Source organism: Hibiscus syriacus, unplaced genomic scaffold (genome assembly GCF_006381635.1).
Source record: "Hibiscus syriacus cultivar Baekdansim isolate YM2019G1 unplaced genomic scaffold, ASM638163v2 tig00016115_pilon, whole genome shotgun sequence".
Lineage (NCBI taxonomy): Eukaryota > Viridiplantae > Streptophyta > Magnoliopsida > Malvales > Malvaceae > Hibiscus > Hibiscus syriacus.
Genome location: NW_024062383.1, coordinates 26550 through 98638, shown reverse-complemented (window position 1 = coordinate 98638; position 72089 = coordinate 26550). Strand labels below are relative to the sequence as shown.

At 35.6% G+C, this 72089-nt stretch overlaps 5 protein-coding genes and 1 pseudogene across 7 annotated transcripts in view; 2 read left to right on the top strand and 4 right to left on the bottom strand.

The window, feature by feature from the left end:
* The window catches only part of LOC120208282 (cation/calcium exchanger 2-like), a 2183-nt gene extending 1317 nt beyond the window's left edge, over positions 1–866 (top strand). Inside the window, exon 1 of the mRNA XM_039207592.1 lies at positions 1–866. This exon is cut by the window's left edge and continues 1317 nt beyond it. Coding sequence (XP_039063523.1) covers positions 1–777 — 777 coding nt within the window. The 3' untranslated portion in view covers positions 778–866.
* A 273-nt stretch (positions 867–1139) lies between these two features.
* LOC120208281 (cationic amino acid transporter 3, mitochondrial-like) lies at positions 1140–5769 on the bottom strand. The gene is given in 15 exon segments (XM_039207591.1): positions 1140–1436; positions 1518–1593; positions 1740–1852; positions 2121–2231; positions 2291–2312; positions 2397–2664; positions 2792–2907; positions 2910–2949; positions 3222–3288; positions 3364–3536; positions 3626–3841; positions 3947–4087; positions 4207–4291; positions 4566–4767; positions 5329–5769. Coding segments are annotated over 15 exon segments (1944 nt in total). The 5' UTR covers positions 5489–5769; the 3' UTR covers positions 1140–1282.
* Positions 5770–7047: 1278 nt separating this feature from the next.
* On the bottom strand, positions 7048–10569 carry LOC120208283. Of its 3 annotated transcripts, none has more exons than XM_039207594.1 (9): positions 10452–10569; positions 9427–9649; positions 9138–9295; positions 8890–9035; positions 8626–8688; positions 8441–8533; positions 8035–8193; positions 7782–7873; positions 7048–7578 (listed from the first exon to the last, which is right to left on the bottom strand). In XM_039207594.1, exons 1-9 carry the CDS (start codon positions 10543–10545, stop codon positions 7113–7115), a joined length of 1494 nt encoding a protein of 497 aa, XP_039063525.1. In that variant the 5' UTR covers positions 10546–10569; the 3' UTR covers positions 7048–7112. The 3 variants fall into 3 exon arrangements, with proteins under 3 accessions (XP_039063525.1, XP_039063524.1, XP_039063526.1); XM_039207593.1 differs by having other exon boundaries at positions 7782–7878; positions 8040–8193; XM_039207595.1 differs by having other exon boundaries at positions 7051–7578; positions 7794–7878; positions 8040–8193.
* A 1823-nt stretch (positions 10570–12392) lies between these two features.
* Positions 12393–20156, bottom strand: LOC120208279 (probable inactive leucine-rich repeat receptor-like protein kinase At3g03770). Its single transcript, XM_039207589.1, has 2 exons — positions 20144–20156; positions 12393–13325 (listed from the first exon to the last, which is right to left on the bottom strand). Exon 2 carries the CDS (start codon positions 12867–12869, stop codon positions 12393–12395), a length of 477 nt encoding a protein of 158 aa, XP_039063520.1. The 5' UTR covers positions 12870–13325; positions 20144–20156.
* A 20357-nt stretch (positions 20157–40513) lies between these two features.
* LOC120208280 (fasciclin-like arabinogalactan protein 17) lies at positions 40514–43489 on the top strand. Its single transcript, XM_039207590.1, has 2 exons — positions 40514–41904; positions 43086–43489. Exons 1-2 carry the CDS (start codon positions 40593–40595, stop codon positions 43145–43147), a joined length of 1374 nt encoding a protein of 457 aa, XP_039063521.1. The 5' UTR covers positions 40514–40592; the 3' UTR covers positions 43148–43489.
* Positions 43490–59429: 15940 nt separating this feature from the next.
* On the bottom strand, positions 59430–63960 carry LOC120208278 (annotated as a pseudogene).
* Positions 63961–72089: the final 8129 nt, after the last annotated feature.

The window sequence follows — 72089 nt, the reverse complement described above, 5'->3', positions numbered from 1 at the left end:
AGAATATCAGATACATGTAGTATGTTACTTTGGATACTTGAGATGCCTCTTTATTTACCTAGGAGATTGACAATCCCAATTGTTTGTCAAGAAAGATGGTCTAAACCAGTTGCGGTTGCTTCGGTGACCTTGGCACCAATTCTCTTATCCGTACTCTGGGATCTTCAAGACGACGATCTAACCTTCGAAACCGGCTTGGTGGTCTACGTAATCGGGATCCTGGTCGGAACTAGCTTCGGGGTTCTCGTGTATTTGAAAACCGAAAAATCTAGCCCGCCGAAGACGTGCTTGTTCCCGTGGCTAGCCGGAGGGTTTGTGATGAGCGTGGTTTGGAGTTACATCATTGCTCAAGAATTGGTTGCCCTATTGATTTCAACCGGCTACATACTCGGAATCAGTCAATCGATCCTCGGGTTCACGGTCCTTGCATGGGGCAACTCACTTGGAGACCTGGTCACCAACTTGTCCATGGCATTGAATGGTGGTCCAGAAGGGGTTCAAGTTGCTATATCAGGTTGCTATGCAGGTCCAATCTTCAACACTCTATTTGGATTAGGGGTGTCTTTGATTGGGGCAGCCTGGCATGGGTACCCTACACCTGTTCAGATCCCCAAAGACCCTCATCTCCTTCAAACAATGGGATTCCTTGTGGCTGCCTTGGTTTGGGCACTCTTGGTCCTACCGATGAGAGATATGAAGCTCGATGGGGTCCTTGGAGGAGGACTTTTCTTTATCTACTTCACTTCCATGTCCTTGAGGCTCATTCAAGCTCTCTAACATTGTACCTAATAGCCTTACCCTACGTCGATAGCGAAATGCTAGGTGCATGTATATATTTCATACTGATATGTCCAATTTTTTAAAAGTTTTTTCCTATTCAAATATAAATATTAGAATTTACTATTTAAAAACCATATGTAGTCATTAAATGCAGTATTTTACTGGATTTTGATCCAGTGTTAAGAGTATCCTTTATGCACTTTCAATATATCAATAGATTCATAATGTTATTTTTATGTTTAATTTGGAGTAATTTTTAATTGAAGAAAGATGGAAATCTGCAATTCACATTTCTAATAATGCTTTACATTTTGCAACAGAATCCTCTCATCCCAAGGAAATATGTATAGATATACAAACAAGCTTAAGGCCATATCCTGTATGAATAAATTTACAAAGTTAACAATGAGATTCTTTTCCAGAACTATGACCAACAAACATTAGTACTGCAAAATGTGGTCTTCATTTTGTTTCCCTTTTTCATACAAGGGGTTCGATTACACTATGTACACTCCCCGGAGGAGCGATAGATTTCATCCACGTGTGCTTTCGGCACGTAGATCGCATTTAGCAGCAAACTGTGTCTACGACCGTAGAATACATAAATCAGAACCCCTACCATCGTCCAAACCGAAACCCGAAACCAGGTTGCAACCCTGACAGTTTCAAACAGCATAGTATGACAAGAATGCCAATGTGAAAATGAGAGAAAAAGAGTAGTCTTGGTTAATGCTTACCCCAAATTAATGAGCAGGTAGATATTGATCAGAATGCTGGCAATTGGCAGCAGAGGAACAAAAGGGCATATGAAACCTGAAATACATTCATACATACGTATACATATACGTATTATCGATATCGGGTCAAATTCAAGCATGCATAAATAGATGAAATCATAAAAGATAGTCGAAATGGGATGGAGAGAAACAACAAACTGAATTATGAGTGCTGTAGCATACCTCCTGAATGTCCAAAGTTATGCCTTTCATTGTCTTGATCAATGCAGGTGAGAATAATCAAGCCACCAAGAAGAAGAATACCGCTGGCACCACACATCGTGAACCGAAGAAGGCTAGAGGAAGATGCCAACGACAATCGAATCAAATGAGAAAATAAATAATCAGATTCATTTGAAAGATAAAAAAACATTCAAGAGAGAGATTCAACCATATGAAGTATCAAGAATTTTCCCATCCCCTTTGCCTAATTTATGATAATGGTGAAGAGCTTAATGATTGGGAAGATTGATATATTACTTCAGCCCTCCATTTATCATTGATTTTTTTGTTGTTTATTTTTATAATAGATGTAGTTCATTAATGCTTTCTTGATCAGCCTACCTTGAAAGCCACAGATTTGAAGCTGCAAATGTAAGTATAAATGCCGCTACACATACTAAAACTATGGTCCAGCCAGCAATTTTCCTTCGGTTCTCTTCATTGAGGGTACCTGCAATAACAATTACAAGATGAGAACCAATCTCCAGGAACAAACAATCTACATTGCTCATACTCTTAGTTTTTCAGGTACTCCTGTCCGATACATGTTCAGACACGAGTATAAAGATATGGCTCTCCATGACCCCTCGAATTGCACAGAAAAAGCAGGGAACTTACTACAGGATAGAGCTTCTAGTTTTTCAACAATGGGAACATCAACTGCAACATTCTTGTCTCCAAGCAAAGGCCGACAAGTATCTCCGGAAGAACTCCTCTCCAGGTCTTCTCCACTAATCGCCTGAGCATCCCTATCACGTCCTAGCATGTAAGACTCAATCGAATCCTGAAGTGATGACGGAATTGGCACCTCATAAGGTGGGACATATCTAAGTATCAGCAAAGAAACTGCTACCATCGTAAATGCAACAAGGGTACCCACACTAACCTGCAAAAGAAAGGCTAGTCTTAGGTCATTCAAATGCATTCAAGGTACTTTTAATAAAAGTAAAGCTCGAGCCAGAGGTGCCTGGTACATATATACAACGTAGCATCAAATTTTGTGATGAACTTACCATCCCTGCCAATTGTGAAACATCCATGAAGAATGCCAAGATAGCAGCAACTATACCAGTTGCCAGCGTGCTATTGACAGGAACTTGGGTTTTTTTGTTAACATCAGAAAAAAGGGTGGAAGCAATCCATCTCTAGCCATTGCCATTAGAATTCGAGGCTGAAAACACGCAATTAAGTAAATCAACATATATAAATAAAATATCAATATCTATACTCAATCATGTAGATTAAATTGCTATTCTACAGATTAAGATGACGAGTAGGTTGAAGTTCTAACAACACACTAGTGAATCTTCAAAAGAAATAATTAAGAATATGTTAAATGTCACTATGTTAACATATATACACAACCGCATAATCAACGAGTTTATATCAGCACTAAGAAGTCATAATTGAATCGAAATGCTAATCGATCTCAAGAGTTTGCACCTGAGGGAGAATTGAGCCCATCAATGTAGAGATAAGGGAAGTAACAGCTCCAACGGTTATGATATAACTGAAATAATAGGGTCCCTTGAGTGTAAAGGTTTATAAAAAGTATAAACACTTTGGATGCACTGAGAAAACTCACGCGGCCCATTGCATCCCATTGTCAGCAAATGCAGAAGAGATGGGGGTGTCAGGATCCATTGCATAATAGGGGACCAGACCGACAATCACAACAGAAACCAGCATGTACAACCCACAACAAATGGCGAGGGATAATGCGATACCCAATGGCAAATCTCGTTTGGGATTCTTCGCCTGTCGTGCATGGTTTCAAGTTCCTTAGATCACCAGAAAAGATTGATTTAAATAAAGGGCAAACAGTCAGAAGAAAAGAAACTATATACCTCCTCCGCAGTGCTAGCAACTGTGTCAAAACCAATATAAGCAAAGAAGACTGTTGCAGACCCGGCGAGCATTCCATCCACCCCAAAGGGAAAATAACCATTAGGAAGTTCATATCCGGTCCATCCAGTCTTGAAACCCAAGTAGCCACCAGCTATTATGACGAAAAGCATCGCAAATACATTTCCAGCCGTGGCAATGCCTTGTGCCAATGCACTCTGCACGAGACATGTCGACATGATTTAATTTGAAGGTGCAAAGAGTGAGGAGTATCAGCCATACACATGGAAAATGAACTGAAAATAGAAGGAGATAGAATGCACCTCCTTGATTCCACAGCACAAGAGCAAAGTCACAACGAGAGTTAGAACTGCAGCACATGGATCCACCATAATATAAAGTCCGGGAAAATGTTGACGAGCTAGAAAAGATGGTAGACAATCTTCACCTCCAAAAAGCAAAGCCTTGATGCAAAAAAGGGGGTAATGTAAATAGAAAGCAAAAGAAGGCAGCTCCCTGCTCCTTTGATCCAAACAAATCCAACCAAAGAAATGGAAAAGAAACATAAGGAAGATTGCTAAACCAGATTAGGCGAAACGCCACGAGCAACAGCAGATCCACCAATTGTATACTCCAATATCAGAGCCCAACCAACCAACCAGGCAACACTACAAAATGAATCAGTGGCTAAGCAACATAGAAATCTTAGAGAAAGAGAAAGGGCTGTACATTCAAAGCCCCTGATTATTCTATTACCAAATGAAACAATCGACTAATAACTATTGGCTTCTTTTAACAAGGCCCCTAACAATGTGTGTATCTTCCTACATTAATAAAACTCTTACTTTTCAAAAAAAAAAACTATCAGCTTCTCGAGTTGCAAGAACAAAGAACATCACTATAAGAAATGTACAAGATAAATCAAGAAAACATGGAAATTACCCTTCGCCAACACAAATGTATGAATAATGATAGGCACTGCCAGCAGAAGGGCAACGACTCGCAAGCTCGGCATAGCAAAAAGCGGAGAGTGCGGCGGCAATTCCAGCAATTAGAAAGGAAAAGGTGAGAGCTGGCCCCGTATGCTCTCTAGCAACTGTTCCGACAAGAATATAAACTCCAGCTCCAATTGTTGATCCAACACCTAACCACATTCCACCAAAAGTCAGAATATAGCTATTTATTTTAGCTACCCAAAAAAAGGCCCATAACCACGGACTAACATATGTCACCCTCCGTAAAATCAAACCAAATATAACTCAAAAAAAAAAGAATAACCCAATGCATAAAAAAATATCCACAAGGGGAAATAAGCAACAAAGATAAGTAATTTACAACCATTCAACTTCAGTTCTCAAAAACACCAGCAAAATCAACATATAACACTAAAATAGATAAAAACTTCCTCAAAAATTGCTAAAATTATAGAAATAATCATATATTTATATTGGTATAGGATCAAGAAACAGGGAACACAAAACGAAGATAAAAATTCCCCTCGAAGAAGCAAAACAAAATTTAAACAAAGAGTTAAAAACATATTTAAAAAAACACACAAATCCAGGATCGAATCCCCCCAAAAAAGCTAAAACATGAAACCAAACGTAGATCCAATATCAAATTTCGTCAAGGAAAAACAATACAAATCGGGGTTAACTTTTTATTCTCCAATAAACTAAAAAGAAATCAAGAAGTAAAATATTACCAACTGCTATGAGATGAGAAACGGTCAGCGCTTTAGCCAAATTATGACGATCCAAAGGCTTGGAATGGGCAGAATCTACCTGTTTTCTTCTCATCAAATTCCTTAAACCACCCCATGGAGAACCGAAACATTCTATCTGGGAACCAACCGAAACACCCATTGCAGATTCCCCCAAATTTTATCAAATATCCCAAATAATTAAAGATAAAATATTGAATCAACGGCAATTCAAAATTTTTAGCTTTTTCATTAAAAAAACTTAATATCTATGTACAACATATTAGAAGAAAAGAAATATCTGCCTCCTGAACCCTTTTCAATGAACAAAATTTGGTTCAATAAACCATTGTTTTTACGTTGGATATTAGAAGGGTATCTAAGCAGGCAGATTTGAGAAGAGAGAAAACTTTTATATTTTTCTCTCTTCGTTGATCTTTTCAGTAGGTTTTTGTTTTGACAAAATGAAATGATTTGGCCTTTTGTAGGTCCGTACGCTAAATAATCGACAAATAGCTTGATTCTAGGAATGGTTGACCTTTTTTCTTGAATTAATTTCATAAATATATAAAAAAAATCACTATTAAAAGAAGTTTACAATTTTATTAACAATTAATCTGATCGTTTTTAAACAATTTTATTCTTTAAAAAATAAAAATTACTCTCCACCAAAAACTAGTTAAGGAAAATTATTTGATATATAAAAATATTACCCCGTTGTATAATATTTCAATTGATAAAAAATTTCTTTATAGCAACAATTTATTTATAACGGAGGTCACGTGTTAGTAAAAATATTAAAAGTAATGTAATAAATATTTTTAATCTTTTAACTGGTTAATAAAAAATTTAAGAACGGAGTTTACGGGGCTGTTTGGGAATATTTACGGGAGTGTATTTGGTCCAAAATTATGTTTGAAACTCAAAACATTCTTAAACAATTCATTTCTATTTAAAATTTTACGTTTAAAAAGTGATTATTGACTCTAATCAATAATATAGAAGAACAGTGCTTTTGCGTTAGAAAAACTCGTTTGGAGAAGCATTCCAAACAAATAAAATTTATGTATTTTTTTCTATATAGAGAACTGGAACTTAGCTAGAGGATTCCAGCAAGACTTTCTGTAGAACTTGAAGCAGCTCCATCGGCGGCTCTGAGTAGACGGTAGTTCCGATCGGTGCTCCACGGCTCATGACAGCAAGTCGATCAGCAGAAGCAGCAACAAGTCTTTATGTATTTAATGTTAGTTTTTCTTTATGACTTATATAATAAATTAATTTATGTCAAATTAGATAATAATAAATAAATTTTTGAATAATATAATATTTTGGACCATGAACTAAATGATTATTTATAAGCTTTATGATTAAATTTCAAAACCTCAATTAATAATGAATTTTAAAACAAAAAACCAATTGGGATATTATTTTACATGGTTATTGTTTAATTTGTTAAAGACTAAATTTATTATACCAGTTAAGATTTGTACGTTATGCATAATTATAAATGAGCAACAATATATTTTTATTTGAAATTATGGAAAATATAATAAAACAATCCGTTTTCCAGGTTGAAAAAAATAATAAAACAATATATTTTTGTTAGCACATTCAAATGGCTAGAATTTCTTTTCTGAAAATTCACACAAGGCAATCAATTTACTAGTACAAACGAACTGTATAAGATGGATCCTAAACCTAAGGGCTAATTTTCCTACATTGGGAGGGATCATACATCCATACCTGCGTCAAAAATATACTACTTGGTTAGCTATTCTACTGAGTTCCTACAAGCCAAATAATCTGAAGGGGCTGAAGCGTTCTTCATCTTCATTGTCCGAACTTGATTCACTTCCCACTGATTCATCTGAACTATCATCACATGGAAGGAGTTTTATCCTCTCAGCATGCTCAATCATCCAATCCGTGAATTCTGGAGACGCTACCAACTCCGCCATGGCTTCCCGGGTGGATTCTCGACTGAAATCTTCCCATTCTTGCTTGGTGAATTTCTTCCGGTTGTGTGTCTTGTGAAAGGTTGAATAGTAATCTTGATGATCTATAGCACCTTCAGCAAGTTGAGTATAAACCGGAGAGTTGGTCCATGCTGGTGCAGTCTTCGAACCATTCCACATCTTCTGATTAGGGTATGTTCTTGGCGACCGGCTTAAAAATTCAGCACGACCTTGCATGAGTGGTCTCTGCCTCGACCGGTGTAGCCAAGGACTCTGGTTTTCGAAATACTGTTGTTGCCTGCATAAACAAAAAACATGGTTCAAATAAATCAAAACTGTGAATGAAAACTCGGGCAGTCTTGAGTACATTTGTTAACAGACTTCATTGAAATGAACCAAACTTTAAACATGAGATCGCATGGCGTTAACAACAGACATTTTCTTCTGGCAAATATGTGGAACCTAAACGTGAAATTTTGAAGATAGCAGTGTTTAACTTACTCGTGACCATTCCTTCTTGTTGATGTGATCAGAGAACAGATAGCCAAGCAAGAAGCCAATGCCACCATCGCCAACAGAGTATCAAGAGTGCTCTGGAGAGAGTAGAAGAGGAGTGCAACACAAGGAAAATGAAACGTGGTATTAATACATCCAATATAGAAATCATGAAGGATCATCGGAAAGTCATACCCTATTCCATATGCAACTACATTTTCTTTTTCAAAAATATACTCTATTAGTGGTAGAAGCATACCCAGAAAATGAAGGTAGCTGAAATGATACGCATGGCCCATTTTACAAACTGGGAAACACCAACATCAACGCTTCCATCTTTTATCACGAATTTTCTTACAATCCAGTACCCCAACGCAGCTCCTGAGAGGACAATTCCGACCAATACAAATATAGCAACCTGTAACAGGGAGAAAAAAAAACTTGATTAACTTTGAAATAACATCATCGTTCTTAAGAAAAGGGAAGACAGTAACTACAAACAAATTCTTATAGAATAATAATCATGTTATGTAAATCATAAACCAATATGCTTCTCTTTCAAAGAACAATGAAGAAAAGGGAACCATGATAAATACCATACAATGAAAAAAATAATCTCCAATGAGGGGAAAGGATGGAAAATCGATGAGAAGTTGAGGACTTACCGGACTATGCATCTCTTCGCTCAGCCCAAAATTGACAAGAATTGAATTTACGAGCACAGAGAATTGATGTAAAAGAAAAGACCCTGCTCCCAACTGAAATTTTTTTATGAAACAATAAGTTTATTGGCAGCACAGCCTAAATAAAACATTATTTAATCAGTAAGTAAATGAAAAGAAACACTCACCACTGATCCATATATAGTTATATAGAAAGCACTTTTCCTTCCTGTTGGCAACAATTTCATTCCCTGCTTGGAGAAAACAAAGTGAAAAGCAGAAGCTAAGACGGTATCTCAGGCTGTCGGGCATTGGATAAATTAAATGTATATTTCTGGAAATCAATAACTTAATTTCTAATATAAACAATAGCATTTGGAATTGGGAAAAATAAGCAAACGTAAGAAGGTTTTGTTTAAAAGAGAAATATTTACGAATGAAAAGCAACTTACCTGAAACAGAAGGATTATAATGACAAGAAAAACGCCAATAGCCATTGAACTGCTGTAGTAAAAAGGAACCCACTTGCTGATAAATGGTGCCAACAACAACAAAACAAATCCTAAAGCTAGAAACATAAGCCGCCATCGCTGAAAATCTGCAAAAGGGGTAATAAATCAAGGTTAAACCTAACCAATTATCAACATCACCAATATAAAGAAATATATTTTCTTTTAAATATAGAGGCAAATAACAATACCTTCTTTAACAGAAACTGTGATAGAGCCAGACACATCACCAATAAACTTCACGTCAATATATCTATCATCATAAGGGGACATGACAGTGTGCCATGTTCCCTTTTGCAATGCCTTCCAATCACCATCCTTACACTTGCATAATCCCAGTGAAGCATTCCTACAATAGTTTATCAGTCAGCACCAGAAAGTTACAACAACATTTTGAAGTGTGATCATGCATTGCGTATGGGTTTTTTCTATAGGTGTGGCATGAAGTCCACACAATAATAGATTGAGAGTCAGACTTACCTATGAAAACAAATTTGTATTTTGTTGTGTGATCTCTCTGGTATCAAGACAGATGGAGCCAGAGTAACCCGAAAAGTACTGGCATAACTCCCAAGCTTCAATCTTGAGAGACCAGAAATTCGAACTCGATCACATAACAAAAAATCTTTGAAACCACGAACAGATGAATGCCTGGAAAGAGGAGCTGGCGTGACATCTATTGCTGGACTTCCCAAATCTATACCTGCCCATTTCAAACGCACATTAGTTGAATACACCACCAGAAAAAACCACGGCATGAGTGCAAGAGAGAACAAAAAAACATGGAGCAAAGTCACCATTATAAATTCTAGTCAAGTTACAGACATAATTCCACCTCCAACCAGGATTTACAAATTGCATAATATACTTTCTATAAGGTAACACTAAATGACACATTGATAGAGCTCAGTTTCAAAATTATCATATCACCTCATCGTTTAAGTCATGCATTTATTTGGCACTAAAATCATCCAAGAGCTACAAATACTCCAAGCAATAAATAGTATCCCCCATATGGCACATCATATCTTAATAAATGAAATGAGAGACTATTAATTAAAGCTGTCTGTAGCCTCTAGGATGTATTCTGATATTTTTACCAACATTTTTGAATTGAAAGCCAACAAAAATAATAATAGTTTGTATATAGCAAAACAACCCCATTTTTTTCACATTGAAAAAACCCAAATACTAACAGAATATAATCTGAATCCAATAAGACAAAAAGTATTTCTAAACATAAATCTTAGGTTCACTTTTCTCAATAAGCCAAAGAATAGTGTGAAGGGTGTAATTTTTCAAAAACCCTAAACCCTTGGTCGATTTAACTTCATGTTTCTGGGGAAACAAACAACTCGGAGCATCGGGAATCAGATAATCAAAAACAAACAACTCGTTTTTTTACCAGTGACCATACAAAAATCCAATACCCTAAATCCAAAAACAAAGTTGAAAGTTAACCCCAACAGGAACAGAGGAAAAGGGGAATGCAAAGAAAGGCATACCTTTGAAGTTGGAGATCACGTGAGAAGCATGTGAGAGGAAGAACAAAGATAACAAAAACAACAGAATCGATGAGGAAGAAGAAGAGATGGGCATCTTCGTGTCGCTGGCAGTGTTCCGCCTCTCTCTCAGTCGTTGTCCTTGGCTCTGATTTTGAGTGAAAAAAGGGGGGAAATAACAAGAAAATAAAACTTAGAAGCTAAGCGCGAGTTCTTCAAGCCTATATATATATACGGCTCTACGAGTCACTTACGCGTCGCGTAAATTTGCATTTACATTTTGGACAAATTATAAGTGTGTTTACATATTGGTCAAATTTTAGTTTGGTCCTTCTACTATGTTCAAGTTATATATATATATTAAACTAAGGTGATTACAAAATAGTATCTATTTTAAATACTCTTAATCATTTGACAATGAACCCTCAATCATCATGCTATGCCGTTGGTGCTCGAACCCGTAACCTTTATGAACAACAACGATTTCTTTAATTTTTATATTTTACTAGCATAAGTTGAGCTGTTATACTTATAATTTAATCTGTTAGTTCAAATAATAAATGTCGTTAATTATTATATTTAAAATATTAATATATACTTCCTCTTAAAAATATCCATTTCTGGTCTCCACTTTTTATTGCATAAGCCATCTAGCTAATGTGGTATTATGTCATTCGAATTCGAGTGCTAAACACCAGAAAATGTTATCGATGGGTGACTCATTGTATAACTCGAGCTACTCGAATTCGATTAGAAAATGGTTAAACTGAATTTAATTTAAATTCGAATAATTTGCAAATACATAACTCAGATACATATTTATTCACCTGAAATTGTTGAGATCGGTTTCGATACGAATATGACGGATATTAAGTGTAAATCAAAGCAAACACAGGGAAAAGAAGCATAGATAATTCGGTATAGAAATTTACAACATTGTCAAGTAACTATACATTTACCATCACATGAGGAGAAGAGGGACAAGTCCCTTCATGGCAGAAAAATAAATTCTCCGAGGCTTTGCTTGGTAGGAAGGATCAATCAGTGTTAATCCAATGTCTAAATTCCAAAACCAAAGGCAACAGTTTAGCTGAACATCATGCTTTGGATCATCCTATGTTTCCCGGACTCGGATACGGATAGGTGTTCCATGTAATATCAATTTTAAAAAGATTTCAAACAAGTAATGCTTTGAATCCATGATATGTATTGAAATTTTTTTTGCAGGTTACGCTATGGATTTTCTTTGCATGAATTTCACCTTTAAATAAATCATATAAGGAAAAAAATACAATTACGACTCTTGTTTATTAGAATCTGACAGGCTGTTTATGTATTATTACTCAGACTCAGATGTGAATGTCAGAAAAGAGTGTAAGTCCGACATGAATATGTATTTTGGGGGCTCCTTTGGAGGGTCATACTGATACCCATGTTTGATATGCATCCCACAAGGATACTTTCAAAAATGAGAAATTGGAACATAAGCATCAAAACATCTTAGTTGAACAATGTCTGTCCATTACCGTATAAGTTCAGTATCATAAAGGATGTCATTACGAACCTTGAACTATTACTCGAATCCTTGGTTAGAGCAGAAGTTCTGTGACCTACCTGCGAGAACAAGTAGTGATAATATTATCCCAAGCCATCGATTTCAAGGATGCAAAAAGTCCATACAGAGTGAAAATATATGTTACATTGGAAAAAAATGAAAACAATGTCCTTTATTGTTCATACCTTTCCAGCACTCTCTGCTAATAAGGGCAGGTTGTAACTGCTAATCTTGGCTACAAGATTCTGGTCCATCAAAACATCGGTTATTTTCAGATTATTTGAGTACACACCACACACACACCACACACGATCCCCGTGTGCAAAAATTGGATGCCTTTTACAATCTCTATCGCGGCTGATATGCGTTGTGGCCGTGCAAGTGATCGTTCAGCATGTCCATTGAAGTTGGTAAAACGAACTTAGTTCAGGAGGAAAGCCGGATCTAAACATGTTCTTTCCCAATACAAGGAGGACCAACTTGTTGCCTAGCTGAGGAAATCGAGGTCCAAAGGCATTATCTTCGAGATCAAGCTCTTGAAGATTTGTCAAGCCGCTAAGATCAGGCAATTCTCCTTGGAAGTGATTATGTGAAAGTGCAAGAACTCTAAGGTTTTCCAACATGCTAAAAGAACTGGGCAAAGATCCATTAAACGAATTATTCCTCAAGCTCAGAACAGTCAAAACCGGAAACGAGCCTAGCCAATCAGGCAACTGACCGGAGAACATGTTCTCACCAAGTATGAGTGTCTGAAGGCCGGTTACAGACGAAAACTCATGAGGGATGGTTCCATATAGTAAATTTGAAGTCATATTAAGTATCTCTAAAGACGACAAAAGGGCAAATTTACCAGGCAACGGCCCCATAAACCAAGAGAGACCAATGTGAGGACTCTCAAATCAGGAAGCTTAACAAGTGTTGTGACAAAGGAGTCCATGGAAAAGCTTCTAGGTAACGAAAGGGTCCCTTTATTTCCAGTTATATGCAACTGAGTTATGCTTTCTTCATAGCACACAACGGTTACTTGAGACGTAGGTTCGGCATTGCAAAAGTCAACAGAGCTATTCCAGCTACTTAAAACATCAGGATAATTCAGAAGCAGCTGAAGTCTTAAGAGGATACGAGTCTGGGAGGATTGTAGTTGCTCTGATTGATTGATTAAGAGTAAAACTACACCAAGAAATATGAATGCCTGATGCTTGAATCCTTTAGCCATCGGAAGCATATATCGAACCAACATTAAGGGAAAAGCACTGAAAATTCAAGGGCTAGAAAATGAGCATCACTTGCAAGGATACCATCAATTCAAAATAGTTGTAAAGCTCAGACGGAGGATGCTCTGCAAACATTACCATAGTCATAACATTGGGAAAATAAAATAAACTAAAACAGATACAGAAAAAAAAGAAGTGGGTTTTGAAGTTTAGCATAAATTATATTTTACATAGAGATATTCAGCAGTGAAAACTTCAAACGAACTCTGTTCCAAGTTTGATGTAGTGTTTTATGAACCATTCATACCTCTTGGGAGAGAAGATTGAACAGAATCCAGCTCAACTGGCGGTGCCCTGTTGAACAGAATCTAGCTAAACCAGCATCTCTTTCTTCTTAAAACTCCTCAAAAGGTAGATGAAGACAAATTTGGATCAGAAAATGCCAGATGGAGAGAGTACTTGAGAGTTTTAAACTATTCATAAATACCAACTTCAGAATAAATATGGCTTCAAAATGAAGAAATTCCAATGCCAAAAACCCCTTGAAAGAAAATGCTCCCCAAAGTAGAACAAAGCTTGTCAAAGTAACTTGAACCAAATTCAGCTTATGGAGTTTCACTTGCATTTCCCATTTCACCAAGTTCAACCACACTCAAGCCAACCAAAAACCCATTTCAGTTCGTTTGTTATTATTTTTTATTTAGAAATTGTACCCTCAAAACTTTATTTTGGCCACACGCTAGGACAAAGAACCAAAAACACCCGAAAAAAACTGAAGTATCAGCCATGCATTCACTTGTTTATCAAAAGCTGTGTCAGTTTCAAGCAAAGTCAAGGAAGTAGCACGGGTTCAAACAAACTTCGTAAACAGCCAAATATTTCACGCCAAACCTAACCTGTCAATCCCAGGAACAGATATTTCAAAATTTATTTTTCAAGGAAGAAAATAAAATCACCAACTTTGGAATTTTCACAAACAAGTTGCATACTCTTGTCAACAAACCATTCTTTTTTTCTTTTACTTAAAAGGGTCTAATGAGAAACCATTCATACCCAGAATAGCCACGCAAACAAGTTTTGAGCTTAACCAGAGTTTGGAAGTTTTTACATAATTATATCTTAAACAAGAACATGTTGTGTTAAGGAAGATTAGCAGATGTTAATGAAGCGTTTGGGTGTCGCTGTCATGGCCCTGTTCTGTTGAGCCATTCAATGTTGCAGTCTGTTAACTTTGGCGCCTTTCTTTTTCCTTGTTCATTTCCATTTGTTTTCTTCTTTCTTTCTGCTGTTTAGCCATTGCAGCTTGGCATTGTCGTAATAACCTTTGTGGTCAGGACTGATCGAATCACTATTTAAAATTTTGGATGCTTTTTATTCACATTTTTTATTGGATATAATAAATGAAATCCAAAACCATTCGAACAGCACATTTCATTATTATATAATATATTAAATGTTATTTAAATTTCAAATAAGATTAAAATAAATGATTTTTCAGATAAATATTATTTGTAATTATATATATATATATATATGAGCGTCTTTAGAATAAATAAAGATAAAAAAGTCTCTTAATGTAGCCCTTTAAACTCACAAAATAAGCTCAATGTGACTCTTTGAACAGTATTTTTTATCATTGATCATTAAGGTATTGACGTGATAATTTTTGGTGCTAACATGACAGTTCACGATGTTGACTTGGCAATACATGGTGGTTGATAATGTGACTGATAACATGACAGATCGACTAAATTGATAACTCAATCATGATAGATGGACTGTTAAGTCAGTACCGTAAACCGTCACATCAGTACTATAATAGTCAAACATCGAAAAACGTAGCTCAAAGGGCCACATTAAATTTTTTTTCTAAGTTGGAGTATAACACCATACACCAGTTACGGCACACAGTCGACCGATGAGAATGTCACACGAAATATTGACGAAAACGGGTAAAGAAAACAAAAGAACACGAGAATTTTACGAGGTTCGGCAATGTGCTTACGTCATCGGTGTTTAGGTGGCGCTAGAAGTTTTATTCAATGATATTTTAGGTCTAGGTTACATCTCTATTTATAATAGAAAATACTGGTACATAATTATAAAATCAACCCTGTACCGTACCGCGGGACTGCGCCCCGCACCCCCAACCCACATAATTCGTAACCCCACAACGAGACTTTCTTTGTACTTTACTGGTATATTTATGAGTCATACCTAACAAATCTCCATCTTGGCGAATATTCTGCCCCTTGGAAACTTCAATGTGGGTTGGGTTACCTTGCTTCTTTAACAACTCGAAACATTCAACAAGTCCAAGCAATACTTGAACTTGTCTGTCGTAACTGGCTTGGTGAACATATCTGCGGCATTCTCATCAGTATGTACCTTCTGAAACAAAACCTCTCCAGATGCAACCAACTCTCTGATCTTGTGGAACCTTACATCAATATGTTTAGTTCTAGCACGATACACCTGATTCTTAGCCAAGTGAATAGCACTTTGATTATCACAAAGCAACTGAACTCCACCTTGTTGAACACCCAACTCCTTCACTAAACCAGTAAGCCATAAAGCTTATTTTGCAGCTTCAGCCGCTGCCATGTACTCAGTTTCAGTTGTAGATAGAGCCACAACAGATTGAACAATAGACTTCCAACAAATAGGCCCTCCACCAAGAGTAAAGACATACCCTGTCGTAGATCTTCTATTATCCAAGTCACCTGCATAGTCTGAATCCACATATCCTACAACCAAAGGATTATCCCGCTGACTCCCAAAAACAATTCCATGTCCCACAATACCCTTTAAGTACCGAAAGATCCACTTGACTGCTTCCCAATGTTGCTTACCAGGTTTAGACATGTACTTACAAACTTGACTAACAGCATGAGCTAAATCAGGACGAGTACATACCATCGCATACATCAAGCAGCCAACAGCATTAGAATACGGAACCTTTGCCATATCTTCAGCTTCCTTATCTGTCTTAGGGCACTGTTCTGATGAGAGCTTAAAGTGATTCGCCAATGGAGTGCTAACTGGTTTCGCGCTGCTCATCGCAAACCTTTCTAGCATTTTCTCAACATAACCCCGTTGAGATAGCCGCAGTTTCCTTGAGTCTCTGTCCCTGCAAATTTCCATTCCAAGAATTTTCTTTACAGCACCTAAATCTTTCATATCAAATTCCTGACTCAATAAAGTTTTCAAACCGATAACATCATCCATGTTCTTCGCAGCAATCAACATATCATCAACATACAGTAATAAAAAAAATAAAAGAACCATCATCAAGGCTCTTAACATAGACATAACAATCATACTCACATCGGTTGTAGCCAATCTTGATCATATAGGAGTCGAACCGTTTATACCACTGTCTCGGAGACTATTTCAACCCGTACAAAGATTTCTTCAATCTGCAAACTAAATGCTCGTTTCCAGGTTGAGTGAAACCTTCAGGTTGCCGCATGTAGATCTGCTCCTCTAAATCACCATGCAAAAAAGCAGTTTTAACATCCATATGCTCTAAATGCAAATCCCAACTAGCCACCAATGCAAGTACTGCTCGGATTGAAGTGTGCCTGACCACAGGAGAAAAGATTTCATCATAATCAACTCCTTTCTGCTGTGAAAAACCCTTCGCTACCAAACGAGCCTTGAGCTTCTCCCCCTCTTTTTTGTTACTGCTGGTTTCTTATACACCCATTTGCAACCAATCGGCTTCTTACCCTCAGGAAGGGGAACTAACTCCCATGTGCGATTGTGATTCAAAGACTCCATCTCCTCAACCATGGCTGTCATCCACTTGTCGTTTTCCTGACTAGTAACGTCATCATGAAAAGTAACCAGATCATCACTGCTAACAATAAGTGTAAAAGATACCAAGTCTTCCAAACTCAATCTGTTCGGAGGCTTTATATTCGTCCGTCTCACCCTGTCTCTGGCGAGACTATAATCCTGCAAATCATCCGTAGTGGAACCACCAGAAGTCGGTTGAGAAGTTTCTGGTTTCTCAACTGGAAACTGCTCGAAATCCACCACTGTCGTGTCTTGCTTCTGCTGCAACATGGACTGTTCATCAAAAACGACATCTCTACTAATCACAACTTTCTTCGCAACTGGATCCCAGAACTTGAATCCTTTGACACATTTCTTGTAACCCAGAAAAATGTACTCCTTCGATTTTGCATCAAGTTTGGATCTCTCATCAGCAGGTACATGCACATAAGCAGGACAACCAAAAATCCGTAAGTTATCAAAACTAATATCATGACCAGTCCATACCTCTTCTGCAACTTTCCCAGCCAGCGATGCCCTTGGCGATCTGTTGATAAGGTAACACGCCATGTTAATAGCCTCAGCCCAGAAGTGTTTGGGAAGCCCCGCATTCAATCGCAAACATCTGGCTCTTTCATTCAACGACCTGTTCATTCGTTCCGTAACACCATTCTCTTGTGGTGTCTTGCGCACTGTAAAATGCCTCTGAATCCCATGCTCCTTACAGAATTATAGGAACTGTGAATCTGTGTACTCCGTACCATTGTCAGACCGCAAACACTTGATTTTTCGTCCTGTTTGGTTTTCTACCTCAGCTTTCCGCAGCTTGAACTTCTCAAAAACTTCAGATTTCTGTTTCAAAAAATACACCCAAACTTTCCGTGAAAAATCATCAATAAAAGTAACATAGTACCTAGATCCACCAAAGACGATGTCGTGGAAGGCCCCCATACATCAGAATGCACATAATCAAGAATCCCTTGAGTTGTGTGCTTCGCAGTCTTGAAACGGACTTTAGTCTGTTTACCAAGAACACAATACTTGCAAAAATCGAGCTACAAGTTTCTCTTGTGTAATTCTGCCATACCACGTTTACTAAGATGAGCAAGGCGCATATGCCACAATTTTGCCGTATCATCACAGGACTCAACAGAGTGAACTTCACCTGCAACGGTACTCCCTAACAATATGTAGATATTCCCTGCAGTCATCTTGCCTTTCATCACAGTCAATGCTCCTTTAACAATCCGAATGGTTTCCCTATCCTCGTCAGCCTTAGGGATAAAACCATTCTTGTGCAAAGTGTCCAAGGAAATCAAATTCTTCTTTAAGTCTGGGATATGTCGAACACCACTCAACGTCCGAACGGAGCCATCGTGCATCTTAATTCTGACATCACCAATACCAACAATATTGCAGCATCGATCATCACCCAAATAAACCGAACCAGAATTAATCGGCCTGTATGTCGAAAACCATTCCCTATTTGGCGTGATGTGATAAGAACATCCAGAGTCAAGAATCCAAGCATCCGTCAATTGTGTCGTTGAAATAGAAAGCATATCACCCTCACTGCAATCAGAATTATCATCCTCGACCACGTTCACAGACTTGGATGAGCCATCACGCTTCTCATCAGTCTGCTTTTTCAACTTCGGACAGTCTCGCTTCATATGTCTCACCTCCTTGCACTTGTAACAGTGAATCGTCTTCTTATCCCTGGATTTGGATCTGGATTTTCGCTTCCCGGACCCTGCCTTCTCTGGCTTCCATCCACGATCTTGATTACCCTTGACATATAAGCTATCGGCTTGAGAGCTTTCCCCTGCATTCTGCTTCCGTTGGTTGTGAGCCAACAAGGCTGCAGTAATCTCCTCAACGTTGATAGTCTCTTTCCCCATATGTAAGAGTAGTCACCATGTGTTCGTAAGAGGGAGGCAACGAACACAACAGAATCATCACTCTATCTTCATCCTCAATTTTCACATCAAGCCGAGCCAGATCAGAAACGATTTGATTGAAGACATTCACGTGTTGCGCCAAATCGTGATCGTCCTGCATCTTCAGCCCATACAGCCGCTGCTTCAGATACAGTTTTGTCGTTAAGGATTTGGACATAAATTGACTTTCCAACTTCCTCCAAATTTCGTCTGGAGACGATAGATGCATGGCGTGATACATGACCTCGTCTGCCAAGCATAATCGTATGGTTCCTGTTGAGTTAATCGATTGACGGAATCGGCCAAGAGGGGGGTGAATTGGCAATTAAAATTTTTGTGGAAGCTTTTGCAGAAATTTGAAAGTAATTGCACAGCGATTTACAGTGGTTCGACTTTCTCAAATAAAGTCTATGTCCACTACCTTAGCTATCCACACTAAGGATTTTTCAACAAATTCACTAATTTGTTCTTTCTTTTGAGGCCAAAGAGATAACCTTACAATTCCCTCAAGAGTATACCCCAACTCTTGAGAACACTCTTTTTCCCAAAGAGAAGATTACAAATTTGCAAACTTACAAGAAAACCTCACAAGGTAAGATATTTGCACAATTCTAGAACAAAGAAAATAACACTCAAAGATGAATACAATTGAGCACAAAAAGTGTTCTTGAAAGCAAAATGAATATTGAATGAAAATAGGCTTTGAAATGCTCAAACTTGAGGTTTGATGCTTTCTCTTTGACTCTCTCTTGATTCTAGTTGCTTGATGTTTCTTGTTTTTGATCAATGACTTCTAAGCTTGCTTAAATACACCTTGGATCACTTCTGAACGTTGGGGATGATTAGAGAAGATATTATAGCCGTTTTAATGTGAAAACATTTAATAAAACAGCTTGGAGCGTGGGGGGAATCGGTTCCCCCTTGAAGGGAATCGGTTCCTAAGTGTAAAATTCAAATATTTCGACCGTTGTACAAGGGGGGAATCGGTACCCCCTTGGGGGGGATCGGTTCCCTCCGAGCATACTGGAATTCTCGGAGCAAAACTGTTTAGGGGGAATCGGTTCCTCCTATGGGGGGAATCGGTTCCCTCCGAGCATTCTGGAAATCTCGGGGCCAAAACCATTTAGGGGGAATCGGTTCCTCCTATGGGGGGGAATCGGTTCCCTGAGCAATCTGTAATTTTTGGCTTTGAATTGGTTCGAATACTTTGTAAAATTATTTTGAAATTATTTTATGATTAAAACTAATTTTACACTTAAGTAAGGATTAAAAATGATTTTTGAAATATTTGGAGTAATGTTTTGATATTCGAATAGTTATCGAATATACTTAGAAAATCATTTGGAAAATCTTAAAATCCATTTAACTTAATTTGTTATATCGAAATATCAAAATGTTTCAACAATCTCCCCCTTTTTGATATAACAAAACATTTTAGTAATTTTAAGATTTTTGAAATCAAGTTTGAAATTACTCCCACTTACTTTAACACTTCTTCAATATTATGTAAACATTTAACACCTTCAATTTATTATGTAAAACATTTAACACCTATTCTTCTCCCCCTTTTTGTTAAATCAAAAAGACATTGTAAAACAAGGTTTTGAAATCATTTAGCCAATTGATTTATTAATTATAAGCTTAAGCTGCTAAGATCACAATCAAAAGAGAGGTTAGCCATTAGTTTCATAAATCAATATTCATAAATAATGTGATATGGCAAAATTGGTCATATTGCTAATGATGATGCAAAATGAATAAAACATATAAGTTCACACTATTCATAAATCCAAAATCCAACAATCCACAAAATCAAACAATCCAAAATATCAAAAATGTTGAAACAATATTCTTTTAGTTCAAAGTCTTAAAACTAAACACATAATCAAACATTCGGATCGGTAGGAGAAAAACGGGCTCGCATAGCGGCCATCTCGTGTGTGAGTTCATTGATACGAGCATTGGTTGATTCATTGTTTGCACGCATCTCCCGAAGAATCTCTAATTGTTGAGCTCCCATTGTGGATAATGAGACTCTATAGAGGTAAAACGCGAGTCCATGGTCGCATATCGAAAATCAAATGTCTCCATAAAGGATTGAAAATATGGAGGCATTTGAGTCGACTGTTGTGCGTGCTCCTCGGGTTGTTCAGGCTCATCTTCAGCTTCATCGATATCCCTCATTAATTGTTCAAACTCGGGATCTTCGTCAGCTTCGGGTGGAGCTTGTGAAGAACTAGCTCCCGGAGTAGAAGATCGAACCCATGCACCGGTTTCCTATTTTGACCCATCCCGCTCTTGGTAAAGAAAGAAGATTGATTTGTTTCTTAAGAGGAAATGAGGCATCTAGACCAACTCGGAGTTCGGCTTTAGAAAAGAGATTACTAAGGATACAACCGTAAACTAGTAAAGAACAGAGTTTCTTATTTGGCACTAAGTTAACGGTTTCAACGATCTCAGCAAAGATAATCTCGGAAAGGTTTATTTTTATATTGTTTTCAAAACAATGCAACCACCAAAGGTCTAAAGCTCTAAGAGTAAAATAACGGCCCCCGGATGGTCGAAACCACTAAGTGATCATAAGATGAAGAAAACGCTCATGGAGATCTAAAACACTTGCACTATCATTCCGTTTATATCGTGAGCCTAAAACTTGTTTTTCGTTTGATAATCCTTCATTGTCCAAGCCTAAGGCATTGGCTATGTAATCCGGATCAAGATGGAAATATTGACCTAGGAGGTAGGAACGCACTCCTATGGTTTTGGTTTTGTCACGATTTTTGATACAAACGGCATTACAGTAGAAGATACGAACAAGTTGATGATAGACAATGGGTTCAAGTTCGAAAAGTTTATCAAATTTCCATTCGTGCAAGATAGGGAGATATTTAAAGTTAATATCAACCATAGTTTGAAGAGATGGGATACGTTCTTCCCTAATCTTATATGAGTCAAAATATTGGTAAAACCAATAACGATAATCTTTAGGACCCGGTTGATTGAAACAAGAATTTTGGATAGTCAAGTTAGGATCAAGATTTGGAATAGGATTTTGAGGAATAAGAGGAGGATTTGGTTGACGACTAGAACGACTAGATGAAGACCTAGGACGTTTAGGATTTGACATGGTGAAGGAAATCGGAATAGATAGAATAACCTGCAATTTTAAAACAAATGTATGCAATTCAATTAATCCCAAAAACTCAATTGAGTCCTCAATATTTCAAGGTTCTCTAAATCAATCCTAATGGGTAAAGCTTTTGAGAAACTTTTGAAAAATATGGTTTTGAGAAACAATATATGTATAGTTTTCATAATAACAACATAATTTAATCAAAACACAATAATTTAAAAACAATTTTTTTTTAATTTCGAATTTTTTTTTTGAAAATTCTTGTGTTTTTGATGAAATTAGTTGTAACATCTAGTTTCTATTCACTAAACAATCAATGTCCGATCACTATTTCAACCTAGAACTAATTAAAACTAATCCTATGTTCAAAAATAATAAAATAGAGAGTTTAGAAAAATTACCTTGAAAGATGAAGATTGAGGGGATTTAGATGTTGTTTGCACGATTTTAATGATTCCAACAGGTTTAGAAGATGATATTTGATTCGAATTCCGATTAATATCGTTGATTTGAGGCAAGAAAGGAGATTTGAGAGGAGTTGAGAGGGAACGGCGGAAGAGAGGGTTTTGAAAATTTGGGGGTTTTGGGTGTTCTGCCCGATTTTAACAGAACCCCAGGGGGGTATCGATTCCCCTGTGGGGGGAATCGGTTCCCCTCATGGGGGGATCGATTCCCTCTGCACCAAAATGCTAAAATCCGATTTTTAAGCACAAAATGCTAAATTAATCTTTTCTAGTGGTATTGGCAACTCATATATCAAAAATTAATTATGTTCAAACAATTAAATTAATCTTTAATCGATTTTTGAACATAATTTTCACTAAGAATCACAAACTCCCCCTAACTAATAGCAAGAATGCAATCAAAAATTATTATAAGCATTTTTCAAGATTTATTAAAAGTGCTAAAATTATTTTAAACACTAAGTGAAGATAGGTTGGTCAAACCTAATTCTCTCCTAAGTGTCCAAAATCTTTCCTTGTCTAAGGGTTTTGTAAAGATATCCGCTAATTGGTGCAAAGTATCAACAAATTCTAGAACTACATCTTCCTTAGTGACATGGTCTCTAATGAAGTGATGTCTTATGTCAATGTGCTTAGTTCTAGAGTGTTGGATGGGATTTTTAGTGAGACAAATAGCACTAGTATTGTCACACTTGATAGGAATGGTACCTACTTCAATTCCATAATCAAAAAGTTGTTGTTTCATCCATAAAACTTGTGCACAGCAACTACCGGCTGAAATGTATTCCGCTTCAGTGGTAGATAATGCAACACAATTTTGTTTCTTTGAAAACCAAGAAATCAACATATTTCCAAGGAATTGACAAGTACCGGAGGTGCTTTTCCTATCTAATTTGCATCCTCCATAATCCGCATCAGAAAAGGCATGCAAGCTAAAGCTAGAGTCTCTAGGATACCAAAGTCCTAAACTAGGAGTGTCCTTAAGGTATCTAAAGATTCTCTTAACAGCTAGTAAATGTGATTCCTTAGGATATGATTGAAATCTAGCACATAAGCAAACACTAAACATAATGTCCGGTCTACTTGCAGTTAGATAAAGCAAAGAGCCAATCATTGACCTATATAATTTATCATCTACACATTTACCTCCTTCATCTAAGTCAGCTTTGTTGAAGAGCTCATTGGAGTGTTGTGAGGTTTCCCATTTTCCAGACCAAACTTCTTGAGCATATCTTTGACGTACTTAGCTTGATTAATGAAGATGCCATCTTTTCTTTGCTTGATTTGGAGTCCCAAGAAAAATGAGAGCTCTCCCATCATGCTCATCTCAAACTCACTTTGCATTAGCTTAGAAAATTCTTGGCAAAGAACATCATTAGTAGAACCAAATATTATATCATCAACATAAATTTGAACTACTAATAAATCTTTACCTTTTCTCTTTAAAAACAATGTAGTGTCAACCTTTCCTTTTAAAAAATCTTTTTCAATTAAAAAATTTGACAATCTTTCATACCAAGCTCTAGGAGCTTGTTTTAAACCATAAAGAGCTTTTGTCAATTTTAAAACATGATCCGGAAAATTTGAATCTTCAAAACCTGAGGTTGTTCCACGTACACTTCTTCTTTATAAAATCATTTAAAATGCACTTTTAACATCCATTTGATATAATTTAAATTCATTGAAACATGCAAATGCCAATAACATTCTAATTGCTTCCATCCTAGCTACGGGAGCGTATTTCATCATAGTCTATGCCTTCTTCTTGAGTATAGCCTTGAGCAACAAGTCTAGCCTTGTTCCTCACTATATTACCACTTTCATCAAGTTTATTTCTAAAAACCCATCTAGTACCTACAGTAGATTTATTACTAGGCCTTTCAACTAATGTCCATACTTTACTTCTCTCAAATTGATTTAATTCTTCTTGCATAGCCATAATCCAATGTTCATCTTTTAATGCTTCTTTGATGTTCTTAGGCTCTATGCATGAAATAAATGCAACATAATTACAGATATTTCTAAGAGAAGATCGAGTAGTTACCCCTTTTGATGGATCACCTATATTTCACCATCCTTGACATAGTTGTACTCTCTTGGAAAAGATACTTCCCTTTCTTCAATGGTTGGATTCTCGAGGGGATCATGAGTTCTTCATCTTTTGTTTTTTCCTTTGATGATGATTCTCCAACGTCATGTCTAACGTCATTTGCTTGTACAATACCTACATCATCATTAACAGAAGAATCCTTCCTTGGAAGGGGATTATCATCGAAAACAACATGTATAGACTCTTCTACAACTAAAGTTTTTATTAAATACACGATAAGCTTTAGAATTTAAGGAATAACCCAGAAAAATTCCTTCATCACTTTTAGCATCAAATTTGCCAAGATTTTCTTTACCGTTGTTTAAAACAAAACATTTACATCCAAAAGGATGAAAATAACTAATGTTAGGCTTTTTATTTTTGAGAATTTCATATGGAGTTTTCTTTAAAATTGGCCTAATCATTACTCGATTTACAACATAACAAGCGGTATTTGTGGCTTCCGCCCAAAATATTTTGGCAAATTATTTTCAGAAAGCATGGTTCTAGCCATTTCTTCTAAAGTTCGATTTTTCCTCTCAACAACTCCATTTTGTTGAGGGGTTCTAGGTGCTGAAAAATTATGGCTAATACCATTAGAATTACAAAACTCAATAAATCCAAGATTTTCAATTCAGTTCCATGATCACTTCTAACACTAGTGATAGAGTAACCTTTTTCATTTTGGATTATTTTTGAAAATGTGATGAAATTTTCTAATGCTTCATCTTTAGTACTTAAGAATAGAACCCAAGTGTATCTAGAATAATCATCTACCAAGACAAATGCATATTGTTTTCCTCCCAAGCTAGTAGTTCTAGTTGGCCCAAAAGATCTAAATGGATCAATTGTAATACTCTACTAGTTGATACATCATTAATAGATTTAAAAGAAACTCGTTTTTGTTTTCCTTTAGCACAAGCATCACAGATTTTATCATTATCAAATTTAAGCTTAGGCAACCCTCTTACTAAGTCTCCTTGAATTAACCGTTGCAAAACACTCATACTAGCATGACCTAGTCTCCTATGCCATAACCAACTATCATGCTCATCCTTAGCAACTAGGCATAAATTAGTCATATCAATAGAATCTAAATGCACCATGTAAATGTTTCCTATTCTATGACCAACAAGCATAATCCGATTAGATGCAATGTCAATGACTTTACAACCATTAATTTCAAATAAGACATTGAATCCTTTATCGCATAATTGACTAATACTCAATAGATTATGCTTTAATCCATTCACATAAAACATTCTTAATTTGTATGGAAGAGGTATTACCTATTGTACCAATACCTTCAATGTGACCTTTTGAATTGTCTCCAAAAGTCACTTCTCCTCCATTTTTGGCGTTAAGCTCAATGAACCGGCTTTTGTCTCCGGTCATATGTCTTGAGCATCCACTATCAAGGTACCATGAATTTGAATTTGTTTCCGTGCCTTGTAGCAATGCTCCTTTCCCTACAAACATAGATTAATTTTGATTTTTGGTACCCAAATTCTTTGGGTCCATATTCATTAGTTTCCAAAATCCTAGTCCCCTTAGGTATCCATTTGTGTAGGATATTTTTATCTTTAGTAGTAATGAGTTCTTTAGGAACCCACATACTTCTAATGATTTTTCCATTAGAGGTTCTTTGGGGACCTCTATGATTGTAGTTTCTAAAACTTTTTCTAACAAAGTTGGATTTTGAATTTCCACCTTTTTCAAAATGTTTTGTTCCAACTTTATCAAAAGAAGTTTTAAGATCATCAATTTTCTTTTGATGATCATCATTGATCTTTGAAAGTAAATTTTGTAAATCTAAATTTTTCTTTTCAAACTCTTCTAGTTTGATTGCAAATCTTTGATTTTACTTTCAAGATCGTTGTTGGTTTTGGATATGAGTTTGTTTTCATTTTTCAATTTTGAAACATCATTTTTATATTTTAAAAACAATTTCTCATAATCCGAAGCCAACCCATTGTACTCCTCAAATAACTCATCATAAGATAAATCATCAAAATCGGATGAGTTAGAGGTTACCTTAGAATCTTTCCCGAATGCCATCAAGCACAAGTTTGCTACTTCTTGTTCCTCTTCATCGGAACCTTCTTCATCGCTCCATGTAGCCACATGAGCCTTGTGCTTATTCTTTGATTGACCCTTTTTCTTCAATTGTGGGCAATCATATTTGACATGCCCCGGCTTTTTGCATTCATAGCAAATGATTGGGTCCTTCTCTTTTGGTTCATTTTTGAGGCCTTCGTTTCGTTTGAATTTTCTTCCTTGGTAAGGTCTCATCATTTTTCTGAACCGTTTGGCAAACAATGCCATTTCCTCGTCATCATCATCATTATTAGAATCACTCTCATCTTTTGTGGATTTGAGAGCAACTCAATATTTTCTTCTTCTCCTTTTCCTTTGGTGTCTCTTCAACTTTATCAAGGTCCACCTCATCTTCGAGCATCATCTCATGAGTGAGGAGTGAACCGATAAGTTCTTCAAGAGTTAAGGACGATAGGTCCTTAGACTCAATGATTGCCGTCTTCTTGATTGCCATGATTTTGGGAGGGAGTAGACTAACTTCCTCACAAGCTTTTCATTTGAGATGATCTCTCCATATGATTTGAGACCATTGACAATCGTTGAAAATCTATCCGTCATAGCTTTGATGTCTTCATTTGGTTTCATCCTGAAATTTTCATAGCTATGCGTTAGAATACTAATTTTTGATTTCTTTACCTCATATGTACCTTCATGTGTGACTTGAAGCTTGTCCCATATTTCTTTGGCGGTTGTACACGATGAAACTCTTCCGTATTCATCTGGTCCAAGAGCACAAAAAATAATATGGATGGCTTTGGAGTTGAGCTGGAACATTCTTGTCTCTCATTCACTCCACAACCTTGGATGAGTGATAGGCTTGATGTATCCTTCTTCTACGGCATTCCATGCTCCCATGTCACTTGCTTGAATGAAGTACATCATTCTATTCTTCCAATAGGCGTAATTAGCTCCATTGAAGAAAGGAGGCTTGTTGACGGGCATCGAATCAAGACCGGAGTCGTAATTTGAAGTGGAGGCCATTGATGACTTGGTAATCGATGTAACTCTTCCCGAATCAACTCAAGAGGCGATTAAACCTTCAAATGAGTGAGGCTCTGATACCAATTGTTGAGTTAATCGATTGACGGAATCGGCCAAGAGGGGGTGAATTGGCAATTAAAATTTTTGTGGAAGCTTTTGCAGAAAATTGAAAGTAATTGCACATCGATTTACAGTGGTTCGACTTTCTCAAATAAAGTCTACGTCCACTACCTTAGCTATCTACACTAAGGATTTTCCAACAAATTCACTAATTTGTTCTTTCTTTTGAGGCCAAAGAGATAACCTTACAATTCCCTCAAGAGTATACCCCAACTCTTGAGAACACTCTTTTTCCCAAAGAGAAGATTACAAATTTGCAAACTTACAAGAAAACCTCACAAGGTAAGATGTTTGCACAATTCTAGAACAAAGAAAAGAACACTCAAAGATGAATACAATTGAGCACAAAAAGTGTTCTTGAAAGCAAAATGAATATTGAATGAAAATAGGCTTGAAATGCTCAAACTTGAGGTTTGATGCTTCTTTGACTCTCTTGATTCTAGTTGCTTGATGTTTCTTGTTTTTGATCAATGACTTCTAAGCTTGCTTAAATACACCTTGGATCACTTTTGAATGTTGGGGATGATTAGAGAAGATATTATAGCCGTTTTAGTGTGAAAACATTTAATAAAACAGCTTGGAGCGTGGGGGGAATCGGTTCCCCCTTGAAGGGAATCGGTTCCTAAGTGTAAAATTCAAATATTTCGACCGTTGTACAAGGGGGGGAATCGGTACCCCTTGGGGGGGATCGGTTCCCTCCGAGCATACTGGAATTCTCGGAGCAAAACTGTTTAGGGCGAATCGGTTCCTCCTATGGGGGGAATCGGTTCCCTCCGAGCATTCTGGAAATCTCGGGGCCAAAACCATTTAGGGGGAATCGGTTCCTCCTATGGGGGGGAATCGGTTCCCTCTGAGCAATCTGTAATTTTTTGCTTTGAATTGGTTCGAAATACTTTGTAAAATTATTTTGAAATTGTTTTATGATTAAAACTTAATTTTACACTTAAGTAAGGATTAAAAATGATTTTTGAAATATTTGGAGTAATGTTTTGATATTCGAATAGTTATATCGAATATACTTAGAAAATCATTTGGAAAATCTTAAAATCCATTTAACTTAATTTGTTATATCGAAATATCAAAATGTTTCAACACATCTTAAAACTCATATTGCAAATTCCTTCATAATTCTTTTATCTTATTGTTTAAATCCCATATAAGCTTTCCTTAAGCTTATTTAATACCCAAAGAATCCAAACTAAGCTTAAAACTCCAGAATTAACCAACTAAAATTAAACTTACCTTTGCCTTGCTCTCCCACGTATGAAGAAGAAGAAATGAGCAGAGAACTCTGGATACTTCTCAAATTTCCCACGTTTATATTACCTTAAAAAATTATAAAAATCTTTCTGATCAAATGACCATAATACCCTTAATTTCCTTTAATAATTACCAAATAACCTTCAATATATATTCAAATAATCATTGAATTCTTTCATTCTTCTACTTTAGTCACCAAATTCTGAAACTTTACAATTTGGTCACTAACCCGGTATTGCGGATGTTACAAATCTCCCCTCCTTTTAAGAAAATTCGTCCTCGAATTTTCACTGCACCTCTTAATAAGAACATATCTTCTAATGTTCTTATGTTGCTTCCCTGACTTATTCTTTCTTATCATCATCAGAACTTACTTTTTAATCCTTTAGTTTTCCGACTATCTTTTTCGTTTATACATTCATCCTCTGTTGCTTATCATATCAACAATAACCAGTAATACCAATCCATTGTTGTCTTTTCTCTCATTCGATTATGCATCTTTCCTTTGACCTTTCTAAAATTCAATATAATGTCACTCATCATGTTGACAGTAACATCCATCTCTATATCATAAATCCATCTATTTCTTCATAACTCTCTAATTACCTTATAATCATACCAAACTTGTATTTCGTCATCATTTGACCAAAACACAACTTTAAATCTTCTTCAATGTGATTAAACATATACTTTAAGGAGTCAAACAATATTTTCACATCACCTTGCACATTTGTCTTATTTCTATATCAAAATTGTCCTCTATACTTCCATATTTATCGGATCTGATCCTTTTAAATCAATCCCTTTCATTTCTTTATTCCTTATACATAAATCATATATTTCCTTTCATGTTCACATACTCTTGTCTTATCACTTATACTCATCTTTATGTACCAATCTTCATTGCATCCTCATTACTCTAATAACCCATTTCTTATACATAACTTCATTCTTCATCATTTTTATACTTGTATTTTTCTTCCTGAAGGTTCCATGCAAATACTTATCTCAGTTTCTACATCATAGCTATCTGCTCAGAATATAAAACCATATTCAAATTCACATCATAATCAATTAACTCAACTTTATCTTTTCCTTCAATCTTATAACTCTATCACCTTTACTCTGATAGCTAGTCAATAACATATGTTCAATCTAGGGTACAAACCCTAATCAACCAAACACATACATCCTTTCAAATCGAAATTATCTTAAAATTTGCTTACTCAACTTATCAATTTCACCTCTATTCTCATACATCCTGAAATTTCTTTTACTCAACTCAACATTCTGACTTCCTGTGTCCTATCATCTGATCATCGATATACATATTCTCAAACTCTTCTTATCAATCCTCAGCTTTACTTAAATGTACAAATTCTTACTTCCTTTTCCTTTACTATACCACATTACTATGATCCAAATATGCAACTGTATCCAGTTCCATTGCAGATCTGGTTATCATATCCTGACAATATCTTATAATCTTATAATTCCAGTACATTTTTATCACATACTCTAGTTAGCCAATGCTAACTCCTTCCATCTTAACTGCAAACCCTTATCATAAACATACTCTTGTTTATGCGCAATACTATCACTTCGTTTCAAACTCATAAGCTCTGACTTTATACATCTTATACACTTGTCACTGATGCTCTTATCCTTGAGTTCTTCTATACGTACTCATCACGTCCTTAGATCTTTTTAACCTTCTTATGGTGACACATGTTCACCATATTCTATCTTATCCACATAATAACAAAACTACTCTATATCATTTTTCCGATTCCAAACGATGAAAACTTTCTATCATTATTCAGATATGATTTCAGCTTTCTGAAATCAACTTTTGATCTTACTAGGCATTTCCTGAGGTGTCCGCTCTTCATCCTGCCTGGCCAGGGCAGGTGAATAGCTATCATAATAAGGAATATCACCTTTCACTTACTTCGAAATTATCACGATCGGATTCCTACTGTATTAAACTATTCTTATTCTATTACCAAGACAACATATTCCTTACACTATCATATCAGATTTTTTTTTCAATCTATGTTGGCATGTACACCTTTTATGACATTTTGGACTTCGGTTTATGCCGAGAATCGGCTAAACCTTAGCTCTGATACCATTAAATGTAACACCCCCAACCCGTATCCAACCCGGATACGAGTCCGAAGTGTCACATTAACTTTTCAAACCTTGACTCTTAAGAAAAATCTCGGGAAATTTAAAACTTTATTTAAAACAAAATACAGACTTTATCAGAGTGCTCGTACTTAATGACTTATTACATGCCAACACTTTATACATAACCAAATACATACTTTGTCAAATATTTCTGATCTGATCTTTTGGTAAGGAAAACTGACCTGTCTTGCTCCGCATTACTCTTTACTCTTTTTGAAACTTACGTGTGAAACAATCACACGCTAAGTCGAAGACTTAGTGAGGCATAACAACTTATAATGCACTTTATGACATATACCGATACATGCATGTTCTGTTCTATCATGTTATAGCAATTCCATGCATTTTTCATATCATATAAAATCATATCAGAGTAATTACAGTAAATACATACATACACATAATTCATCATTAACAGTTTATCATGTAATCACATACTTTGTCAATCAAACACTATACACACAACATCATATCATTTCTATAGCATTTATCATACCACTAACATATATTTGTTCATATCTCTGGATTAGCCCATGTACATATGTGAGAACTATCGATATGTGAGTCTATAGAGGTTGTGCACTGATGCTGTCACCACAGCTCGTATAATTGCACCGAAGTGCCGCGTAGAATTGCACCGTAGTGCCATATAATGATGTCCATAAGGACCACATAGAATTCCTTAAGAATCATATACATATGCTAGGGATCATATATGTGTCTTTCCAGACTTCACACATGTTCCAAAGAATATACATATGTCCCGAAGGACCGCGTAGAATTGCACCGTAGTGCCATATAATGATGTCCATAAGGACCACATAGAATTCCTTAAGAATCATATACATATGCTAGGGATCATATATGTGTCTTTCCAGACTTCACACATGTTCCAAAGAATATACATATGTCCCGAAGGACCGCGTAGACCCTCGACTCTTGGCATGCCAACTATACCCCTAGCTCTCATGACACATAACATGGGCGTTATCATTTATTTCATTTCAAATATTCACATAAACTTGTAATTCACTTTCACATATCACGTATCACATAGCTTCTTTTCATATTATCACATAGTCACGTAGTTCACTTACACGTAGATCATTTCCATATAATTCACATGTCACATATATCATGTTTTCATATAATTTCTATCATTTCTCACCCAATCACCTTTATTCATATAACCATAATTATCATATCTTGTTCACATAAGATCATATACTTCATATAATATATAGAAATACCTAGAACACTTTCACGTAGCTTATAGTCATAGGTCTTATCTCATAACATATACTTGTTTTCACATATATATATTTCATATCATTTCTTATACCATCACATAATTCATTTAACATACATAACATATTATTTAACATTATAATAGAAATACCTATAAGTCATATCACTTAGAGCACATATATACTTATAGTCACATTGCTTATATCTTAATCTTATGCCTTCTCTTAGACATATATATTCACATGTTCAGGTAATCCACCATTTCATCACATAATTATGTATTCATATAACTCATTTCATTTCATTTCATATTTATCTATATATATATATCCTCAAGATTTACCCTAATATAAATCATATAGCACTCTTATAATTCATATTCATCTAGGGCAGACTTATAAACATATCTCACTTCTATTATTTCTTTATATATATAATCTAATCTGTTTACTTAATTCAATTTCATATAACTCCTATAATCTTCTCATATAACTTCATAAATTTCTATCATACAACCCATGTGTTATAGTTTTATTTAAACATATGAATCTTTCCCATCTAGCTTATCTTATATGCTCATCTTATCATTTATGTTCAAATCTCCTAGTTAGTGTACTATTCTCACTTCATCCTATAGATCAATATTATCCAGCTTATTTCACTTATCATATAATAATAATTATATTTTACTATGATCACATAGTTTATATCTCATATAATTCATAACCTTTCTTATGTAATTACTTATACTTTATCATCTAACACATAAAAGAACAGATCAATCCATATAATCAAGCATACATACATGCATATTCAACTCATGCCTTTAATCATGCATTCATGTGTAACACTTCAGGAAATAGACTCATCGCAAGTCTTATTCCCATCGCACATCATATACTATTGAATATGCACTCACCTGGTCTCACTAGTCAATTCCAATCTCTTATCTTTCCCTTGATCGATCTTACTTGCCAAACGTTCCGGAATTGCTTTATGCGTAGAATCTACATAAATGTACATTTCGAGGCAATCATTAGATACCTACACCTTGTAATTGGATACTAGCAACTTAAACGAACTTATTAAACCCATATTCCCAATTTCCTTTAGGGGGAATCGGTTCCCTACTATGGGGGTATCGATTCCCTAATGACATTCTGGAAATGTTGTTCGTTTGAAGGGGTATCGGTTCCCCTTGAATGGATACCGATTCCCCTTGCCCAGAAATCATATTTTCAACCCGAAAATTACTTCATTTCCACTCAAACACTTCATATATCATCCCCTTTTTATTCTTAACTCTAGTACACATACTTAAACCAATCTATATTCATTTATTTCATCTTAAACCTAAAAATCCTATCTTCCATATGAGATTCAAAAATCATACCAAATTTTCAATGTGTTCAAATTCCAATTCTAACACTTCATACTTCTTAATTAGATTGATGACAAGTCAAATTCATCCATAAAACTTCAACAACCATACCATATCAAAATTTCATCTTAAAACTCATATTGCAAATTCCTTCATAATTCCTTTATCTTATTGTTTAAATCCCATATAAGCTTTCCTTAAGCTTATTTAATACCCAAAGAATCCAAACTAAGCTTAAAACTACAGAATTAACCAACTAAAATTAAACTTACCTTTGCCTTGCTCTCCCACGTATGAAGAAGAAGAAAGGAGCAGAGAACTCTGGATACTTCTCAAATTTCCCACGTTTATATTACCTTAAAAAAATTATAAAAATCTTTCTGATCAAATGACCATAATACCCTTAATTTCCTTTAATAATTACCAAATAACCTTCAATATATATTCAAATAATCATTGAATTCTTTCATTCTTCTACTTTAGTCACCAAATTCTGAAACTTTACAATTTGGTCACTAACCCGGTATTGCGGATGTTACAGTTAAGGAGTATAATAACATTGGTTTGTTATTTGTACTTAATGGATGCTTGTGTAGATAGTAACCAAGATCCTGAATCTATCAAGAAAAGGGGAAATATAAAGTTGTTGATTAGCCAACCATCTCTACATCTTTTAAGCGGGGCTTACCAGGTGAGTACAATTATTGTAATTATTTGAGATGAAGAAGATTCATACTGATTCAAATTAGAATGTTTAAATTAATGTATGTTTTATAGTATTGACTATGTTATCACTAAGGCATGAAAGGATGCCATAACTAAAGTGCATGAACGGATGCACTAAGGCACAAAAGAATGCCATAACTAAAATGTATGAACAGATGTATTAAGGCATGAAAGGATTCCATAAATAAAGTGCATGAACGGATGCACTAAGGCATGAAAGGATGCCATAACTAAAATGCATGAACGGATGCATTAAGGCATGAAAGGATGCCATAACTAAAGTGCATGAACGGATGCACTAAGGCATGAAAGGATGCCATAACTAAAATGCATGAACGGATGCATTAAGGCATGAAAGGATGCCATAACTAAAGTGCATGAACGGATGCACTAAGCCATGAAGGATTCCATAACTAAAATGCATAAACGGATGTACTAAGGCATGAAAGGATGACATAACTAAAATGCATGAATGGATGCATTAAGGCATGAAAGGATGTCATAACTAAAATGCATGAATGGATGCATTAAGGCATGAAAGGATGCCATAACAAAAATATATGAACGAATGTATTAAGGCATGGAAAGAGGCTATAACTGAAATTAATGAATAATTATTAAAGAAAAATGAAAGAAAGAAAAGTATGATGGAAATGCTAAAGATGTTTATGATGATAGTATGAAAGAAGTTTGGTTTCAATAAGAGGGACTAATCTAATCCTTATGGATGGTGTGAATTAGTTTGAAATCAAATAACCATGAGATACTTATGTATACTTTAATGTTTTTACAATATTATGTCTCACTAAGTAAATGCTTAACGTGTTTTATTTCCACGCGTAGGTAAAAGTAGAGATTAACTGAGTAAGGAGTGTAGCTATAGCAGCGGTGATCATCAATTAAGGTTGACTCATCAGTGACACTAGGACAATCTAGTTTATTTTGGAAAAATTTATTTGGCATATAATCAAAGTATTAAAAATGCTCTGAATTTTAATTAAGTAGAATTTTGTAACATATTACAATCAATGTTTTGCTTTATATTAAAATGTTATGTTTTCACAAATCGAAAAAAATCAAATTTTTTATGGGTTTTCAAATGAGGAATTGTTTTAAAAGTGATGGGACATCTGTATCTCGTGTACGAAAAGGTATACGGGAGATGAGTGTTTCATGTTATCTTTATTTTGGCTAAAAAATGAGGGAAAGTGCAAGGAAATAAGTATAAAAAAACCTAGATTTTTTGTTTTGTTTTTGTTTCATACTCTTTATCTCTTCTTTATTTTAGTTTTAGTTTTTTGGAACTGCAACATTTTAAAAGGAAATGGGGAAGCATGAATGGCAACTTCCTTATCATCCACTTCATGTGCTTTCCCTTTTATTGTTGTTGTTTTTGTTTTTATAAAAAAAAAAATTAAGATTTTTGTTGTTTCAATTATGGGTATTGAGCATTGTTTACATTTTTCTTAACTTGTCTTCGTAAAGGTGATGTTGATTGATGTATTCTTGACATTTAAATTTGTTTCTATGTGTTCATTTATTTCTTGTTTGCAAACAAATTTTCAAGGGATTCTTATGTGGTAGTCGGAGGGTGATGTCGGTGGGGTTGGGGTTTAGATCGATGATTGGGATTTAAGGGTTAAGGGTTGGATTAAAATTATAAATTTTTATTTTAAATCTTATTTGATATTAAATATTAATTAATTTATCATGCCATAATAATAATAATAATAATAATAATAATAATAATATAGTCCGATAGGATCAAAATAGAAAAATTCAAAAATTTAATTATTATATTCAAAATTTTTAAACTTTAGTGATCAAAATAAGAGTGAGAAGATAGTTGAGTGATGAACTGTGTAGTTTACCCAAATAAAAAATACCACGTCAGATGTGCTATTAACTTTTTAACGGTGGGGGCACTAAAATGAAACAAAAAGTAAACGTTAGGTATGGTTTTGAAAAAAATCGAAAGTTGAGATACTAAAACGGAATAAAAGTAATACTTTAGGCATTAAACGTGTAGTTTACCCATTTTTTAGAAAAATAACAGGAGCAATTATTTTCCTATGAATTGAAGCTCTGAATATTGTAGCAGTTGATTTTCCAGCGAGTGAAGGTGGTCGCCGACGGTGACTGATGCTGATGGCCGGTTCTAATTTATATAACTTAAAAATACTAATTCTAAACAATTAAATTGCTTAAATTAATTATTATTTTCTATTAAAAATTACAATTTAATTATAATTCTATTAAAATTATAATTAAATTTTAATAAATGATCAATTTTAAATAAATCCTTATACTTTTTAATATTTATATGATAAGGACAAATTTGATTGTGGCGTGTTTCGGTACGTCGCTTTAGTGGTGTGTTGCGGTATGCGACGTGCGATGTAGACTTGTCCTTATTTATATATATTCTTTATGTATTTAATTTTAGGGAAAAGTTTACATTTAGTATCTAAACTATCAGTTTTATTTCATTTTAGTACCTAAACTTTCACTTGTTTCAAAATCATACCAAACATTTAATTTTTGTTTTGTTTTGGAACCTCACCGTTAAAAACTTAGCGGAATTGTTACAACATGAAATTTTTATGGGTAAACTACATCATTATCACTCAACTATCTTCTCACTCCTATTTTGGTCACTAAAGTTTAATTTTTTAATTTAATTACTTAACTTTCAAATTAAACCTAATTTAATCACTCTAAATTTCAAATTGATTTTTTATTTTATTTATATATTAATAAAATAATAATAAAAATGTCACATCACAAAAATTATTAATAAAATAAATTTGAGTGATTAAAACATGTGTAATTTGAAAGTTGAGTAGTTAAATTGAAAATTCTTAAACTTTAGTGACAAAAATAAGAGTGAAAAGATAATTAAGTTATGAATGATGTAATTTGCCCATAAAATGTTACATGTAACAATTCTATTTAGTTTTTAATAACGGGAGTACTAAAATGAAAAAAAGTAAACGTTAGGTATGATTTTGAAACAAATAAAAGTTTAGGTACTAAAATGAAACACAAATAATAGTTTAGGTGTTAAAACAAAACAAAACGGTGTTCCAGACTAAGGTTGGAGGATCCTGACGGTGAAGACGTTCCTCTCATCGACGAGAGTCAAAGAACCATCATTATCGGACGGTGGAATCGTGGAATCCGAAGAAGGGTAGCCGAAGAGGTTTTGGTTAGATCTACAAATTTTTGTGGGGTTTCTTGATGATCAGAGGTTGGATCCATGATGAGGAGAGCGAGGCGGTTCGAGCGGTGTATTTTGATATTAGACATCGATTGATAAAAACGGTCGAGGACAGTGATAACCGAACGACGAGAAAGTTTGGTCTAGGTTAGAGAGAAAATCAATGAGCTATAGTTTAGAAAAAGGGAGAAAATGAATCATAGAAAAAGGGGAGAAATTGACTGAAATAACTTAACCAAAACTATGTCATTTTGGGGTTTGTGATATAGGGATATAGACGAATTGTAGAATCGATCCTCCAAGTTCGACAAGGCTTCGTCTTTGTCCTAAAATTTCAATATAGTTAAAATTTTGACTAAATAGTTTGGATTAATTTGATTTAGTCCATAATTTCAATAATTAGGTACTAAATAGACACACAAGTATTCGATTTTAGCATTTAGGTCCCTAATTTATTAAAAGATATTAACAAGATATTGACTTGACGGATTACCAGAGTACATTGATGTTGACTCGACGGGCATGTAGAGGTTATGGTTACTATTTCGATCAATTTATAATATTCTATTTATGCATTTATGTATTGAGTTTTCAAATAAGGAGTTCCACTTTTCTAAACGTATGTTTTCATATTTGATTAATTATTTTAAAAGGTATGAGTAAATGGTTTAAAAAAATGGTCAGCCACTTTAGTGATTCCTTGTGACACTCGAGTCTTTGGGATTAGAGTGTTACAAAGTTGCAACAACACTTGGTTAAACAAATTAACTCATCCTCCATTTCAAATCATATTTGATTGCTGAGATGAGATGAACTTTGCTTCAAATGTTGCTATGATGTGTGTCAAACTTTGTGGCAATGAAGATAAGGCTTCGATTGTTAATGGTCGAGTGATCAATTTGTTATAAAACTATAGTATTAGTGTTTGTTTTATTACTTCTAAAACTGAAATGATGAAAAAAGAAACTTACTCATATTTTAGTGATCATTTATGTAGTTTACTATTATCCCTTGTAGCCAAACGATGTCAAGTAAGCTATCATAACATGCCACATCAGCCATTATTAGGGTAACGATTGTTAACGATCGAATGATTGATTTGTTATAAAATAATAATATTAATGATGTTTTATTACTTTTGAAATTTAATATTGAAAAGAGAAACTTACTCCTATTTCAATGACCATTTATGTAATTACAAATGAGTGACCTTTATTGTTAAATTTGAGTTTTAGATATAAAATTTTAAAAATAAATTTATGAAAAATATTGGAGATGCATGTATTTTTTTTGTGTTGGGAGGGAGGGTAGTTGTACTATAAAGTTACCTAACTTAAGGTCAATTTGTGACGAGTTTTGACTTAAAATATTATATTATTTAAAATTTTATACAATTAAAAATACTTTTGGTTAAAAATCAAGAATATTATACTACATTAGATTTTTATCTAAAATGTTACATGTCTACTCTAAAAAGTTAAATAATCAATAATAATTTCAGTTACAACCGAGAATATTACATTACAACGTGTTTTAACCTAAAATATTACATATCTATTCGAAAGCGTTATATAATTGATAATAATTTTTGTTACAACCGAAAATATTACATTGCAACATGTTTTAACTTAAAATGTTACATGTCTACTTTAAAAAGTTAAATAATTGATAATAATTTCGATTACAACCGAAAAATCTTAACCACAACTATTTAAATTACATCAAAATAATTATACAATTTACATAAATTATAATAAATTATTATTATAATACTTTCAGTTTTAACCTAAAATATTACGTAGTTTATTTAAAAAAAAAATACATATTTAATAAAATTTTCAATTATAACTTATTTTCAACTCCCTTAACCTGACATTAAACTAGTATATTTTAGACTGATATATGGAGGGAAAATAAATGTAGGGAGGTTGATAAGTAAAAAAATGGTGAGTGTTTTGGAGAGGAAACAGAAAGAGAAACAATCAAATGGTGGGCGAGGGATCGGCCGGTGGAGGCAGCGGGAAGACTAAAGCTTGCGTATCATTTTTATTCCTTGGGGGACTTAGGCTTAGCGTTAAAACAAAGTGGCCACATTTTTCTATTCTCTTTTTCTTCATTTTAGGACACCGACAGATTGCCTTTGCCTTCACTTTAAGCCAGCTTTTGTATTAGCCTCGGCTAGCCTTCTCATTCACATGCCTTTAAGTCTTAACTAGGACAGTAAATGAGTCAGTTTGAGAATAGTTAAATTTAATTTGATTCTAAAATTTTAAATTAAGGTTAGATTCAGTTTAAAAACTTGTGAGCTTAAATTTTTTAAATTTAACTTAAATTCAAATATTTATCAAATTTTAACTTAGTTAATCTCGAATAATTAATAATTTGTTTGATCTTATTTACAAACTTAGTCATTTGGCTCAAGTCTTAAAAGTCTGAACTAAGAAGCCGAGCCAAGCAATATACTGACAAGTGACAGAACAGGTTCTCCATCTTCCCACGAGTGGTCCCCTCTTCCAGCCTGTCTCTTAACTCCAGCTTCTCTCTCATCACATACCTAAAAGCCCTCTCCTTTTTATTCTTCTTCTTTCTCCCCCTCTTCTTCGTCTCCATTGTTGTTTGTAACAAAACTCTACATTTGTTCCTCTAAACTCATCTTACTTGCACCTCACTTCAATCAATACCCACCACAATCTTCAAATATCTCATCTTTTGATTGTTTGCTTTTCAGTTTCCTTTGAGCACCATGGGTTCTTCTATCTATGGTGGCTCTTCTTCCCAGATCTTTTTCATTTTGTTCTCTTTTGTTTCCTTCGCCATAGCTGCATTGCCTCATAACCCATCTGGGAAATCCTTTGCTTCGTCTGGTTCGGGTCAGATTAACTCTAACTCAGTCCTCGTTGCTCTTCTTGACTCGCATTACACTGAGTTAGCTGAGCTGGTGGAGAAAGCTTTGCTTCTCCAGACTCTTGAAGAAGCGGTTGGCAAGCACAATATCACCATTTTTGCTCCTCGTAACGAAGCCTTGGAGCGTCAACTCGACCCCGAGTTCAAGCGCTTCTTGCTTGAACCTGGAAGCCTCAAGTCCCTGCAAACCCTTCTCCTGTTTCACATTATCCCTAAACGGATCGGTTCCCACCAATGGCCCGACCCAAAAACCGGCTCCGTCAAACACACCACTCTTTCCGATGACCATATACGCTTGTCTTCCAAATCCACCGGCAGAAAAGCTGTTGACTCAGCCGAGTTGGTCCGACCTGACGACGTGATCCGACCCGACGGAGTCATCCACGGGATCCACCAGCTTCTTATTCCTCGTTCCGTCATAGAAGAATTCAACAAGAGACGTAATCTCCGGTCAATCACCGCCGTATTACCTGAGCGTGCGCCTGAAGTAGATCCTCGCACCCATAGGTTGAAGAAGCCGGCTCCGGTGCCAGTTGGAGCACCACCGGTACTCCCAATCTACGACGCGATGGCTCCGGGTCCTTCACTGGCACCAGCACCGGCTCCGGGTCCTGGCGGAGCTCACCATCATTTTGATGGCGAGAGCCAAGTTAAAGATTTCATCCAAACTTTATTGCATTACGGCGGGTACAACGAAATGGCCGATATTCTAGTAAACTTGACGTCTTTGGCAACGGAAATGGGGAGACTGGTTTCCGAAGGTTATGTTATAACAGTCTTGGCTCCCAACGACGAAGCTATGGCGAAGCTTACTACCGATCAGTTAAGTGAGGCTGGGGCGCCAGAGCAGATTATATATTACCATATTATCCCCGAGTATCAGACCGAGGAGAGTATGTACAATGCGGTCCGGAGGTTCGGGAAAGTGAAATACGACACGCTGCGGCTGCCGCATAAGGTAGTTGCTCAGGAGGCTGATGGTTCGGTGAAATTCGGGCATGGTGAGGGATCAGCTTATTTGTTTGACCCTGATATTTATACGGATGGAAGGATTTCGGTTCAGGGAATCGATGGGGTTTTGTTTCCCGAAGAAGAAACCGAGACAGTTAAGAAACCGGCTGCTGTTAAGGTTGCCTCCAAACCTAGGAGAGGTATTGTTCTTCTTTCTTGTAGTTTAATTTAACTCTGTAACTGTTCTCTGCTTATTTGCTTAGGTTATCCAGTTAATTCATTCTTGTTGGGATATAAACACAAACTATGAAACTTTGAGCTGTTAGTTGATTTGTTTTTAGATATTATCCGTCACCGCCGCTCAGTGACCCATACCCTTAAGTATATATAGACATGGGATATATGGCAGTCTCTTAACTCTGCTAGTACCTTGTGGATTTATCAGATAGAAAGGATTAGTATTTAGCTTCGAAATAGTCGATAGGGTGTGTATAAGAGAATGGGAGATTGAGGTTGAGGGAGTGATGATTATTAAGTTAGAAGTTGGATGGTGTTGTTTTAGGTGGTGGGACATATAGGAATCATGGCATAGGGGCATCTTTTTGGTGATGGAGGCTTAACTTTTAAACATATGTGAGTGGATGGTAAAGAAACCGGGGAGCGATCCTAACTTTGCTTAGCATTACCGAAATGAACCAATAACATCTTTCCATATTAAGGAACGATCACATAATTTGATGGATGGTGAGACCAGGTTGATATGGGACATCAGAATCGTTCTTTAATCAATCACTCATTAGAGAGAGGAATGCTAAATTTGTTATAGTGTTTAAGTGATTTTTGACGATAAATACTCGGTTTACCTTTCAAGCAAGGATTGCCAAGCGTAGAATTTATGCTTTGGGGAGTGGGAACTTGTTAATGGTGAAGAATCATTTGTGAGAAAGCTATACAATACAAATCATTTTGGTACAAGTATAGTAGTGTTTAGATGGAACTGTAGAAGAATCATATGTAACTAATAGGTCGAAAATATTTGTCGAGTTAGTTCCCTTGGCTGCCGACGAATCCATGTGACCAGAAAACACCCCAACAGGGCTGCCCAGCTTGTCTACCCCACCACAACTTCGTTGCCAACAAAACCTTACATATAATTAATTCCCATGCCTTATTATATGTTTTTCTTATCATTAAAGCTTTCACAATCAGCTGGCAAGATTTGTTGTGTAATTGAACTATACTTATTATTGGCTGACCTTAATTTTATATGGGGATTTGGTGGTTGGTATGAGGTTACCATTGAATTATTTAATTTATGCCTCATGTTTTGTTCACTTGAATTTTAGTTCGACTTAAATCGTGTTCCGATTCGATTGTGCAGGGAAGTTGTTGGAAATCGGATGTTGGATGTTTGGCACGCTTCGATCCCGATTATGTCAATAAATATATGACATTCTAGTATTGAGATGGAAGAAAAAGAGAAATGATAGGAAAGGAAACAAAGGTGAACAGTTCTCCGGGTAAAAGATGCAGTGTGATCTGCATTTGTTTAAGGATGGATTTTTGGAAGGGCCTGGTGAATGCTTGTTGGATAAACAAAAACAATGAAAAGAAGAAGAAATCCCCAGAAAAAGAAGACACAGTTTGGTGTTTATTTTGTTATAAATACTGTAATTACATATCATTTTTTAATTGTTTTTGTGTATGGATCACTGCCTCTTATTTATATAATGCATAAGAATAATAAAAAAATAAACAGCTTGGGAAAATTCATTTTTTTTATGATCATACAATTGGTTCTTTTGTTTTTTTAATTGTTTTGTCTTGTCAAACAAGTTGAAAGCTTTTCCTATTGTTCTTTAATCATTTTGGCGTGTCTTGTATTCGTTGTTTGGTCAATAATGGCAAAATTGATGTGATAATGGTTTGGTGCTGGGAAAAATTATTATTTCTAATCAGGATGGATTGAATAATGTAGAGGAAGACGAATAGAACTAACGGTCTTTGGGAAGATGTATGCATGGAAGATACGGTATCTTCTCCAATTTAAATGTTGTACATCTCTCGTTGTTCTGTAAAGTCTAGTTTAGATGTCATGCGGAAGACGTCATGCAATCAGACCAATTTTATAAAATTGTTAAGCGTTCTGATTGACTTCCTCTTATAATAGCAGTGAACATTAAAATTTCCAAAGACATTCAGTAAATGGCGGTTTAATGAGACATTGTGGCAATTTGCAATAGGGTTGGGTAGATTATTTAGGAGTGATTAGGCATTTTACCAGAATTTTAATGTGAAAAACAGGGTGTAAATGAGGCATTAGTTTGAGAAAAATAAAAGGGAACATGGGGTGTTGATGACAGTCAATGGTGCTATTGCCATATGTGTCGGTGGAGACAGGCTGTAGAGTTTGGTTTGGCTCATTGGCTGTGCTGTGCTGTGGAAATCAAATTATTGCTGCCAATCCACCTGACGCTCACACTGCTTGGCTATTTTTCCCACAAATCACGGTTGTCGTTTGGTTTCGGGGTGAATTAAAAATTATCGGGGTAAATTACAAGTTTGGTAACTAAATTAATATTATTTTTGTTCTATTTTGATACCCAAATTTTATTTCTTTTATAACTATACCTAATGTATGATTGAAGTTTTAATTTAGTACCCGCTGTTAAAAAAATAATAGAACTACTGATGTAATATTTTTTCTCAATAATGACGTGACATTATCTACGGTGACACATCAATATCACCGTTGATAGGGTAACAAAATGAACCTAAACTAAATGTTAGGTATGGCTTTGAAAAAAATAAAGTTGGGTACCAAAATGGAATAAAAGTAATAGTTTAGGTACTAAACATGTAGTTTATCTTTTCACTCAATTTTTAAATAATTCTTATTTTAACCATTTTGAGTTATGTTATTAATACTTTTTTATGATATGACATTTTGGTTGTTATTATTAATATATGTATCATATAGGATTAAAATGAAAAAGAATTAAATTATATCCAAATCATAAATTCAAAAATTATACCTAAACCCTGAATAAAAAACCCTCGCCCTCACCAGCCTTCCGACCTCTTCCTTTTCGGCCACATGTTGTGAGGAAAACATTGAATCTGAAGTAAATCCCCTTTCCACCGATCTCTTTATCAATGATTTCGACCTCCCCACCCAAATTCAATTCTTGTTCTTCCAAATTCAGCATACCAGCTTCAATTTTGCTTATATCAAGTATTGAGTTAGTTTAGGATTTAGGGAGACATAGTGTTAGTGGCCGAAAAGGAAGGGGGTCGGAAGGCTCGTGAGGGTAAGACAAGGTGGGGGTGGGGTTTTTTTTATTCAGAGTTTAGGGTATAATTTTTAGATTTAAGGTTTGAATACAATTTTATATGTTTATTTTAATTCTTTTTTATTTCAATCTTAAATGGCACATATATTAATATAATAATAATAATAAAAATGTCACACTATATAAAAATATTAATAATAAAGTAAGTTAAAGTGATTAAAATAAGAGTAATTCAAAAGTTGGGTGATTCAATTGAAAATATTTAAACTTTAATGACCAAAATAAGAGTAATTCAAAAGTTGGGTAATTCAATTGAAAATGTTTAAACTTTAATGACCAAAATAAGAGTAGAAAAATAATTCGGTGATTAACAATATAATTTACCTGAATTATTATGTTGGGGAACAACGTAAAATCATACCATATTTTAAGAGATAAAAGTTAAAATTTGTGTTAAAAAAATAAAATAAAATAATTAATTTCGAAATGAAAATGTAATTTCAATCCTCGAGGTTGGTTATGACATAAAATTAGATGATTTCCCCAAATAAATAAATGAAACATGTGGAAAAATAATGGGGATGTTATCTCAATCTCAGATAATGGATGGAGTACAATATGGCAATACATATGGATTGTTTGATATGATTTCTTCTACTGGCATGCACCCATTGCCTTTTTAATTTGAGGTTAAAAAGAAATAAGAAAATCAACAACCATTTGATTTAACGAGATACAATATTAAATTCTTTAAGAAATGTCAGAGGTTCGAATTTTAGTATTTGTGAAGGAAGCAAGTTAGGTTGGAAGGGTCGCCCTCATAATGTGTCTTTACAAAACTCGATCTGAATTAGCCGATCAATAGATCATATAATAATTATTAATTAAGAAAAACCAATTATTGAAGGAGTCCGCCATCACCTTAGTTGAGCTTCTTAGGGTAATGTAGAAATTGTCAAATTGTTAATGTATATATGTATTTATTAAATTTACATCACGAGAAATAGTAGGGTAATGAGTTGCCATAAAATTAGGATCATAACAACGTTAACTTACTCAACAAACCTGATCTCATGAATGAAGTGAAGATTATTTATTTATTTTTAAGGTAATGAAGTGAAGATTGAGTTTTAAATATTTGGTTCCCCCTTAATTTGTTCTTTGTCTGCTATAATTTAGAACGAACATACTTTTAAGTTATTCAGATGTTAAATATGTTTAAAAGATGACATTTACTATGTTTCAAAATGTGAATGTCATCATATACCACTATTAACTTTATTCTTGAATTTAAAAATCTAGGTTAGTCAAGTTGATGAGTCATAGTTCATTATCTTAACTCATTTTATTTATTTTGAATAGAATTGAGCTAAATAAAAATAAATAAATCCATTCAAGTGAAATTTAAAAAATAGGTCAAATTTAAATCTTATCAACAATATGATTGAATTTCAAGTTAAAGCAAATAGATTTGAAAATATTGTTGCACCCCGCTAAAGACCCTTCACACATAACATCCTCACGCCTAACAATCACAGAAGGATCCTATAGCACTTCTGAATCTCCGGCACCCCATAACTCCGGAAGACATAGAGAGAACATCTTTGGAAGAAGGTATTCAAATATCTAACATCCCTCATAAAGTCGAGGCTAGCTGATATGACTTCTGACAGCTCCACGTGACCTACCAGAACCAAATCCACTGTCACATGACCATATTCACTTAGCTTGCTAGCTTATGAGTAGCCATCATATCCTTATGGCTGACACATACACTAACGAATCCATATATAATCTCTCAAGCATATTCGACCTGCAGTACTTGTATGTGGGGACAAATATCCCTCGAAAAATAATGAGGATAACATAATATGCTCTCATCACTCGGATTATTCCCCTAACTAGTGCTTTATGACTGACATAACACCATCGACCTTGAGGCCTGCTGAGGCCGTTTTCCAAGAAGTGGGGATGCCTCTATTGAAACGTCGTGGCATGTTCTCCGCATTAATCGATCAAACAAGTTCAAATGCCATCATATCCTTATGGCTGACACATACACTAATGAGTCCATATATAATCTCTCGAGCATATTCGACCTGTAGTACTTGTATGTGGGGACGAATATCCCTCGAAAAACAATGAGGATAACATAACATGCTCTCATCACTCGGATTATTCCCCTAACTAGTGCTTTATGACTGACATAACACCATCGACCTTGAGGCCTGCTGAACCCGTTTTTCAAGAAGTGGGGATGCCTCTATTGAAACGTCGTGGCATGTTCTCCGCTTTAATCGATCAAACAAGTTCAAATGCCTCTATTATTTGAGGGAAGCGAAGATGCCTCCTCCCCGAACACGTTGAGTTGCCTCCACTGAGAGTTGAGATGCCTCAACCCTAAACTTATGACTTATAGAAACTACCCAAGGGGATGGAGAGCTTCCGCTCTAGCCATAGAAGTAATTCAATTATGTTTTAATGGGCATCAAGATGTCCTTTACCCTAGCGAGATCTATTCGAACTGTTCACTTCTACTTAGGCTAAGATGTCTTAGTCATACTTATAGAAATTTAAAGTGTGGAGATACCTATACTATACTTGTTATGCATTACCGTAAACTGATTTACCCCATCTAAATTGGTCGAAAGTGTTGAGATGCCTCTTCTACTCAAATAACTATTCTTAATACCATATGAAATAGTTGAGATGCCTCCAGCTTAACAATAGGAATTACCCTATTACTACATCATAGGGAGTCGAGAAGCCTCCACCTGAAAGTATTGATATGTCTCTTCTTGAACTCATACAGGGAAAGTATTGCCTCATAATCTAGCTATCATAGTTTTGTGGGTTTGCTTGAGAGTGTTGGATGTCTTTGCTCAATAACTAAACTTTCTTCGTTGCAATTATGAGTGTCGAGATGACTTTATCTTAGCAAGTGGAGATAGAAACTTCTTCATTTGCTCTTAAATGATAAAAAAGTCTATACTTGTTGAACAGGGACGCCTCTGAGAGGGTATATAGTTGTTTTCCTTACCGATCGAAAGTATTAAAATTCATTTTTATTAACATTGGTCGAAAGAGTTATGATGCCTCTGTCCTTACAATAGAAATTGATCTATTGCTAACCACATGACGTAAAGATGCCTCCACTTGAAACGTATAGAGCTACCTCCATACCGCTCATAATATTGCACTAGGAAGGAGTTTCCCCATAAATTGTCAAACATCTGAAGAATATGACATGCCTTTGCCAAAATAAAGGGGGACATAACCTCCATGATAGATGGTTTATTTAGTTATTATTTTGCCTTTAAATTGCTCCTTAGTTGTTGGTTTTTGTGGCTGATTTGTTCATTTTGATTCATTTTCTTTATAGGACACTAGATTCTGGAAATTATAATAAAATGACATAATTCTGTAGTTTTTTTAATTTTTGGAATCAAGGCTAGATTAGTGGGCATGACTCTAGGCATGACGCATCTGATGTGGTGTTAAGACAACACCTTACAGAAGGTACAATCAGCGTTTCTAGAAGGACGAATGTATCTTTTGCGTTTCTAGAAGGACGAATGTATCTTTTGCGTTTTTTGAAATTCAGATTCAAGTCAATCTCATGTTTTTAGGATTTTAGTTTAAATATTTTAAGAATTATCTTTATAAGAATTATCTTTAGGAATTATATTTTCTTTGTTTTTAGGATTTTTGAATGCTATAAATACCCTATCAGGGTAAGCCTAAAAACACATTCATAATTCATTCTTCTTCTTCCTATGGGTTTTATAAAGGTTTTTTAAGCTTTCTTTGTTTTTATTTTTAAAAATGCTAAGTATGATTGAAAAGCACTTAAAATATCTTCGGGTTATTTTTCTCAATTTTCTGGAGAACTAGGATAGGTAATCGACCTATCATTTAAAATCAAAACGCTTTTAAATAAAAAAGAGCTTATTGGTTTGGATGTTGTTCTAGTTTAAAGTTGGGAGAAAGAATCGACTGATGGCAAGTTTGACTTATTGTGAACACACTTAGCGGCGGTCCACTTAGAGAAATTGAGATCGAGCTCGATTCTTATTGAGACAACATAGTCCGAGTCAGGTTTTCCCAAAACTTTTAAAATTGAGTTGGTACTAACGATGATAGTGGTAGTTAGTCCACATAAGGACTGAAATTCAAAGATAGCTTTTGGATTTTCGGTTTACAAGAGAAAAAAACAAGTTACAGGGATTGAATCCTGTAGATTGTAACCGACATACATCCAAAGTAAAAATCTATTATGATGATCAAATGTAACTGAGGCAAAACTGAAACTTGAGGCTATTTTTACAATAAGTTTTCTTATCTCAATTTATATTAAATTTATTTATTTTTTTACTTTATCTTTATCCCCAATTATTTTTAAACAATTTCAGTCTCCTTTTTTCACTCATCCGCATTTTATCTTCCATTCTATCCAAATCCCTACCCTTTTTCATAATTATCCTGATTTAAAATAAAAAAGTTCACAACTTCAAAAACTTCAAAGTCCTCGTTATAACCAAAAAGAGGATGCCACATCAACAAAGTTTCAATTTCCATAGGGGAAGAGTTTACCTTAGGCTGCTCAGGGATAGCAAATGACGGTGGCGTGACATCCAACATGGACTGTGAAGTAGAACTCGACGGCATAGAGTAGAACATCGGGGTGGCCGTGGAGGATGGCCGGGTTGGCCGTGGGTTGCTTGGACCGACAGATGATTGTAGGGACCCGAGTAGCCAATGGATAGAGGAATAGTGACGGACATGTACATTGATGGCGGGGCTCTCGGTGGGGTCCCTTGCGGTCGTCGCCCACCATGACGAGAAGGAGGAGACATGTGCAGTGAGTTAGAGTCACTCAAAATTTGAATGAAAGTTGGGGCAGCGTGGCAACGATGTCCTTTGATGGTGACTGGCGGTGGTGCTATTTGGTTCATTTGGTTGCGCGTTCGCATCATTATGAGGATAAGAGAGACATCGACATTGCAAGGAGACGGCGAACAACTGACAATAACTGGTGCACAAAAAATGAAGATCGACGGTGTGATGAGGTGGTAGAACTTGAGATTAAATGGGTAAACCGATTGGTTCAAAATAGAGGAAGTGGAGGGAGGAAGACCTATGCAGCGCAAAGAGAAGAAGAAAGATGGAGAGTTTTGGCTTTTAGTTAGGTCACACGAGTATATAGAACAAAAAAGGAAAACGAGTTGGGAAAGGAGTTAAAATGGATAAATTAATTATAAGAAAATTTAAGAATTAAAGTAAATAATAAGTGAAAAGTGATAAAACAAAAGAGTTAGGATTGGGGATGGGTTTGGCCGGCTAGGATTAGGATAAACATGAGGGTTTGAGTTTTAAAGTATTTAAAAAAAATAGTGATAGGTGAGGTCCATTGAGAGTTAGAATAAGATTGGTTGTAGGTTAAAAAGTGGGAATGTGGGACCATCCGAAGCTTTTGAAACAAAAGATAAATTCTCCAAAATTTAAGTTGGCGGCAGAACCAACAAAATTGGCTTGGGAGTTGCTATTGTGCACCTATGGGTGGTGGGTTATGCTAACCTGCATTGCCTCCTATCTCCAAATATGAAACACTGCTCCTATGGATGAATATTCGATTGAAATTTAAATATGTTTAGAGAAAAATAAATTAAATTAAGCATTTGATAAAATAAAAGTAAAATGGAATGAAATAATTTTAAATGAAATAAAGTGTACTAAAAAATGAAAATAAGATGAAAATAAAACGAAATGGGTTGCCTCCCATCAATCACTTTTGTTTAACGTCGTTAAGTCGACGACTTATTTCCCCAGTATTTGGGTTCCTCCAATTCGATTTCTTTGATTAGACCAATCGGAGCATTTTCATAATACGACTTCAACCTTTGACCATTAACTTTAAATCGAATTCCTAAGTTATCTTCAACTTCAATAGCACCGTGAGGAAATACTTGAGTTACTCTAAACGGTTTGAGCCATTTTGATATGAGTTTTCCTGCAAAGAGTTTAAATTTGAAATAAATTAATAAAATCTTTGACCGACATAAAATGTTTTAAAAGAAAATTGACTATCATGGAATTCTATTGTTTTTTCTTTAAATATCCGAGCACTGTTATAAGCATTTCTTTGGATTTCCTCAAGTTGATTAAATATGTAACTTACAAGTTTCACCAACCCCATCCATGTCCATATTACATTGTTTATCTGCCCAATATGCCTTGTGCTCTAATTCAACCGATGAATGACACGGTTTATAAAAAAACAAGTCAGTATGGAGACATACCAATGGGACCTTTATAAGCGGTTTGGTATGCCTAAAGTGCATCGATTAATTTTAAACTCCAATCCTTATGGTCTGGTTTAACAATTTTCTTAAGAATTGTTTTAATTTCTTGAATTGATACTTCTGCCTGCCCATTTTTTTGTGGATGGTAAGAGGTAGAAATTCTTTGAGTTACTCCAAATTCAATTAATGAAATGGGTTCTTCTATAACTTATTATAGCCCGTGGAGTGCCAAACCTGAAAAAAAATAGATTTTTTCAAGAAGTTAACTATAGTTTTTGCATCATTATTTCAGGTAGCCTTAGCTTCCATCCATTTAGAAACATAATCTACGTCCAAAATCATATATGTATTTCCAAATGAAGAAATAAAAGGACACATGTAATAATTTCCCCAAACATAAAAAAATCTCACAAATTTGTACAGGATTAAGAGGCATTTCGTTTCTACGGCTTAAATTACTTGTACGTTGACATTTTATAAGTTTTACAAAATAGATAAGAGTCCCGAAAGATGTTAAAAAAAACCACATTCAAGAATTTTGTGGGCTATATGTTTTGGCCCAAAATGATCACCACAAGAGTAAGAGTAACAAAATTCTAAAATTGAATTTAACTCTTTTCTGGTGATACATCGTCAAATTACCTGATCTGAGCAGTGCTTTCACAAGTAAGAATCATCCCAAATATAGTATTGGGATTCTCATTTTATTTGATTGATTTTAGCTCTTGGTAAATATATTAGTAACTTACCTGTGCCTAAATAATTGACCATATCCGCAAACTATAGAGTTATGCTTTGCGCCACCATTGGATTCTCAAAACAGTGGATCGATTATGGAAAAAGGAATTCGACTTAAGTGATCAGTTACCAGATTTTTGCATCCCTTTTTATCTTTAATTTCCAAGTTGAATTCTTATAGAAACAGGATCCATTGGATAAGCCTCAGTTTTGTCTCCTTTTTGCATCATCAAATATCTTAAAGCTGCATGATCAAATATCTTAAAGTGGAATAATTTTTTTAAGTCGAATCCAAGGTTTGAGATGCATAGGCTATGACATGTGGCTCTTTGTCGATTTTCTAACCGAGAACGGCTCCAACTCTTGTATCTGATGCGTCTCACATTAGTTCAAAAGGGTAATTCCAATCTGGTGGCTGAACAATTGTGGCTGATATAAGATTCTCCTTTAATGAATCAAATGACTCATTGCATTCTGAATTAAAATCAAACTCTTGATCTTTCTGAAGTAAGTTGCATAAATGTTGTGCTATCTTTGAAAAGTCTTTAATAAACATGCGGTAAATTCCTTCATGTCCAAGAAAAGAATGAATTTCCCTAACTGTTGTGGGGTAAGAAAGTGAGTGTATAACATTCGTTTTTGATTTATCAGCCGCAATCCCTTTTGAAGAAACAATATGTCCTAGAATTAACCTCTTGTTAATCATAAAATGACATTTTTCGTAATTTAAAACAAGGCTAAATTCTTGGCACTAATTAAGCACGTTTGTTAAATTTAATAGACATTCATTAAACGAATTACGGTAAATAGTAAATTCATCCATGAAAACTTCAATACCTTTCTCGATATAGTCAGAGAAAATACTAAGCATACACATCTCGAATGTGGCAGGTACATTACAAAGGCCGAAATGCATACGTCGATAGGCAAATATGCCGAAAGAATATGTGAATGTCGTATTTTCCTGATCTTCTGGTGCCATTGAAATCTGGAAAAATCCTGAAAATCTATCTAGACAACAATAATGAGATTTACTAGCTAACCTTTCTATCATTTGGTCTATAAATGGAATAGGAAAATGGTCTTTTTGGGTTAACGAATTGAACTTCCTGTAATCAATTCAGACTCTTCATCCATTCAGAACTTTTTTCGAAACTAACTCACCTTTCAAATTTTCAATTACTGTAACTCCGGTTTTCTTTGGAACTACATGAACTGGACTTACCCAATTACTGTCTATAATTGGATAAATTACATTTGTATCAAGAAGTTTTTAGATTTCCTTTTTCATCACTTCCATCATAGATGGATTTAATCGGCGTTGTGATTCCCTTGACGGTTTTGTCATTCTTCGATCTTGATTTTGTGCATATAAGTTGAAGGTCTAAGTCCCTTAATATCGACAATAGTCCATCTGATTGCCCTTTTATGCGCTCGTAACACTGTTACCAAGTCATCATCTTCTTTTTTCGATAACTTACTTGAGATAATAACCAGTAAAGTTTCGTTTTCTCCCAAAAATACATACTTCAAGTGTTCCAGTAATTTTTTCAAATCGATTTGAGGTTTCTGTATAATAGAAGATAACAACTTAGGATTTGAAGGAATAAAACATGAATCAAAATTAATCGAAAAAAATTCTTCAAACTCTCTGGTTTCATAGTCAAGTTCTTTCAATTCCTTGCACATATTATCAACAAAGTTAGATTCTATAAATTTTTCAATGACAGGGACACCAATAAAGTTTATACTAGAAACATTATCAGGATGACACATTGTTTTGTATACATCCAATTTTACGATCTCACTGTCAAACTCCATTTTAAGAATTCCACTTCTTACATCGATTTTCGTATTTTTTGTGATAAGGAAGGGACGACCCAAAAGTATCTCTGAACAAGTATTCGTTTGGTTGATTTCCATGTCAATGACATAGAAACCTGCTGGAAATATAAGCTTATTTACCTTAACCAGACATTCTCTAAGAGTCATTCGGGATATATTATCGATCGATCTGCCAACTGTATTGTTACTCTTGTATCCTTCAAGGGCTCATTAGAAAGTAAGTTGTACACAAATAAAGGCATAATATTTATAAAAGCTCCTAAATTGCACATTGCATGTTTAATTCCAACTTTACCAATTTTGCAAGGTATAACAAACATACCTTGATATTTTAACTTTGGTGGAAGTTTTCGTTGGAAGACAGCTAAAACATTCCCTACGAAATTCACTTTCTGGTAAGCCTTCTTTTTATGGTACAGAGGTCTTTAAGAAATCTAGCATACCTTGGTATTTTTTGGATTACGTTAAGGAGAGATATGTTGATTTCAAACTTTCGAAATACTTCCAAGATTTCTATCTCTTCAGTTTGTTTGTCTCTTTTTACCAATCTAGAAGGAAAATATGGCTGAGTTTCATAGGAAGAGTGTCAGATCAGGCTTTGAAACTTCTTTCTTCTTTCTTTGGGGATTTATATCAATCACCTTTTTCTTAGGGGGATATGCGCCAACTGCTTCTTTTTTATTGGGGATTTCAAATTTTCTTCATTCTTTTGGGGATTTGCGCTAACATATTCTTGGACTGGTTGTTCGATAATTGTACTACTTCGGATGGTAATGGCACTAATATTTTCTCTCAGATTTACTCTGTTTGAGAATGTAACTTCTATTGTGATTCTAATCTTCCCATGGTTTGATCTAGTTGGCTTATTTGTTTGTCCAATTCTTGAAGATGAGGCTCAGTTCAATTTTGGAATTTTTCCTGGGACAAGGCCAAATGTTCAACAATGGATTTCAGAGAGGACTTTTGTGGTTGAAACGTTTGTGGGGGCCTTTACTAATAGGTTTGATTATGCCTTGGGATTTTTTCTTTAGTTCAAATTTGGATGGTCTCTCCATCCCGAATTATAAGTATTGAAGTATGAGTTATATGTTATATGGGGAGGTCCCGAAAAGTTCCCCACAACATTTGCTTTTGCGCCAACTTCCTCATGTTGCATTGGACAGTAGTATGTCAGATGATTTGGAATTGTGCATATTCCACATACTCTTTCTAATCTAATTTTTCCTGCAACCAAAGAATTACCTACATCAGTTAACTTATCGATTTTGTTTTCTAAGGAAACAATACGTATCTCGTGAACACATTGGTTGGGTTCACTTGAAGTGCCGAAATGCTGAGAGCTGACATCCATTGTCGAAATTAATTTGCTTTCTGCTGCTGGTGTTTTGTTCACAAGAGCTCCTCCACTAGAAATATCTATAGTTTTCATCTCCATTGGAAGCAACCCTTCATAGAAATACTGGACGAGTGTTTACTCGAATAATCCGTGTTGTGGAAAGCTTGCACAAAGCTTCTTAAATCGGTCTCAGTAATCGTAAAGCGATTCTTTATCTTTTTGTCTTATTCTCATAATGCTTCTCCTTAATTCACTTGCTTTTGCTGCAAGAAAAACCCTATCAAGAAAAGTCCGAGTTAAATCAGCCCAAGTATTTATAGAATTAGGAGGTAAATAAAATATATATTCTTTAGCTAAACCAAATAAAGAAAAAGGGAAAACACGTAGTTTTATTTGGTTTTCAGATACTCCCTGAGGTTTCATGCTTAAAAAAACCATATGAAACTCTATGAGATGTTTGTGTTGACTCTCACTAGGAAGCCTGTGGGATATAGGGAGAAGATGAATAAGCCCATTTTCAGAGTAAATAGAGTCGTGCCTTGAGAAAAAAAGGATGCATAGAGGTTTTTGTACGACAGGTGCCGCAGCTAACTGTGAATTATTTGGTCTACCATTGGTTCTAGCGTGTTGTCTATGCCTAGTGTATCTTCAGTTATCGGTTCTTCATTTGTATTGAAGGAAGATGATCCTTTCAGATTTAATTATGGATATGATTGCTCCAACTGTTCCCATTGTCATTTTCTTCTTTATTCTCGAAGTATTTTTGCGTGAATTCGTCTAGCTCGAGCTTCAATTTCTAGATCAAATTCTACCAAATCACCTTGATTACTTTGGTCAAAAATAAAAAAGAAACAACCTTGTCAGTTACTTTAACCAAAGTCTCCGACAACGACACCAATTTGACAGGTATCATGTTACCGTCTTCTTATAAAAAATAAATAAATAAAAGGAAAGAGTGGTAAAGAGAAGTAGGGTCGATCCACAGGGACTTTGGATTTTCTGAAGTTGTGGACTTTTCGATTTTAAATATGGATAAAGATGAAAAAGGATAGAGATTTGGATAGAAGAGAAAATAAGATGGGGATGAGAGAAAAAAAGAGATTTAAATTGTTTAAAAATAATTAGTAATAAAAATAAAAATAAATAAATAAATAAATAAATAAATAAATAAATAAATTTCAAATAAATTGAGATAAGAAAACTTATTGCAAAAACATCCTTAGGCTTCAACTTTGCCTCAATTCCATCTAATCATTAGAATATATTTTTACTTCGGATATGTGTGTTGGTTACAGTCTACAGAGCCCAACCCTTGTAATTTGTTTTTCTCTCTTGTAAACCAAAAATCCAAAAGCTATCTTTGAATTCTGGTCCTTATGTGGACTAACTACGACTATTGTCGTCAGTACCAACTCAGTTTTAAAAGCTTTGAAAAAACCGACTCAGACTATGTTGTCTCAATGAGAATCGAGCTCGAACTCAATTTCCCTTAGAGGACCGCCACTAAGTGTGTTCACAGGAAGTCGAACTTGCTACCAGTTGATTCTTCATCCCAACTATAAACCTGAACATCTAAACCAACAAGCTCTTTTTGATTTAAAAGTGTTTTGATTTTAAAAGATAGGTCGATTACCTATCCTATTTCTCCAGAAAATTGAGAAAATAATCCGAAGGTATTTTAAGTGCTTTTCAATCATCACAATAGGAATTGAGTCATCGCTTTAGCCCTTGGCTTTTGGAGAAATTAGTTAAGTATGAAAATCATACTTAGCATATTTAAAAATAAAAATAAAAATAAAAACAAAAAAACTTAAAAAAACATTTTATAAAACACAGAGGAAGAAGAAGAATGAATTCTGAATGTGTTTTTAGGCTTACTCTGAGAGTGTATTTATAGCCTTCAAAAATCCTAAAAATAAAGAAAAAATAATTCCTAAAAATAAGAGATAATTCCTAAAGATAATTCTTAAAATATTTAACTAAAATCCTAAAAACATGAGATTAACTTGAATCTGAATTTCAAAAACGCGAAAGACACATTCGTCCTTTTAGAAGTGCTAACTGGACCTTTTGGAAGGTGTTGTCTTAATACCTCGTCAAATGCGTCATGCCCACTAATCCAACATTGATTCTGAAAAATAAAAAAACTACAAAATTATGTCATTTTAATGCAATTTTCAGAATATAGTGTCTTGTAAAAAAAATAAATTAAAACGAACAGATCAACCATAAAAACTAACAATTAATGAACAATTTAAATGCAAAATAATAACTAAATAAACCACCTATCACTCCACCTCGTCACTCTTACCACGGCAAATAAGTCTCCACCCATTAAGCCGAAAAGGTTTATGAGGGTAACGAATCACCTTCTCCATTAGCCAAAACAATATGGAAACACTTTTCACAAGTATTACACCAAAACGCTTTCACCGGCCAAATGGGGTATTTACACATCCCCTAGAGATAAGAAAGCCTGTCCATTTATGAAACACAAACAATACTCTGAAAGCATTGAGAAACCTCCACAAAATACTTACAGGTGTCGAGATAGCTCCCCACCTAACACTACACATTACCCAAATAAAGGAAAGAGGTAAATAATAAGCCCAAACTATGATAATGACAACAAAATTATAACTTTATTATGAAGGCATAAGCAAGCTCTAGATTCTTTACAATAAAAGTTGAAGCGGGGATGGTCTGCACCTCCCATTATAGGCAATAACCGTCGCATCTCTACGACCAACTTCTTTTGACGCATTAAATTAGCCATCTCCTTATGAGCCTTCGCCACTTGCCTCATTGCGTCAGCAAGCTGCTCCTGGCCTCTTTACCTGCTATAGCCTCGATTTCATTTCAAATTTCCAAGCTCGACTCTCAACGCTGTATTTGCAGTAATTGCATATTGCAAATCGGTTTTCCTAGGTGCAAGTAATTCCATAAGATTACTCTCCCGAGTAGCTCCCGCCAGGGTATAATCCAACTTTTCTTTCGCTAACCGAAAGGATTCAATGGCTCCAATCATAAGAACAAGAACCTCGTTGAACACCTATACCTCATCGTCCAAAGAGCGCGTTCTCCTAACTTCTCTCGTGAAGGACTCCCTTTCACCCACCAACTCGAGAAGGACCGATTTTCTTTGCTGCCTAACCATTGTAAACACCTCAACATGGCCTATGTTTGACGGCTTCGTGTGGATTCAACCTGACTCTGTAACTGGTAAAATTGGAATAGGGTTTACCCCGAAAATACCATCGGAGGGTAGTTTCGGAACACCCTGAAAGCTCGAAGGAATGGAGGACTCTGGAACATCCTCCCAGATAGCCCAGCCTAACCACTCATTCCCACACTCAGCTAACCCTGAATCTTCCCCAATCCGGAAGTATCGGCATAATATTTCCTAACCTCACTAATCAAGTGAATTTCCTAATCCTTGATTAGCATCATCATCCGATGCATGCTCCGCACTAAATATTTCACCACCAATCCTACTACAATGCGCAGACGATTGGTGGGACAATCCGACAAAGTGCTTATCATGGAGTACTAATCTTGGGACTCCCCCTCCTTAGTGGATTCCACCACTGCTCCGTTTTGTAAGATTTAATGTGCACGGGGCTGCAAATTTGGATGCTGCTGGGTGTGGAGGAGTTATGCGAACTGAATAGAGAGAGATTTGAACAATGTTTTCTAGTCCTATTCCCTATTCTTCTGTAATTTTGGTAGATCATTTTTAGTTTGTATTGCAAGTCAAACTCAACTTCAACTCTTTAAGTCGGCTAGGTGACACAGTCTGTGTAGATGCTCGATGGCTTATAGTATTATAAGTTCAGCCTGGTGATTGGTAAAGAGATTCTAAATTTAAACCATGTCTTTCCCATGGGGAAAAAATCAATGTGATGATGTTTCTTTAAATCCAGGCTTAATCCCTTGTTTGATACATATCCATTGATTCATACAACTCCGATTTCTCTCCTTTTTACCATTAAAAAAAATCAATGCAGGGAATTGCAAAATATGTACAATATTTCAGGCAAAAGAACATAGAAGGAAACCCAATATCTGGTCAACAGAAGTATGCCTGATTAATATTGGTAATTCTCAAACTTTGAAGAGCTAAACTAATGCTAAACTCTAAAAAGTTTGGAACAAACTAAAGTAAAAATGCCCTATGTCACCACTACAGTCTATATATTTATATATCTTTGTCAAGAAACAGGCAGTGTTTCCATCAATCCAATGGTTAAACCTTTACTCCCAAGACCCTTACCGAATTCAGGATTCCCTACGTGCATCGTGGCCACAAATTCATTGTAATCTATCCGGCCATCCTGGAAAAAAGAAATTAAAAGACGATGTCGAATGAGACCAACATGAAAACTCGTTCAAGAGGGAATGCGAGTATCTTTGTGTCTTAAAATCCTTGTTGATTGACATGGACTGGAGGGCTTACATTGTCCTGATCGACTTCGCACATCAGTTCATTGATGTGGATATCATTGATGCCGAACTCTTGACAAGCTTTTTGAAGCTCATCTTGAGTGATGTAGCCACTGCAGTCACTGTCGAAATACGAGAAGGTGGCCAAGAGACTATCTTCTCTCTCAGTCATGTTTAGATGCAATGTTGCAGCTATGAACTCTTGATAATCGATTGTGCCACTGTTATCTATGTCTGCCTGCGATTTCCGAACAAACAATAGACCCAAAATGAAGCTGACTAGAATATGAAGGATGCATAAATAGCATAATCTAATTGATGAAGAACAACAATTTCAATCAAAGAATCAATCTTTTAATAATTTGATGAAGCATTAGTCATTAAGGCCTTTGAAAGTGAGGGGATTGCGAAATGAAACTTACAGCCTGCATTCGAGCGCCGAATTCTGATTCAGCAAGATTAGCACCAAATCTTTGCAATCCATTTTGGAGTTCTTCAAAAGTGATTTGACCACTGTTATCTGTGTCTATCATCTTGAACATTTCCTTCAATCCGGCTATTTCTTCTTGAGAAAGTCTTTGTGCAATGACCTAAAAGAAAATTTGAAAATGAAAGAAGCGAAAAAAGGGTTAAGTCATTTTAGCTAGTGGGATTTGTGCATGGAAAGAGGTTCACAGTCTCTTTTCTTATGTTAACTCGGACACGGTATAAGATTACAGAGCGATGCCTTTTGGTTTAAAGAATGCTGGTGCTACTTATCAACGTGTTATGTCAAAAGGATATGTGCCCGACATGGCTATGCTCAACCTTTTCTAAGAATTTTAGATACAGTTGGAGGACTGTACTCCCATACCCTTAAAATAATATGTTTCGGACACGGGTACTTCAACATAGAACTTTGAAGAAGTTTCATAGGCCAATGTTTAAGAGAGATAGACCAATGTGTCACTGGAAGAAACTTACTCTTAAGGCCATTTTCTTGAGCTTTTTCATTGCAGAAAATTGCTTCATGCGGCCTAAGACTAAAGAATCGAGTGGCTCGTCTGGAGCCTCCCCACCAAACTGAACCCAGCTGTGGCCTGCAATGAACCAAAATCAAATTAGCTCATTCCTCGGATTAAGTAGTGAAACAGCCAAAACTTGTCAATCTTATCCAATAGTCTTGAGAATACTGAAAAGTAATGTTCTTTCTGTCTTTATAGCATCCCAACAGTGCAATCAGACATCATTAATAACACCTCTCCATTGCAATGGTGAACACGGATAATTTGGATAAGCAACAAATAAAACTATATCATTTTGTCAACATCTAAGTTCACAAATACTCATCCCATCTTACATAGTAAAAGGGACATACGTAGTACTTCGAATGCGGTTATTCGCTTCTTGGGGTCTGTAACAAGCATCTTTTTCACTAGATCTTTTGCGCTTTCAGATATACTAGGCCAAGGATCAGATGTGAAGTCAGGTTCACCTTTCAAAACCTCTTCAAATATTTCTATTTCACTTTCTGTTTCAAAAAGCATAAATAGACCAAAGTAAATTATAAATAAATAAATAAAAACTGTAGAGTTGAACAAGAAAGGTCAATCACTATCTTAAGTTTTCAACAAAAGAAATGACATGAGATGAAAATCTTACCACCCCAAAATGGAGGCACCCCACACAGGAGAATGTAAATGATCACCCCGGCACTCCATACATCAGCTTCTGGACCATAACACTTCTTCAAAACCTCAGGGGCAACATAGTATGGGCTTCCAACAACAGCAGATAAGGTATCCCCTGAAATTCTAAGACCTTCATTAACAAAACAACTCACTCTTGATTGCATAGAGCTTCACAATATTATGGAAATTTCTCTTATCTTGTTGTCTTGTAGAAACATAAAAGCCTAACAAGAATACTGATTCAGTTTGGTAACAACATGTAAACTAACATCCAATTAACGTCAAAGTCAGCTGCATCCTCCCAGGCATAACATTCAACTTTTATCTACAAGATTTTTAAATTTTCACTTGGGGTACTTTAATAAATATATTTGTTTTGATTCCCCATGTCTGTGTGTGTGTATATATATGTATAATTGCTAGTTTACTTTTATTTCTTTTCTTTTCTAAATGCAAGTAGTTAAATAATAACAAGAAAAATTTAAAGTTGTTAAACCATGCTTTATATATATATATATATTGAAAAATGCATGCAGTTTCCATTCTAATTAAAGCTGGCTAGTTCATGGGAATTGAAAGCAAACTATGCTTTAAATTAAATCTTAGTTTTCAAAAGTGCGCCTAGGCACACCTAAGGCGCAAGGCGTCGCTGAACGCGGAACAAAATGCCTTTAGAGAGGTAGGTGCAATGCAAAACGGGAAGCCCTCCCAGACGCACGCTTCAGGGCTTTTCTGTATGGGCGTTAGGCGCACACTTTTGCCGCCTTAGAGATAAAGAATATAAACTAGTAAGCTACTGAAGATCATCAAGAGTTTATACAACAAAGAAAGCCAAAGAAACAATGTAAAAGGAGACTACAATGAAAGGAGAAGAAAGGAGATATTAAGCAGAATAAACGAATAGATTTATTAAGCAGAAGTGACGTGTGAATACACGAGCCACATTAATGGCAGGAGTTAAGGCATTGATCCAGGTGAGGAGACTGCGGTCATTTTCTTACCGTATAGTGCATGAATCCAGCAGTGATGTGTAGAGACACGAGCCACATTATTAACAGGAGTTAAAGAGCTTTATAATGCATGAATCCAGCTCTATATCAATAGACAGAAAGAGGATGTCGGCTGCGGTAAAACCAAAACTAGCTTTATATAGCCTTGATTAGGCAGGTCAACACTATTGGTTTGACCCAACAAGAAAAATCAGGGCTGCAAGAACTTCCTAATAGATTAACCTGTGGGACAAGCAATGGGTCTTATGAATGGTAGAAATAGGCCTTCACTCTTGAGGAGGGGACAAGCAATGGTGAAGGAATAGAGTGTTAGGAAGAGATTAATTGCTTCATGAGTGAACTAGTGGGTGTGTACGCCTCACCTACTAGGTTCCAGGAATCCTTTGCGTCTCGGTGCACCTTACGCCTTTTAAAATTAAGAATTCAACATAAGTATGCACCTAGAAATGTTCACTACAAATTTCGGGTGAGGTAAGGCTAAATTAATCTTTGAGTTTCAAAGCAGAACGGCAATGGCGAATGACTCAAAAGAAAAACAAAAACAAATGTGGCAAAAGAGCAAAGAATTTTGAACATACCAGGCTTGAAAAATGCTGATAATCCAAAATCAATGACTTTAAGAGGTGAATCCTCTTCCTCATTCACAAAAAGAAAATTTTCAGGCTTAAGATCAGGGTTTTAAAAAACGGTCCGCGACCGCGATTCCGGCCGTGATATAGCGGTTTCGCCGCTGTCTGAGTTACCTGCGACGGCCGCAATCACGGTAAATCCGAAATAACCAAAAACGTGACCGCGACCGCGATTTGAAACCCTGCCCTATGCATTACTCCCATGGAATGACAGGCTTCAACAACACCAAGTATATTCCTTGTTAATTCTGCTGCCTTTCTTTCAGAATAATGGCCTCTCTTAACAATCCTATCAAAGAGTTCACCCCCTGCGCACAAATCCATGACAAGATGAACTGCAGTGGGATCTTAATAAGCCCCTCTAATGGATACAATATTAGGGTGTCCTGCCATGTGATACATTATCTGAATTTCCCTCCTCACATCATCAACATCAGCATCACTTTCCAGTTTCCTTTTAGCAATAGTTTTGCAAGCAAACTTCTTCCCTGTACCTTTCTCCGTACATACAAAAGTTGTCCCAAACTGACCATTTCCAAGCTTAGTCCCCAAGTTGTAGTATTCCTTCAAATTACCTGTTTTCGTTTCTAACACTGAGTCTATCTTGAGTCCAGCGCATGACTTCCTTCTGACATTATGGGGTTTCTTTTGTGCTTTTTTAGGCTCAATCCTAGTTTCTTCCTCTGTATTCACAGCAACCTGTACCTGTATTGCTGGTTTGGAGCTAAGTCTTAGAGGGGGAAGCTTTGATTGTTGCCTTTGGACATCTTCATTAGACTTGCCTTCTTGTTCCCTTTCTGTCTCTTCCTTAACCATCTTTATTTCTTCAGGGGGTTTGTTTTCAACATTGGGAGCTTCTTCTTCTTTACTTTCAGAATCAACATCTGCATTGGCTGAAACTTCTTTTTCTTTAGCCTCCTTTGCATCTTCGGCTGATGTACCCCCGCAAATGGATTCAAAGAAGCCATTTTTAAAACAAATATTTCCCATCTGAAACAACTCTTAATTCTCACACCTTTTCTTATACATCTATGAGAGGAAAGAAATTCTGAAATTTACCCAAATGCTATAGGCTATAGCCCCATTTCTCCTATCCCTTAAGAGTGAGTCTAAGCTTTTAGGCAATATAAGCCAACCCCTATACCTTCAATTGGAAACACAATGCAACCAAATACCAATGATTGAATGATCAATGTAATGTAGCAAAGGTAAGAATTAACTCACAAAAAACATCCTTTTAAAGGCTTCTGATATACCCTTTAATCTCAGAAAACTTCCCTCGTAAATGGAATGATCAATAATCATAAAAAGAAAGATGAAGAAGGACATTTCCAACAACCCAATAGAAATAAAAGATCACAGCTGAAAAGTTCAATGTCAAACAATGATTTGATATCATGAATTACGAGGAAATGATCAAAACCAAATGAAACAGAGGCCAGGAAAATGAAGAAACATATATGCATGTGAATTGAGGCTTTTGGTTAAGACAAGTTTACATATATGAGATAAAAACAATGAGTTTATTAGGGTTTTAATCAATTTGTGTAATCAAAGAAAAAATATTACTGAATTTTCTGCCCCTTTGTTTTTCCTCCGGGAAAGAGGAAACCATGAAAGGCAGATTTATTTTGGAGATAGTTAACGAATACTCAGATGCTTCAGTGCTTATTAGTTAGAGAAAATAACCTCAGTGACAAAAAATGCCTTATAATATACGATTTTAATCAACTTTTTTTGGATTTGCTAAAATGACCAACTAAATCGCAATGCGATCGATAATTCGCAACGAGATCTCCGGTATCGCAAATCAGTTTCCAGATTCGCAACGAGATTATGACTATTGCATTGCGATTTTCCAAATTCGCGTTGTGATTTTCCGAATTCGCAATGCGAATATGTAAATCACAATGCGAATATGTAAATCGCAATGCGATTATGACTATCGCAACGCGATTCTGACTATCGCAACGAGATTCTGACTATCGCAACGAGATTCTGACTATCGCAACGCGATTCTGACTGTCGCAACACTGAATTTCAAATTCGCAACAGGTTTTAGTTTCGCAACACAAATGTTTTGGGTATATAACTACGCAGCAGAAGCAACTCATAACCTAAATCCCTAAATCGCAACTCATTCCATCTCCATCTATCACTCTCTCCGGCGACATCTGTTCTTATATCCAACGACATCCTTCCCCATCCGGCTACATGTTTTAGTTTCACAGCTCGTTTGTTTAGTAAATTAATTTACAATAATGAAATCATCTAATGTTGATCATGTTTGGATAGATTTGTGTTTTGGAGGGTCATGGGAGAATGTTCATGGTGTTTTACAATATATGTCTTTACCCATGAATCTTCAACTAAAACTGTCATTAAAAAAGTTAACTTATGAAACTCTAATGTTACGTGTTGCAAATAAATTGAATTTAGAGCCCTTAAGTGGATTTAGGCTATCTTATCCGAGAAAAGGTAAAGTTTATTTGTTAACCGACAATGAAGGTGTTGAACGATTCATTGCTTACATTAGTGTTTCGCAAGATGATGTTACATTGTATGTTGTTGAACCTAGAAGTAGTGAAGTTGGGTCAGTAGCGGGTAATAATCAACTAAGTTTTTCAACCACAGTTTATGGTGCTCAAAATTTAATGGTTCCACCACAATTTCATCACCAAGAAAATTTTGTTTCACCACATTTCCAATACAAAACACAATCTCAAAACTCACAACCTTTCCCTAATCCAAATCCCAATCAACTTTCAGCACCAAATTCCGGTTTTCGTATTAACCAGTTAGACGATGTGAGCCAACAGAAAAAATTGTGAGTACTAGTCGGTATTCGAAATTTGATCTTGGTCAATACCCGGACTTTGATCTTGGTCAATACTCGGATTTTGATGATGTTTCAGAAGAAGAAACATACCCTACGTGTAATGATTTTGATATTGGTCAATACCCGAATTTTGATGATGAAATAGCTGCTGTCGAGGAAGATGTTGTTGATGATAATGAGGAGGAAGTTACGACTGTGAATGAACATGTTGAACATCCATTCTGTAATTCATATAACCCTGAAGAAGAAAAAGAAGAAGAAGAAATCCCTGAAGAAAAGTCCCCGAAAAAAATGCCACGGGAGTATAACTGGAATATGCCAGAATTACTTCAGATACCGGAAGAAGAGTTGGTAAAAATAGCAGTTGATTGTTACACAAAAATTATTCGTATCAAGAAAGATGATTGTTTTGATACAAATGAAGACTTGAAGATAGCTTTGTATACGAAATGTGTGGAAGATGACTATCAACTAAAAGTTAACAAATCAAGTAAAGATCTTTTCGAAACAAGGTGTATGATTGACAAAAATTGTACATAGCGTATGATTGCAAAGAGGATAAAAGATTGCGAAATGTTTCAAGTTAGGACTTTTATTGATAAACATACATGTTCAAGAACCCAAGTTTTTCCGCACCATAGACAGGCAAACAAAAAGGTGTTGGGTGATTTTCTGGCAGAGTTAATGTTTTTGAATGGTAGGGTATATCGGGGACATTAAATTATGACTGACATGAATGCTCGGTTCAAGATTAGTATCTCATATTCTCAAGCTTGGAGAGCCAAATGTTATGCCTTGGAATTGTTGAGGGGGTCGCCAGAAGCATCGTTTGCCCAACTGCCGGCTTATTGTCACAATTTAAAGCTGAAATATCCTGGGTCGGTAACTCATATCAAAACAGATAGAGATGGACGCTTTGAGTTGTTGTTTTTCGCCATTGGTGCTGCGGTTAGTAAATCAATATAATTTTGTTGACTCATTTTTTTTAGTTACATGCATTTCACATTTAAATGATTATATTTCTTGTGTATATGATTTTGTAGATTCGTTCGTTTATTACTTGAATGCGCCCAGTTATTATAGTTGACGGAGCATATTTAAAAGGTCGATACCTTGGAGTAAACTTATTAGCAGTAGTCATGGATGCTAACAATGGGATACTGCCAATAGCTTACGGGGTTGGCAAATCTGAAACCTCTGATTCATGGACATGGTTTATGGGGCATCTTAGGGATTACATAGGTCCTATTAGCAATCTGACAATCATATTCGATAGGGAAAACTCAATTGACAATGCTGTTAGAAGGTGTTTCCCAGATGCTTTTCATGGACTTTGTGGTGTTCATTTATATAGAAATCTAAAATCAAGGTCTGCTGGTATAAAAAATCACAAATGGACATACTGAAGGCTGTAAAAGCTTATCGGGAAGTGGATTTTAATAAGCATATAAATTGTTTAAGACGTGTTTTGCCTTAGTGTGCTCAAACACTAGAAGATGTCGGGTTTGAAAGATGGTCAAGAGTACATCAACTTGGAGCAAGATATGGTTTCATGATGTCTAATAGTGCAGAATCAATCAACGCTCTAAGTCGTCATTCCCGGAAATTACCCATTACTATGTTAATGGAGCTTTTTCGAGCCTCTATTCAATAGTGGTACTACAAGAAAAGAAACCATGCATGTATTATTTATTTAAATTCGTAACTTATCATATATTTTACTAAGTATTATTTATTTAAATTTACAGGAACATTGGAACATCGTGTTACACCATGGACTGAAAAAAAGATAACGAAACGTGTTGTGAAGTCAACGTCATGGAGAGTTGAACCATGTTCAAACACTTTGTTTGAAGTACTGGATAATAACTTAAATGAGCTTGTCGATCTAAATTCAAAGACGTGTAGTTGTATGAAATGGCAAACATCTGGTTATCCATGTGGGCATGTTATAAAAGTTGCTCTTCATCTAAACCAAGATGATTCAAGCACATACGCTATGGATTGTTATACTACAAAAGTATATCGACATACTTATGCCGAGATGACTTACAAACAGTTTTTCCACCAGCCATGGACAGAAGGCTACCTGGCCGACCAAAAAGTCACGATCGTATACCGTCTAAGGGTGAAGAGAAGAAGAGATCGACATGTAGTCGATGCAAGGAAAGTGGTCATACAAGGTTGACATGTGGATCACCAGTGCCATCACAATCATCTTTTCCTCTACCAAAATATGGATGCTCATCAAAATCCAAAGCTCATATGGTGTCAAGAAAAAGGCAATCAAAATCGCAATCAAAATCAAAATCCCAATCACAACCGGCTTCACCTTTTGGGACTATTAACTTAGGTGATTTTTAAATTCAATCGTTGTATTATGTGTAAACTTTTAACATTTTTCAGTTAGGCATGTATTAGTAACTTGAGTTTGAACATTGCTATGATCTGTTCAGTTGTTATCACTTATTATACATTCATTTGAATATCGCAACGCGAATTTGACTATTATGTGTATTTTATGTGTAAACTTTTAACATTTTCAGTTAGGCATGTATTAGTAACTTGAGTTTGAACACTGCTATGATATGTTCAATTGTTATCACTTATTACACATTCATTTGAATATCGCAACGCGAATTTGACTATCGCAACGCGAATTTGATTATCGCAACTCAAAAATCGCAACGCGAATTTGACTATCGCAACGCGAATTTGATTATCGCAACGATTATTTGACTATCGCAATGAGAAAATCGCAACGCGAATTTGACTATCGCAACGCGAATTTGATTATCGCAACGGGTATTTGACTATCGCAACGAGAAAATCGCAAAGCGTATTAGACTATCGCAACGCGAATTGACTTTCGCGTTGTGATTTTGTCTTTCGCATTGCGATTTTGGGTTTAGCGTTGCGAAAGTGTACCTCCAACAGGTCTTTTGCCTTCAATATGATGCAGATTGAAATCAACAAATCAACTTTTACATTTCAATCAATTAAACAAGCACAAATAAGAATTATTTACACATCAATATTAAACAAATCAACTTTTACAAATCAATTTTTATAAATCAATTAAACAAGCAAAAAATGATAATAATTCTTATTTTCCTCATCAATTAAACAAATCAAACTTTTAAGAATCAATTAAACAATCAGAAAAGTGTACCCGAGACAGTTGTTTATGCACCCATACATCAATTTCACGCAGCTCACTTCAGGATTAACATGCAGAAACCAAATATTTGCTCAAATAACACTTTCTACACATCTAAAACCAACAAACAACAAATTATTATTGAATTCTAGGCACTTAACAACACTTGTATTTGACTTATAAATTGTTTATGGACACTTTTATAACGCGGATGCAGGTAGGCAGCGTCTCGCATATATCGCTCTAGCCATAAAATGCCAAAACCACAAGCCTACTGCACCTCTATCTCTATCGGTGGGAGGTAGAAACTGTGTACTTCCTGTCGTCAAACGCTCCAAGCACATGCATACGAGAGGACCACAATCCCCTCTGGCTTCCGGCGTTTGTTGTGGCGCGGTCTCGTCTCTGATAACTGTAACATTGAACTTCTTTGGCTTCTTGTTTCCAGAATAAGTCCAATAATTAATCGCATCCAAGAATTTAGCCAAATGAGAGCTCCATCCCTTAATAATATCTCTCAAATCAGACAATGATATGTAATTTATCATGCTGTCATATACTATTGTCTTTAGTGATGGGAGATGAAGCTCGACGAGAAGCCAATGAGTACGTTCCAAAACAGGGATAAACACCTGCATCGAAATGTAATAATTCAAATTGCGCACTTATTTATGTACACCTTTAAAATATTTAAACAAATAAATACTAACCTTATCGACCTCCCACCATACAGGATAAAGTTTAGCTTGTCCATTAGCCAACACATATGATTCCTGTCGTTGATTCTTCAAGTGAACTACGTGAAAAGACGTCGGCATAATTGTATATCGCGTATTTTTTTCTTCAATTTCCTTATTATTAGAAGACGTGACACCCATGCATCAATATGCTGTTTTACAAAAAATGACATATATTAGTGAATTACATAAATTTAAAAAAAATTAATCAAAATGAAATATAAGAAGAAATATAAGACTTACCCCCCATCGAAATAGCCATTGTCTTCAACCCCTAATAACACACCCCACCAAGACCGTTCAATCAACAAATGAATATCATCGTTGAGTTTGTATATGTCAGCGTAAAACTCTTGGCTCCGCTCATGTAGATAAAAATCAACTGCGGTCTTAGCCTAAAGGGTATTATCCAGAATTATTTCTGGTAGTTGTTTCCTCTCCACTTCATCTGCCGGAATGGTACTGGCCGGTAACTTATATGAAAGCCAACAGTCATCCATCATGTCCGGCACGTGAGGGGGTTTCTCGATAATTCAATATATTACGCCGTGTGAATCGGGCTCTAGAATGTTGGGAGGGACCTCTTCAATGATTACAGTGGCCTCTTGAACGGTGGGAGGGGACTCTTAAGGGATGATATGGGCCTCTTGAATGATAGGGGAGGCCTCTTGAACGATGACATGTGAGTCGGGCTTTTTCTTACGGATTCTTCGCACTATTGGGGTGAACGGAGACGTAATGGCACATGCACGCCGTCTGATGCGTGAACTCCGTCTTGCAAGAAAAACCCGACGTAGAGCATCCACCTTAGCGGGCCGCTAAAAATAAATTAATACATAAATCAGTAAATAAACAGACATGATATTAAACAGTGAAAAAAAAGACAAATATATTTCAAACTTGCACGGTATTCACCCAAGTCATTATTCTATCATTGTTCACAAAATACATCAGATAACATTCCAGAAGTAATCACTTATATAAACATTTAAAAGGACAACATATAGGTTTAGTGCAGGTTCAATGACAACATAAAGAGTAGTAGTTTATTCTTGAAACTTAAATTTTCAACACTGTGAAGTTAGTATTTGTCTTTGTCTTTGGTTGAAGTAATGCAATTCATTCAAGTTTCAATTTGCAGAAGAAGAATAGAATCTGAAACTTAAAATCGCAACACGAATGACTATCGCAACGCGAAAATGACTATCGCAACGCAAATTTGACTATCGCAACGAGAGAATCGCAATGCGATTTTCATTTCGCATTGCGATTATTTCGTTGCGATAGTAAAATTTGCGTTGCGATAGTCATTTTCGCGTTGCGATAGTCATTTTCGCATTCCGAAAGTAAACTATCATTCTTCTGCAAATTGAAACTTGAGTGGATTGCATTACTTCAACCAAAAGACAACAAAAAACAAATACTAACTTCACAGGGTTAAAGAATAAACAGTTTAGCAGTATTGGCAGCAACCGAATGAATTTACTAAGCAATCCATTCAAGTTTCAATTTGCAGAAGAAGACTAGTTTACTTTTGCAACGCGAAAATGACTATCGCAACGCGAAAATGACTATCGCAATGCGAATTTGACTATCGCAACGAGAGAATCGCAATGCAATTTTCATTTCGCATTGCGATTCTTTCGTTGCGATAGTCAAATTCGCGTTGCGATAGTCATTTTCGCGTTGCAAAAGTAAACTATTCTTCTTCTGCAAATTGAAACTTGAATGGATTGCATTACTTCAACCAAAAGACAACCAAAAACAAATACTAACTTCACAGGGTTAAAGAATAAACAGTTTAGCAGTATTGGCAGCAACCGAATGAATTTACTAAGCAATCTAAGTGAAATGATTAATCTAAGTGAAATGGTTAATCTAAGTGAAATTACGAGTAAATTTATCATCAAGTTAAATATGAAAAATATTAAACTTACCTCGTTGCGTAGAGTATGAACATCATTTTGCAACGATGCTACTATCTCACGTAGAGCGGCTACCTCACCACGTAAAGTAGACACCTCAACACGCCATGCACCATTGTCATCGCGTAAAGTATCGACCTCCTCACGCAAGGCATTGACCTCATCACGTAACTCCCCTAACTCATCCCGTGGAGGTAGAGAACAGGGAGATAAACGTCGTGGCATATTTGCCGGTCGCCTATCATGAGGTGATGGTGGAGAAGAGGCTCGATGATGTGACATAATAGGTGATGGCTCTCGTTGGGGAGGTGTATAGTCGGGTCGATCAGGTGATGGCTCTGGGTAAGGTGATGGCTCTCGAAGTGGAGGCTGTTCATCATCCGTGCCATCAAAAAAATGCTTACTAGCTTGCCACCAATCAGTGGCAAGCTCAGCTTCCGTGGGTGTCAGCCTCTGTA

What these genes read in the sequence shown, in the direction of transcription:
- LOC120208283 (XM_039207594.1), bottom strand. Translation starts at nt 10,545, where the DNA reads ATGCCCATCTCTTCTTCTTCCTCATCGATTCTGTTGTTTTTGTTATCT. An exon ending in CACAGTTTCTGTTAAAGAAG is followed by an intron (nt 9,036 to 9,137) that starts GTATTGTTATTT and finishes CCCCTTTTGCAG; the next exon opens with ATTTTCAGCGATGGCGGCTT. An exon ending in TAACTATATATGGATCAGTG is followed by an intron (nt 8,534 to 8,625) that starts GTGAGTGTTTCT and finishes AAAAAATTTCAG; the next exon opens with TTGGGAGCAGGGTCTTTTCT.
- LOC120208280 (XM_039207590.1), top strand. Translation starts at nt 40,593, where the DNA reads ATGGGTTCTTCTATCTATGGTGGCTCTTCTTCCCAGATCTTTTTCATT. An exon ending in TGCCTCCAAACCTAGGAGAG is followed by an intron (nt 41,905 to 43,085) that starts GTATTGTTCTTC and finishes TCGATTGTGCAG; the next exon opens with GGAAGTTGTTGGAAATCGGA.
- LOC120208279 (XM_039207589.1), bottom strand. Translation starts at nt 12,869, where the DNA reads ATGGGGCCGTTGCCTGGTAAATTTGCCCTTTTGTCGTCTTTAGAGATA.